The sequence below is a fragment of the Ranitomeya variabilis genome, chromosome 3, assembly GCF_051348905.1.
Source record: "Ranitomeya variabilis isolate aRanVar5 chromosome 3, aRanVar5.hap1, whole genome shotgun sequence".
Classification (NCBI taxonomy): Eukaryota; Metazoa; Chordata; class Amphibia; order Anura; family Dendrobatidae; genus Ranitomeya; species Ranitomeya variabilis.
Window position 1 is genome coordinate 66,502,509 of NC_135234.1, and position 72,089 is coordinate 66,574,597.

A 72,089-nucleotide genomic window follows, 5' to 3' on the forward strand; every position below is an offset into this window, starting at 1 on the left:
GCACAGTGCGTCGAACTTTGAGGCAGATGGGCTACAGCAGCAGAAGACCACACCGGGTACCACTCCTTTCAGCTAAGAACAGGAAACTGAGGCTACAATTTGTGCAAGCTCATCGAAATTGGACAGTAGAAGATTGGAAAAACGTTGCTTGGTCTGATGAGTCTCGATTTCTGCTGCGACATTCGGATGGTAGGGTCAGAATTTGGCGTAAACAACATGAAAGCATGGATCCATCCTGCCTTGTATGGAGCATCTTTGGGATGTGCAGCCGACAAATCTGCGGCAACTGTGTGATGCCATCATGTCAATATGGACCAAAATCTCTGAGGAATGCTTCCAGCACCTTGTTGAATCTATGCCACGAAGAATTGAGGCAGTTCTGAAGGCAAAAGGGGGTCCAACCCGTTACTAGCATGGTGTACCTAATAAAGTGGCCGGTGAGTGTATATATTTATTTAATACAGAGCTACATAGCAGAAAAGCCGGGAATTCAATTGCCTGCTTTGGCTATCTCCTTACCAAACCCGACAGGATATGAGACATGGTTGGTTTACATACAGTAAACCATTTCATATCTGTTAGATTTTTACATATTGTGTCTCACTGACATATATATATATATATATATATATATATATATATATATATATACTGTATATGTGTATATATATATATATATATATATATATATATACACTCACCGGCCACTTTATTAGGTACACCATGCTAGTAACGGGTTGGACCCCCTTTTGCCTTCAGAACTGCCTCAATTCTTCGTGGCATAGATTCAACAAGGTGCTGGAAGCATTCCTCAGAGATTTTGGTCCATATTGACATGATGGCATCACACAGTTGCCGCAGATTTGTCGGCTGCACATCCCAAAGATGCTCCATACAAGGCAGGATGGATCCATGCTTTCATGTTGTTTACGCCAAATTCTGACCCTACCATCCGAATGTCGCAGCAGAAATCGAGACTCATCAGACCAAGCAACGTTTTTCCAATCTTCTACTGTCCAATTTCGATGAGCTTGTACAAATTGTAGCCTCAGTTTCCTGTTCTTAGCTGAAAGGAGTGGTACCCGGTGTGGTCTTCTGCTGCTGTAGCCCATCTGCCTCAAAGTTCGACGCACTGTGCGTTCAGAGATGCTCTTAGGCCTACCTTGGTTGTAACGGGTGGCGATTTGAGTCACTGTTGCCTTTCTATCAGCTCGAACCAGTCTGCCCATTCTCCTCTGACCTCTGGCATCAACAAGGCATTTCCGCCCACAGAACTGCCGCTCACTGGATTTTTTTTCTTTTTCGGACCATTCTCTGTAAACCCTAGAGATGGTTGTGCGTGAAAATCCCAGTAGATCAGCAGTTTCTGAAATACTCAGACCAGCCCTTCTGGCACCAACAACCATGCCACGTTCAAAGGCACTCAAATCACCTTTCTTCCCCATACTGATGCTCGGTTTGAACTGCAGGAGATTGTCTTGACCATGTCTACATGCCTAAATGCACTGAGTTGCCGCCATGTGATTGGCTGATTAGAAATTAAGTGTTAACAAGAAGTTGGACAGGTGTACCTAATAAAGTGGCCGGTGAGTGTATATATATATATTATTTAAAGCTGAATGTGTGTGTGTGTGTGTATGTCCGGGATTGGCATCTGCACTGTCGCAGCAACAGCCACAAAATTTTGCACAGTCACACGTCTGGACCCCGAGAGCGTCATAGGCTATGTTGTGAGGCGAAATTTTAACCCCGTGCGTTCCAATTCACCAAACAATTTTGCCCCTATTTACATAATGGGGAAAAAGTGAAAGGAAAAGTGTTGGAGGCGAATTGACAGCTGCCAGATATGAACAAGGGGGACTTAAAGAGTGAGAGCGATGGCGCCAAAGAGTATATACAGTACAGTTGCTAAGGTGGGGCCCTGACATGGGATACTCACCACAAAAGGGGACATGAACACACACACAAAATGTGCCACACACTGCCACGTGCTTGAACACATATACCACCCTCAGCACAGATTTCACCACACATACACCAACCTTGCCACATAAAAGTCGAAACACAAAAGTCGCCGCTCAAAACTCGCCACGCGCAAAACTCGCCACATGCAAAACTAGGCTCACGCAAAACTCGCCACACGTGCAAAAGTCACCTCATGGAAAACTCGCCACATGCAAAACTTGCACACGCGGAAAAATTGCCACATGCACAAAAGTTGCAACACATGGAAAAGTTGTCTCACACAAAACTTGCACATACTCAAAACTCACCACACATAAAACTCGCCATGCGCAAAACTTGCTGCACACAACTTGCTACACTAACCTGTCACATGCAACTCGACATACAAAAAGTTGCTACACGCATGTCGCCTCACAAAAGTCATCTCACAAAAGTCGCTACATGCATGTCGCCACACGCAACTCAACACACACAACTTGACACATGAAACTTGCCCTAAAACACACACAAGTCTGGTATTATCCTTCAAAAATAAAAATCTGATTAGTAAGCAGACAAACTACAAGAGCAACAACTGTACCATATAGGAAGTACAGCAGCTGTCAATCACATGACCTGTCTATTATGTGTATGTGTGAGCTAATATATACTGCCAGGGGGGAGGGCTTCCTGTTGGCTGGGGATTTATCAGGCTGCCAATTTAGCTTACAAACACTGAGGTAAAAATACTGAGCAAATAACGTGTGAACACCGTCTAATACAAGAGGAGATGACATACAGATATATACTATATACAGGATATACAGGAGGAGATGACACACAGGTATATACTATATACAGGGGAGATGACACACAGGTATATACTATATACAGGAGGAAATGACATACAGGTATATACTATATACAGGAGGAGATGACACACTGGTATATACTATATACAGGAGGAGATGACACACTGGTATATACTATATACAGGAGGAGATGACACACACATGTATACTATATACAGGGGAGATGACACACAGGTATATACTATATACAGGAGGAGATGACACACTGGTATATACTATATACAGGGGAGATGACATACAGGTACATACTATATACAGGGGAGATGACACACAGGTATATACTATATACAGGGGAGATGACACACAGGTATATACTATATACAGGGGAGATGACACACAGGTATATACTATATACAGGAGGAGATGACACACAGGTATATACAATATACAGGAGGAGATGACACACAGGTATATACTATATACAGGGGAGATGACACACACATATATACTGTATACAGGGGAGATGACACACAGGTATATCCTATATACAGGGGAGATGACACACAGGTATATCCTATATACAGGGGAGATGACACACAGGTATATACTATATACAGAGGAGATGACACACAGGTATATACTATATACAGGAGGAGATGACATACAGGTACATACTATATACAGGAGAAGATGACATACAGGTACATACTATATACATGGGAGATGACATACAGGTATATACTATATATAGGAGGAGATGACATACAGGTATATAGTATATACAGAAGAGATGACATACAGGTATATACTATATACAGGAGGAGATGACACATAGGTATATACAATATACAGGAGGAGATGACATAGAGAAGGTATATACTATTTACAGGGGAGATGACATACAGGTATATATTATATACAGGAGATGACATACAGGTGTATACTATATATAAGGGAGATGACAAATATGTATATACTGAGGGGAAAATGAGAGGTGTGAGGTGAAAATGAGAGGTGTGAGGTGAAAATGAAAAGGTGTGAGTGCAAATTGAGAGGAGTGAGGGAAAATAGTGGAGTGATCGGAAAATGACAGATGTGAGGTCAAAATGACAAGAGTTAGGGGGAATGAGAGGAGTGAGGGGGAAAATAAGAGGAGTGAGGGGGAAAATGAGAGGTGTAAGGGAGAAAATGAGAGATGTGAGGGGGAAAATGAGAGGCATGATGGGAATATAAGAGAAATGAGGTGCTATAACTAACCACAGATATTTACTGTGCCCAGGCAACGCCGGGCTCTTCAGCTAGTATATTAAAATATATATACGTATATATATATATTTTTTTTCACTAATATTTGAGCCCATGGATCCATTATATGTCCATTTTGCAAGCCGGCGAGCAAATCTCGCCGTACGGATGACACACAGATACTTTTTGGAGAAAAATTGGCATTGAATATGGATCACTGTTCAGGAACTTTTCTGCGAATCTCGGCCGTAAAAAAACAGATCGTATTTTTATACGTTAGGTCAGACCCCGGCCTAAAGCTGCTGTATCAACTTTACCACACACAGAGCGGCATAACTCCCCCCCCCAAAAAAAAAAAAAAAAATTCCTGAATTGCTGGTTTTTGTTCGTTCTGTCTTCCAAAAATTAAAAAAATTGGGTAGACGTGGATTCAATCTGCGCTGCTGAATAAGTGAAAGTCCAGACTCCTTCATCAGGTGGTTTATCCCGATGAAGGAGTCTGAGAACTCCGAAATGCGTTGACTAAAGCCACATCCTATATGACATACTGTACATGTGGACTTTCCCTTATTCAGCAGCGCAGAGTGAATCCACATCTATCCAATTTTTTTTCCTTTGGTTGGTCATTATTGCACCTGTGGACCTGCTGCAGCGAATACTATCATAAGCCATAAACTGGCTCTATCTGGTGAGTATAATCCTATTGTGTCTAACCATCTGAATCTTGGATAAGACCCTATTTTGCGCTATTTTTCCAACAGTATCTATTGGTCTCCCAAAATTAAGAATAGGAAGCAATAAAAAAATGTTATGTGCCTGAACATGTTATAAAAAAAAACGTGATAAAAAACAAGCCATCACATGACTCTGTGGGCCAAAAACTATTTTTTGTAATAATAGCATCTTTTAGTGTGTGATAGCAGCCGAACATAAAAACCCGATACAATTCTGGTATCGCTGCAGTCTCACCGATCCGAAGAATAAAGTCGCCTAATCACTTATACCGCATGAGGAATGGCGTAAAAAATAAATAAAACTAATTCTTCACCTGCTGTTGATTTTTTTATTTTGCCTCCCAAAGATTGCTATAAAGCTTGGCACACATTTATCCTGCGCTCGGCACGGAGCACTTACACTGGAGTTTCCGTGAAAAATCTCTGAAATACATGATTCAGACAGAACCTCTTGTGGAAGATTCCCTATAATGAGGCAGGTGGAGACACTGTGGATGCCATAGGACCTGTGATCTGGCAGTGTCTGTCTTTTTAGGATTGCATAACAGTGCCGTTGGCCACATTTTTGTGCACATCTGAAGAGAAGGACACTGCTGAACAGAGGCCAGTGAATGGATTATTATTATTATTATTTATTTATATAGCACCATTGATTCCATGGTGCTGTACATGAGAATGGGTTACATACAAGTTACAGATATCACTTACAGTAAGCAAACTAACAATTACAGACTGACACAGAGGGGCGAGGACCCTGCCCTTGCGGGCTTACATTCTACAGGATGATGGGGAAGGAGACAATAGATTGAGGGTTGCAGGAGCTCCGGTGTTGGTAAGGCAGTAGCTCCGGTAGTGGTGAGGAGGCACAGGGTCAGTGCAGGCTGTAGGCTTTCCTGGAGAGGTGGGTTTTCAGGTTCCGTCTGAAGGATCCGAATGTAGTTGATAGTCAGACGTGTTGGGGCAGAGAATTCCAGAGGATGGGGGATATTCGGGAGAAGTCTTGGAGGCGGTTGGCTGAGGAGCGAATAAGTGTGGAGGGAGAAGGAGGTCTTGGGAGGACCAGAGATTACGTGAGGGAAGATATCGGGAGATTAGTTCAGAGATATATGGAGGAGACAGGTTATGGTTGGCTTTGTAGGTCAGTATTAGTAATTTGAACTGGATACGCTGAGGGAATGGGAGCCAGTGAAGACATATGCAGAGGGGAAAAGCGGAGGAGTAGCGAGGAGAAAGATGAATCAGTCGGGCAGCAGAGCTAAGGATGAACTGGAGAGGTGCAAGGGTGTTAGTAGGGAGGCCGCAGAAAAGGATGTTGCAGTATCTGAGGTGGTTTCATCTGAGTCACGTCACTCAGAGATTTAGAAGAAAATCCCAAAGTAAGTGGTCATCGTAGAGCGCCGGATAACTGTGATTCAATACGTTATGTAAAAATCTTCCCAATAAAAGCTTCAAATCAATGCACAAAAAAAAAAAGTCCTCACTTAGGTCTGTCATCTGTTAACGGAAATATAGGGGTCTTCCGCATTACTTGCTATAAAAAGGCTCTGGAAAAGCGAAATGGCTTCTCACCCACCAAAGAAATTCAGCAAATTCTGCGCTCTCACATATTGTGGCCATGTTTGGCATTTTCTGAAGCGATGAGAGCCCACCTAACTTACAAGTACATGCCTCCAGAATCGCGGGCTGGGATAATGTACTGGTGACCGCAATGTACTGGTCACTACAGTGTACATGTCACTACAACAGCAATTTGCAATTTTCACTCAACAACAATCATTGCTGTTTGTTTCTGGACAATACCCATAGAGTCAAATCGTCACTACACCTGTAGATAAATTCCCCAAGGGGTATAGTTTCCAAAATGGGGACACTTGAGAGGAGATTCTGCTCTTTTAGCAATAAGGGGCTCTGTATATGGAGTCAGCAACCTGTTCTAGGAAAATCAGGAGGCAAATAGAGCTCCATTCATCCCGAGTCTCTCCGTATAGCTAAGTAGTACTGTACAGCCACATATGGGGTATAGCCACGTTCAGTAAAAATTGTGGGACAAATTTTGGTGCCATTTTTACTCACTTCTTGTGTGAAAATGTAAAATCTGGGGCTAAAACGAAATTTTGGTGGTAAAAATGTAGTTATTTTTTTCTTCACTGCCCAATGGTATAAAATTTTGTTACACACCCATAATATCAATATGATCACTGCACCCTTAAATGAATTAATTGAGGTATAGTTTGTAAAATGGGGTCACTTATGGGGAGCTCTGTGGTTCTGGCACCTCATAGGCTCTCCCAGTGGGTCATGGCACTGCAAGCCATAACAGTAAAATCTGGCATTCCTTGCTTTCTGAGCTTTGCCCTGTGCCTGAAAAATGTTTTCTGATTACATGTAGGGTATTGGCGCACTCAGGAAAGAATGGACCTCAGTTTGCTGTAAAAAAATTCCTATTAGCCCTTAGAAAAATGAAAAACTTGGGGCTAAAACAACATTTTAGTGGTAAAAATGTAATTTATTTTTTCTTCACCGCTCAGCAATATACAATTTTGTCAGGCACATGTGGTGTCAATAAGATCACTGCACCACTAGATGAATTAATTGGGGAGTTCAGTTTTTAAAATGAATTCACATATAGGGGGTTTCCGCTGTTCTGGCACCTCAGAGGCGCTGCCAGTGTGACATGGCACCCTCAAAACATTCCAGCAAAATCTGAACTCCAATATGGTGCCTTCTCCCTTCTGATCTTTGTGCTGTACCTCATAAGTAGTATTCCCCCACATATGGGGTATCGACGTGCTCAGGAGAAATTTCACTATAGTTTAGTGCAATTTCTCCTGTAACCCTTCTGAAAATGCAAAATTTGGGGCTAAAATATCATTTTTGAGAGGAAAATGTTATTTTATTATTTTCACGACTCAACTTTATAAACTTTTGTGAAGCACCTGGGTGTTCAAGGTGCTCACCACACATCAAATACATTTATTAAGGGGGCCTAGTTTCCAAAATGGTGTCACCTGTGGGGCGTTTCCACAGATTATGCACATCAGGGGCTCTCCAAATGGGATATGACATCGGCTAATAATTCCAGGAAATTTTACATTCAAAAAGTCAAATGACGCTCCTTCCTTTCTGAGCCCTGCCGTGCACCCAAACAGTAGTTTTCTCCCTCATATTGGGTATTGGCGTATTCAGGAGAAATTGCGCAACAAATTGTATGGTGCAATTTCTCCTGTTACCATTATGAAAATGCAATATATTGTGCTAAAAACATATCTGTGGGGAAAATTAGATTTTTTTTTATTTTTATGGCTCAATGTTATAAACTTCTGTGAAGCACCTGAGGGTTCAATGTGCTCACCTCACATCTAGTTCAGATCCCAAAGGGATCTAGTTTCCAAAATGGGGTCACTTGTGGGGGATTTTCATTGTTTAGGCATATCAGGGGCTCTTCAATTGACATGGCATCTGCCAATTGTTCTAGCAAATTTTGCATTCAAAAAGTCAAATTGCGCTCATTCCCTTCCGAGCTCTGCTGTGTGCCCAAACAGTGGTTTTCTCCCTCATATGGGGTATCGGCATGCTCAGGAGAAATAACACAATACATTTTGGAGTCCATTTTTTCCTTTTACCTTTGTCAAAATAAAAAAAATTGGATCTGAAACAAATTTTTTGTAAAAAAAAAGTTAAAAGTTAATTTATTAATTTGTCTTTCAAAAAATTCCTGTGAAGCACCTAAAGAGTTAACAAACTTCTTGAATGTGGTTTTGATGCAGTTTTTAGAATGGTGTCACTTTTGGGCAGCTTCTATCATATAGACCCTCAAAGTGACTTGAAACGTGATGTGGTCACAAAAAAAAAAGGTTTTGTAAATTTTTGCTGGAAAAATGAAAAATCGCTGGTCAACTTTTAACCCTTATAACTTCCTAACAAAAAAAATGTTGGTTCCAAAATTGTGTTGATGTAAAGTAGACATGTGAAAAATGTTATTTCTAACTATTTTGTGTGACATATGTGCTCTGTGCTTTAAGGGCATAAAAATTCAGAGTTGGAAAACTGTGAAATTTTACCACTATCATGAAGTACAATATGTCGCGAAAAAACACAGGGAGCCATTGAAGCATTCCATAGTTATTACCTCATAAAGTGACAGCGGTCAGAATTGTAAAAATTGGCCCGGTCCTTAATGTGCAAACCATTCCCAGGGGGTAAAGGGCATAAATAATACTGACCTTGATCAACTGATTTGCAGTGCTTGCCACAGCCGTAGTGGGGACTAGAGGTGGCGGGTTCGACGACCCATGTCATCTGTCACCGCCCACCATAGATGTGTCACATGGTGGGAGGGGATGATGACATCAGAGGGACACATCTCCATGGAACTAGAGCATGCCAGCCGAAGAGTCACACAGTGCTGAAGTGCAGAGGGATGGATGGTATGGGCATAGTTGCCAGAGCGGACACCTGCGGCAATGGCCGAGAGACACCGTGTCCCCAAAAACACCCACTGGATGGGGGAAAGGGAGCATGGAAGTCAAGAGATGGCAGCAACATAAATCCGCTGTCATAAGGAGACTGAAGAGGCTGGGGGATGTACATAAAGAGATATGAAACAAGTGTGTGGGCTTCACAAGGAAGCGGGGGAGACCAAAATAAATGTTGAAGCGAGAGGTGTGAAAAGGGGCATTAAATGTAAACGTGATCTTGGTGAATGTGAACATGTACTAGAAGAGAGAGGATGGGGAAGTGAAAACAGAATGTGTATGAAACAAGCAAGAGGTACAGTGTTGAAAATTTTTGGGGGGCAAAAAAACGCTTGTACAAAAATATAATAACTACCAGTCAATGTACAAAAAGTTCCCGCCACTCAGTCTCTATCCTGATATTGACCTATTTGTTCGTTTGGTTTCTGAGGAATTTCGTCGTATCCCTACTGGGATACAATATGACAATTTGACAAGGCAACAGAGGAGGGCCCTCAAAGAATTAAGATCACTTGACAATATTGTAATTAAACCCTCTTATAAAGGGGGAAATATTGTTTTGTGGCCTTCCCCGATGTACGAAAAAGAAGCGTTTAGGCAGTTAAGAGATACAAACTGCTACAAACGCTTGACCTTCAATCCCACTACCATATATCAGAAACAACTGAGGGATCTGGTGGAACAAACATTCTATAATGGTACCATATCTAAAGAAATTATGGATGGCTTGATCCCAGAGACACCACGTACGCCCTGTTTATACTTACTCCCTAAAGTGCACAAGTCTATCACTAACCCCCCTGGACGTCCGATTGTTTCGGGGGGGATGGGTTGTGTGAGCAGGTCAACAAATTTCTTAACTTCCAATTAAAACCTATGGTGGAGAACCTTCCGTCGTACATCCAGGACACAGGTGACGTGCTCCGTAAATTGATGGATATTCCTTTAGAGACTGACATGTGGTTGGTGACTTTTGACGTAGAGTCATTGTACACGTCTATTCGTCACAATGATGGAATTGAAGCAGTTAGAAGCTTCCTCCACATGTCCAGCAGTGACAATGATCTAATTGAATTCCTTCTCACACTATTGGAATATGCCCTTACCCATAACTTCTTTATGTTTAAGGAAGTCCTCTATCTCCAATTACAGGGGACTGCTATGGGGGCTGCATTTGCACCCTCATATGCTAATTTATTTATGGGGTCATGGGAACGTACAATCTTTTTAACCAACACCATTACCCTGATTGAGAAAGCATGTACTTGGGTACGATTTATAGATGACATTTTTGTCATCTGGCAGGGTTCTGAGAAGGATCTGATTTCCTTCATTCAACTCTTGAATGATAACACGATTAATATAAAGCTGACTTGTAAGTACAGTCAAACGTGTATTGACTTTCTGGATACCAAAATCTTCAAGGGTGAAGATGGGTTTTTGCATACTGAGGTATTCAGGAAGGAAACCTCCGTCAACTCAGTGCTACATGCCACTTCGTCACACCCCAGGCCCTTGAAAGATAGTATTCCATATGGGCAGTTCCTGAGAACTAGGAGAATCTGCTCCACTGAATCTTCATTTCAAACCCAGTCCTCTGAACTAGCACAACGGTTTTTACAGAGGGGATATTCAAACCGGGTAATTCACCAGGGTTGGTCCAAGGCAAGCAATAAATCAAGGCGAGATTTGTTGAAACAGAAACCAAAAAATCTACCAGACCCTCTTTTGGCAAAAAGTATCTCTACAACACCAACAATCACATATAGGAGATCACGAAATCTTAAAGACATGCTGGTCCATAGCCAATACAAGGGTGTCACTACTCGTAATGCTTTCAACTCTAGAGGACCGAGTTGGGGTTTCTTCCCCTGCAAGAAGTGCTTAGCCTGTAATAACATGGATAGGGCCCGCAAATTTAAGGATATACAGGGTAATAATTTTCAAATCATCCATAACATCACGTGTGGCACGGACTGTGTGATATACTATGCCACGTGTCCGTGCCACCTTATATATATATATAGGCATGACTTCCAGACAACTTAGGATACGGACTCGGGAACATGTCCGAGACATTATCAATGCACGTGAGGTTACTGATTTGACCCTGTTGAAACCAATACCGCGGCATTTTAAATCAGCCCATAACTGTGATCCGAATGTACTAAGGGTAATCGGCATCGATAGAATTCTGAAGGATTTGAGAGGTGGTAACATTAAAACCAGACTGGCTCAACTTGAGACTAAATGGATCTCTAAAATAGGCTCACTTCAACCTAAGGGCCTAAATGAAGTTATGAGCTTTGCTCCCTTTCTTTGAATAATTCTTTAAATAATTATTTGGGAAATCGGATAGTGCTCTTTTTGGTTTTAATCATTAACATTTTTTATTTTTTGCATACTTGTGCATGTGTGGTATCGCTTTACATATGCATATGTTTTGCACTTTTTATAACATTCTTGTATTTGTATGTTTTATATATTTGATATTAATTTTATGTGTCGTCTCTCTTTTTATAGTTATTTACGCTCTAGATATGTGAATATGATCTGACCAGTTGCCGCTCACTCATTTTCTTCACGTGATGTCATCCATCTAGGCCTCACTTGTTTGCACAAGAAGGACTCTACTTCAAATTAATATTTATTTATTTTTTATTTTTATTTTTATTGTTTTTGGTTGATGCATTATATATTTTCCTCTCACTTATTACACTGCCAATTGTATTTCACTGTATACTTTATGTGTATTATATATATACTTATTAATTATTATATATTAATATCTATTATACACCTGCTACCTATACATATATATAGGGCTTTATGATTTTGTATACTTTTATCTTTGGCCAGTCATTGGTCCTTCTATATACTTATTTCTCTTGTTTCCATCACCTTTCACGCCCCCACTATTGGCCTTTTACAACTTCTGGTCTGTGCTCAGCGCATATGTAGTTTTCCCTTGAATTTACCTAGCTCCTCATCGGTGCTTCCTTGCTGCAGCGGAGTGCGCTTGCGCCCATCTGCCACCTCGGGTTGCCGTGGTAACGTGTCCCGCAGCGCCATCCTGTTCCTCACCTCTCTGACGCGTCGGAGTTGGGCGGGACTTGATGACGTGGGACGCCGGACCCACCGCTTCCTGGTTTGTGCCTGATGGACGCCAGCGCCAAGACAACCGCCGCATATAAAAGGTCTGCACTATATCCCCCATATCACTACGATCCCCAGGAAGAAGCTACGTTGCGAAACGCGCGTCGGGGTTATCCTCCCCACGGCAGTCCTTTCCACAGCAGGTTGATACATGGTGTTGAATACTTTATCTATAACTCTCTTTTGTCCCTTAAACCATTGTGCATAGACTTCTATTTATGGTCTATGGAATGCACGTGCACGCTATGTACATTTATAATTACATGGTTACTATAACTTTAACTAACTCTGAGAATGCACTGACACTTTATTAATACTTTTTTTCTTTTTGGTGTAGCAATATATGAGGATTTTAGCACACCTATATATATATTTCCTATACCTCTTATTTACTATGGGACTATTGACTTATATGTCTTTATGAGTTACACCGTTATATATATACATAAATCTCTTGACATTGTTGTATCTATACTGACATTTGGCCATTACAAATCCTGAGCCTGCTTTTGCATGTACTTTTACTATTTATTGAATACGATCCTTCTAGTATACTTATTTGTTTGTTTTATCTAAAATATGGATTGCTTAGGGGCCACTCTGCCTTGTTCCCATTTTTTCTGTTTTGTATAAATTTTCAATTATTTTGTTTTTAATTGTTATCAATAAAATATTTTATATTTTATTATTGGGTGGTACTTCTTCTCTTTTGGGTACACATGAATTTTTGGTAGTACACCATATACGACTATTGGTCTATTGTTTTTGGGTACAATGTACAAAACTAGTCCACAGTGATCCAAGAAAAGTGTTCGAGGAAGTGGAGATGAAACTCAGGTGTGGTTTTTCACATCAAGATATGGCTTCTGTGTAGATAGCACCATCACTGTTAAATAAACGGGGGAAGTGGAGTAAAAATTCAGTCTGAAGTAAAAAGTCCAGAAATAAGGCTTCAAAAATGCACTCCAATGGTAGAAATTCATATGTAGGTGATAGCAGCAGCGTCAACAGTGATGATCCAATGCGGGCAGAAGAGAGAACATCATACAATCTCATATAGCCCATATTATGTGTGCATGCGCAGAACCAGGACTTCAGCACTTGCAGCAAATGTAAAAAAATACGAGGACGAGACAGGGGATGAAGAGGAGCATCGGGGTTGAAGAGCAGAACGGTAAAGTTAGTCTAGTTAGTCAAAATGATGAATGCAGATTTTTGTAATATTCAAGTAGAATTCAATATTCACTTGAATGATTTGTCTAATCTTTATTGGTTTGTCTACCAGTAGTTCATGTTTTTTTTTACATGGTGAAGTTTTACATAAATATTTTTTGACTAATTGGTGTTGTTGGTTTGTTTATCTGTTTTCATTTTTTTTCGTGGTTTTCATGGTTTAGTGTTATAGAATCATTATGATTTGAGTAGATATTTTCGAAAGAGACAATATTTGCCAGCTCTTGACAAAAAACTACATTGAAAAACATATAATTTTACAAGGAAAACTGTGGTATATTAACGATCGTCTTATCACAGACACAGTTCCAAGATGTTCAAGTGTTTTGACCTGAAAGGATCTACTATGAGAATTTATAAGCAGAGTTCATGGATGTGAAGCAGAGCATGCCATCCTTGATTTATAATTGAACGCCCTACTGAGAGACTTTCCAAGCATTGCACCGCCTTGTAATAATTGCACTTATACTTCCAGAAGCATCTGCAGTACACGATTGCTCATACAGCAAACTCAATGATTAAAGACACTTCTGCTGCAGAATGGCAATCGGGAGATTTAGCAGCTCAAAAATTCACATATAATGACATAGTCTGACAAATTAGACGCAAATAATGTTTAGGGCATAAGCTTAATTATGGAAAAGCTGAAAAATGACTTTATTATGGGGCTTGTCTATTCAAAACCACTGGAGTTTTGTGTTGGATGATATATCTAGTTCTTTAGAAACACCTGGAGATCTCTTTACTTTTAATATATGTCTTGCTGTTTAATATTACAATAAATATCATTCTATAATAGGGGACTTCATAAATAACGCTTGCCTGAAAATGGATTAACCATAGAGTTTGGAGTTGCTTCCGCAATACTGTTGGAGAGATTCAGGGGATATCCCACCCTTTTAAAAATGTATTGGGATCCCTATGCCTGGACTAATGGGCCCTTTAGGCTAACCAAGAAACTGTAGGAAAGATCAGCGCAAATAGGGTCTTACCCAAGAAATACAGTGAGCTTTAAACTCAGATTAAACTCACCTGTTTACTCCATCTTTTTATGACCATCAGACATCAAGAGGTAAAAAGCAGTTAGTGGATAATCTCTGCACAGCCAACAGGATCAAGACATTTGTCCCAGTGAAGTAAAGTAAGTTGATGGTTTTATTTCAACACGTTTCGAAGTCCTGAGTTACTTCTTCAGGAAAAACCACATGTATTGTTTTTCCTGAAGAAGTAGTAACTCTGTACTATTAACCGCGTTGAAATAAAACCATGTGTTGATCCTGTCGGCAGCACGGATATTATCCACTAACTCCTTTTTTACCTCTTTTGACTTTTGGGCCCTTTAGGCTAGCACAGGGAGCATGTCTCAGGCACTGATGATATGATTTCTGCCATATATATTTATCACTGTAACACAGAGTAAAACATAGTTAAATAGTCACCGGGGACTTGGTTGCACATGAGACTAGTCAGAAAGGCGGGACCCGGCGGCTTCTCCCCTTTCGCAGCCCTGTATTAACAGATCTCCCTCTATACATGCATGGAGGTCAAGTCCTATCACTCCAGGGTAGTGGGCGGGAGAAGCCACCAGGGACCTGCCAGTCCGACTAGTGCAACTCAGTCCTCAGCAGCTATCAGACTATGTTTTACTCTAAAACATTACAGCATTTCAGAGTTAAAAAAACAAAGCTGAAATTTTACAGCCATCATAGGATTGTGCAGCATGTATTAGCTGTCTGGTTCCTTTTGATGACCGATGATCACCTACTAGTTTGCTGATCGAGGAAGATGGAAGGGTGTTTCCAGCACGTCCATCCAGTTTAAATAAAATTTCCTTTTTATTAGAACAGTTTAAAGAACAATTTTTAAAATTGAGAGAGAGACTCTCTGCCTGACACATTTCTGGCGCACCACGGCACCCTTAGTCATAGGAAAACGCGTCAGGCAAAGAGTCTCTCTCTGATCGTTGGTCATTTATAAGCTTCTTTAGACAGACAGACCACATATCAAATGCGCACTGAATGGTCTGTAATAGATAAGTCAATGGGCATAGGCCACCATTGTTCTGAGCTGCATAAGGTTTTTCTTTTTTATTTTCTTTTTACAATGGATGATTGATGAACTGTTGGAAATAATGATCTCTTGTGTAGCCCAAAAGATAATTTCACCCAAAGAATGAGTGTGTTGTTCAGGTGATCGTCAGCCTGTTTAGACTGCACTATTATTGTTAACGCTTGTTCAATATAGTTGTGCAGTGAACCTTAACCCCAATCTATTCTCTTCTATCTACTGGATAGGTGATAATAATAATAATAATAATAATAATAATAATAATTTTTATTAAACATAAGGTGATAAACATTTCAGTTGGTACTATACATCTCTTTATGGTTTAACTAGGATTTTTAGGATGAGCGAACAGATTCTAATGGAATTTAATTTGAGTGGAATTTTTTTTAGAAATTTGACTTAGGGGGAGTCACCTAAATTGGTGGCTGATATTTTTTACATTGCTGAAAATTGCTTTAGCTAAAAAAGGATGACATGACCTCAAGTGTGGCTAGGCACACTTTCCCATAATTCCTTGCAGCTATTACATCATATGGTGCAGCACAGTCAATCAACAAGGACTATCACATCTGCCTCAATTTGGAAGGGCTTTACCACCTTCTCCTATGGCTGCTGCCTTCTGCTGTGCTCCACCTCGAGTTTTACAAGTGGCCTGGCATGCTTCCATTACATCATATTCCTAGGCTTAGCTAAGGCCAACTAAGTCGCACCTTTGTCATAGTATTAAGATTCCTAGTCCCGTTTTCTGTGCTCCTCCATCAGCTCCTAGTCTGCATCTGCCGTGTGACCCTGTATACCTGTTGCCTTCATTGCTTTGGTCCTCTCTGCACCTGTCCTCCTATGGTCTCCAGTGTTCCAAGTTCTTGCTGCCCACATGCGTTCCTGCCTGCTACACCAACGCCCACATGGACCAGAGGCTTAGAGGATGCACCTAACCTGGTGAGCCTAACACATAGCATGCATAAAAGCAGAAGCTGGAAATGCATCAGCCATTTGTTGTGAATCTGGATAGTGAGAAGATGTCACAGCTCACAGCTTAGCTGTTAAGATAGGGATGGAAAGCCATAAAAAACTGAACAATTTGTCCAAATAGTGTGTGACAGCACAGCAGTGAAAAAGATTGTTAGTAAACAAAAATAATACAGATTTAACCCCTTAACGACCGCCGATACGCCTTTTAACGGCGGCCGCTAAGGGTACTTAATCCACAGCGCCGTTAATTAACGGCGCTGTGGAAAAAGTGAATAGCGCCCCCCAGAGTCGGATTTTCTCTGGGGTCTCGGTTGCCGAGGGTAGCCGAGACCCCAGAGAACATGATTCGGGGGTTTTTTACCGACCCCCGAGTTGCGATCGCCGGTAATTAACCGTTTACCGGCGGTCGCAACAAAAAAAAAAAAAAGCGATTTGCCGTTTAATTTCTCTGTCCTCCGATGTGATCGCACATCGGAGGACAGAGAAATGTGGTCCCCGATGGCCCCCAATAGCCCCCCAATACTTACCTACCTCCCCCGGTGCTCCTCGTGTCTCCCCATGGGCGCCGCCATCTTTTTTCCGGGATAAAATGGCGGGCGCACGCGCAGTGCGCCCGCCGCCCGGCACCCGGATGTTCTTTGGGGTCTCGGCTGCCGGGGGTAGCCGAGACCCCAAAGAACATGATCGGGGTCGGTTTGCACCGACCCCTGCTTTGCGATCGCCGGTAATTAACAGTTTACCGGCGACCGCAAAAAAAAAAAAAAAAAGCGATCAGTTATTTCTCTGTCCTCTGATGTGATCACACATCAGAGGACAGAGAAATAGGGGGATTCGGGGACCCTATCATACTCACCCGGGGTCCCTGGGTCCTCTTCTGTCTTCTCCTGCCAGCCGGCTTTTTCATCATGGCGGGCGCATGCGCAGTGCGCCCGCCATCTGCTGCCATCTGCCGGCCGGCAGGAGAAGACAAGTTGGGGCTAAAATTAGGGTTAGGGTTAGGGTTAGGGTTAGGGTTAGAGTTAGGGTTAGGGTTAGGGTTAGGGTTAGGGTTAGAGTTAGGGTTAGGGTTAGGGTTAGGGTTAGAGTTAGGGTTAGGGTTAGGGTTAGAGTTAGGGTTAGAGTTAGGGTTAGAGTTAGGGTTAGAGTTAGGGTTAGGGTTGGGGCTAAATTTAGGGTTAGGGCTAAGGCTAGGGTTAGGGTTAGGCTACTTTCACACTAGCGTTTTTTGGCTTCCGTCGCAATGCGTCGTTGGAGAAAAAACGCATCCTGCAAAAGTGCTTGCAGGATGCGTTTTTTCTCCATTGGCTTGCATTAGCGACGCATTGCGACGGATTGCCACATGTCGCATCCATCGTGCGACGGATGCGTCGTGCTTCGGCGGACTGTCGACACAAAAAAAACTACATGTAACTTTTTTGTGCGACGTGTCCGCCATTTCCGACCACGCATGCGTGGCCGGAACTCCGCCCCCACCTCCCCGCACCTCACAATGGGGCAGCGGATGCGTTGAAAAAACAGCATCCGCTGCACCCGTTGTGCGGCGCTTACAACGCTAGCCTCGGTACGTCGGCCCGACACACTGCGATGGGCCGAGTACGACGCTAGTGTGAAAGTAGCCTTAGGCTTCTTTCACACTTGCGTCGGTACGGGGCGGTCGCAATGCGTCGGCCCGATGTACCGACGCACGTTGTGAAAATTGTGCACAACGTGGGCAGCGGATGCAGTTTTTCAACGCATCCGCTGCCCAGTCTATGTCCTGGGGAGGAGGGGGCAGAGTTACGGCCACGCATCCGCGGAAATGGCGGACGCGACGTACAAAAAAAAGGTTACATTGAACTTTTTTTGTGACGACGGGGGCTAAAGTTATGGTTAGGGTTGGGGCTAAAGTTAGGGTTGGGGCTAAAGTTAGGGTTAGAGTTGGGATTAGGGTTAGGGTTTGGATTAGGGTTGGGATTAGTGTTACGTTTGGGATTAGGGTTGGGATTAGGGTTAGGGTTGGGATTAGGGTTAGGGGTGTGTTGGATTTAGGGTTTTGATTAGGGTTATGGTTAGGGTTGAGATTAGGGCTGAGATTAGGGCTGTTTTGGGGTTAGGGTTGTGATTATCGTTAGGGTTGTGATTAGGATTATGGATCGGGTTGAGATTAGGGTTAGGGCTGTGTTGGGGTTAGGGTTGGAGTTAGAATTGGGGGGTTTCCACTGTTTAGGTACATCAGGGGGTCTCCAAACACGACAGCCAATTTTGCGCTAAAAAAGTCAAATGGTACTCCCTCCCTTCTGAGCTCTGCCGTGCGCCCAAACAGTGGTTTACCCCCACATATGGGGCATCAGCGTACTCAGGATAAATTGGACAACAACTTTTGGGGTCCAATTTCTCCTGTTACCCTTGTGAAAATAAAAACTTGGGGGCTAAAAATCTTTTTTGTTGGAAAAAAATATATTTTTTTATTTTCACTACTCTGCATTATAAATTTCTGTGAAGCACTTGAGCTTTCAAAGTTCTCACCACATATCTAGATAAGTTCCTTGGGGGGTCTATTTTCCAAAATGGGGTCACTTGTTGGGGTTTCTACTGTTTAGGTACATTAGTGGTCTGCAAACGCAACATAACGCCCGCAGACAATTCTATCAAAGTCTGCATTCCAAAATGGCGCTCCTTCCCTTCCGAGCTCTGCCGTGCGCCCAAACAGTGGTTTACCCCCACATATGGGGTACCAGCATACTCAGGACAAATTGGACAACAACTTTTGGGGTCCAATTTCTCTTGTTACCCTTGTGAAAATAAAAATTTGGGGGCTAAAAAAATCTTTTTTGTGGGAAAAAAAATATTTTTTATTTTCACTACTCTGCATTATAAACGTCTGTGAAGCACTTGGGCATTCAAAGTTCTCACCACATATCTAGATAAGTTCCTTGGGGGGTCTATTTTCCAAAATGGGGTCATTTGTTGGGGTTTCTACTGTTTAGGTACATTAGTGGTCTGCAAACGCAACATAACGCCCGCAGACAATTCTATCAAAGTCTGCATTCCAAAATGGCGCTCCTTCCCTTCCGAGCTCTGCCGTGCGCCCAAACAGTGGTTTACCCCCACATATGGGGTACCAGCATACTCAGGACAAATTGGACAACAATTTTGGGGTCCAATTTCTCTTGTTACCCTTGTGAAAATAAAAATTTGGGGGCTAAAAAAATCTTTTTTGTGGGAAAAAAAAATATTTTTTATTTTCACTACTCTGCATTATAAACTTCTGTGAAGCAATTGGGCATTCAAAGTTCTCACCACATATCTAGATAAGTTCCTTGGGGGGTCTATTTTCCAAAATGGGGTCACTTGTTGGGGGTTTCTACTGTTTAGGTACATTAGGGGTCTGCAAAGGCAACATAACGCCCGCAGACAATTCTATCAAAGTCTGCATTCCAAAATGGCACTCCTTCCCTTCCGAGCTCTGCCGTGCGCCCAAACAGTGGTTTACCCCCACATATGGGGTACCAGCATACTCAGGACAAATTGGACAACAACTTTTGGGGTCCAATTTCTCTTGTTACCCTTGTGAAAATAAAAACTTGGGGGCTAAAAAAATCTTTATTGTTAAAAAATATATATTTTTTATTTTCACGACTCTGCATTATAAACTTCTGTGATGCACTTGGGCATTCAAAGTTCTCACTACACATCTAGATAAGTTCCATGGGGGGTCTAGTTTCCAAAATGGGGTCACTTTTGGGGGGTTTCTGCTGTTTAGGCACATCAGGGGCTCTCCAAACGCGACATAGTGTCCGATCTCAATTCCAGTCAATTTTGCATTGAAAAGTCAAATGGCACTCCTTTGCTTCCGAGCTCAGCCATGCGCCCAAACAGTGGTTTACCCCCACATATGGGGTGTCGGCGTACTCAAGACAAATTGTACAACAGCTTCTGGGGTCCATTTTCTCCTGTTATCCTTTGTAAAATAAAAATTTGGAGGCAAAAAGATCATTTTTGTAGAAAAAATGCGATTTTTTTATTTTCACGGCTCTACGTTATAAACTTCTGTGAAGCACCTGGGGGTTTAAAGTGCTCACCACACATCTAGATAAGTTCCTTAAGGGGTCTAGTTTCCAAAATGGTGTCATATGTGGGGGGTCTCTACTGTTTAGGCACATCAGCGGCTCTCCAAACGTGACATGGCGTCCGATCTCAATTCCAGCCAATTCTACATTAAAAAAGTAAAACGACACTCCTTCTCTTCCAAGCTCTGCGGTGCGCCCAAACAGTGGTTTACCCCCATATATGGGGTATCGACGTACTCAGGAGAAATTGTACAACAACTTTTGTGGTCTAATTTCTCCTGTTACCCTTGTGAAAATAAAAATTTTGGGGCAAAAAGATCATTTTTGTAGAAAAAATGAGATTTTTTATTTTCACGGCTCTACGTTATAAACTTCTGTGAAGCACTTGGGGGTTCAAAGTGCTCACCACACATCTAGATAAGTTCCTTAAGGGGTCTATTTTCCAAAATGGTATCACTTGTGGGGTGTTTCCACTGTTTAGGCACATCAGGGACTCTCCAAACGCGACATGGCATCCGATCTCAATTCCAGCCAATTCTGCATTGAAAAAGTCAAACGGTGCTCCTTCACTTCCAAGCTCTGCGGTGCGCCCAAACAGTGGTTTACCTCCACATATGGGGTATCGACGTACTCAGGAGAAATTGCACAACAACTTTTGTGGTCTAATTTCTCCTGTTACCCTTGTGAAAATAAGAATTTGTGGGCGAAAAAATCATTTTTGTGAAAACAAATGCGATTTTTTATTTTCACGGCTCTACGTTATAAACTTCTGTGAAGCACTTGGGGGTTCAAAGTGCTCACCACACATCTAGATAAGTTCCTTGGGGGGTCTAGTTTCCAAAATGGTGTCACTTGTGGGAGGTTTCCACTGTTTAGGCACATTAGGGGCTCTCCAAACGCGACATGGCGTCCGATCTCAATTCCAGCCAATTCTGCATTGAAACAGTCAAACGGTGCTCCTTCACTTCCAAGCTCTGCGGTGCGCCCAAACAGTGGTTTACCTCCACATATGGGGTATCGGCGTACTCAGGAAAAATTGCACAACAAAATTTGTGGTTAAATTTCTGTTTTTACACTTGTGAAAATTAAAAAAAATGGTTCTGAAGTAAAATGTTTGCAAAAAAAAGTAAAATGTTCATTTTTTTCTTCCACATTGTTTTAGTTCCTGTGAAGTACGTAAAGGGTTAATAAACTTCTTGAATGTGGTTTTGAGCAGCTTGAGGGGTGCAGTTTTTAGAATGGTGTCACACTTGGTTATTTTCTATCATATAGACCCCTCAAAATCACTTCAAAGGTGATGTGGTCCCTAAAAAAAACATGGTGTTGTAAAAATGAGAAATTGCTGGTCAACTTTTAACCCTTATAACTCCCTAACAAAAAAAAAAATTGTTTCCAAAATTGTGCTGATGTAAAGTAGACATGTGAGAAATGTTATTTTTTAACTATTTTTTGTGACATATCTCTCTGATTTAAGGGCATAAAAATACAAAGTTTGAAAATTGCAAAATTTTAAAAATTTTCGCCATATTTCCATTTTTTTCATAAATAATCGCAAGTAACATCGAAGAAATGTTACCACTAACTTGAAGTACAACATGTCACGAAAAAACAATCTCAGAATCAGCGGGATCCGATAAAGCGTTCCAGAGTTATAACCTCATAAAGTGACACTGGTCAGAATTGTAAAAATTGGCTCGGTCATTAAGTACCAAATTGGCTCTGTCACTAAGGGGTTAATTTATAGGAAGAGCTAGGGGAGTCATTTTGCCTTATTGACTATGAGTCACTAAGCTGGCATCTTCTGCTACTCTGATCTCTGTGGTTATAATAAGCTGCTGTAATTCAATCACCATTTTTTTTGCATTCATTCATAAGGAAGCCATGAATAATGCAGAAAATAATGTATGGTGATGTGATGTTGACATTGCTAAGTCTGTGTAGGCATTAAAAAGCTTAATATGGGTAAATTAACAGCAAATCAAATTTCCAGGCCAAATTCAGCAAATATGACAAATTTGAATTTCCTTAATAACTATTAATCATATTATTATTGTTATTATTTATCTGTATGTAACTTGTGTGGCTATATATGCACCTCTATATTTCTATGAAGTATTGACTGCCCATATGTACAAGGTGGGCCGTTTATATGGATACACCTAAATGAAATGGGAATGGTTGGTGATATCAACTTCCTGTATGTGACACATTAGTATATGGGATGGGAAAACTTTTCAAGATGGATGGTGACCATGGCGGCCATTTTGAAGTCGGACATTTTGGATCCAACTTTATTTTTTCCAATGGGAAGAGGGTCATGTGACATCAAACGTATTGAGAATTTCACAAGAAAAACAATGGGGTGCTTGGTTTTAACTTTATTCTTTCATGTGTTGTTTACAAGTTAATGACCACTTATAAAATGTGTTCAAAGCGCTGCCCATTGTGTTGGATTGTCAATGCAACCCTCTTCTCCCACCCTTGACACACTGATAGCAACACCGCAAAAGAAATGCTAGCACAGGCTTCCAGTATCCGTTGTTTTAGATGCTGCACATCTCGTATCTTCACAGCATAGACAATTGCCTTCAGTTGACCCCAAAGATAAAAGTCTAAGGGGGTCAGATCAGGAGACCTTGGTTGCCGTCAGCCTGTTTAGACTGCACTATTATTGTTGACACTTGTTCAATATAATCAACCCATAATCACCAGAAAATAACTGGTGAAATACCGAGGCTAAGGCAAAAAATAGATAAAATAAATATCTTTATTCACAATGAAAATACATAAAAATTACATATTAAAACAAGACAAGGGAATTTCTAAAATACGAAATAACTAATGGTCACACATATGTAAGGGTCTAAAATTCCTCAGACCACACAGATTTAGAAGGATATATTGGTGCGTATTATGATGCCCATTTAAACATGTATTTTAAATGTATATTTATATCAAAAAAAGAGGGGAGGGGCAAGAAAAAAACGCATATACTACAAACAAGCTCCTTTAAATACAGAGTTTTTAGTTTACATATATGAAGGATTCATAAAGTGCATAGTATTGTGCAAAAATGCTTTTTAACCATATCACAACTCAATGAATCCAAAAATATATAAACACTCCAGATATCCCTGTCTAAGCTATATATATATACTGTGCCTAGTGCTGCTCAAACATGCACAAGGGCATATCAAGCAGCAACCATATTTAAACAGCACTATAAAGTGCTCCGTGCTCTAAAAAAGATGCATATTATAAACAGGCCAGTAAGAAAAGGAGGGACTGTGATATAGGAGAGCAGCAAAAAAAGTGACCATATCCCAAACTGTGGATGTTACTACTTACACATGGGAGACCATCAGTGACCCCGACAGCGCCGTTTCGCCATATTGGCTTCCTCAAATGGGGGCGTGTTTGTGTGCTAGCTTCTCCGCGCTTTTAAGCCTCTACAGGGCACGTATAGACAGCTGATTCGCATGTCAGCATTACCGGCATATATTTGCGCACGCGCGGCTTTCCGGGCTTCCTCTATTGAAAAAGTGACTTCCTTTGCCGCACGCCTGGAACGCAGGCGTGGAACGCACTGCATCCAGCAGAGGGCGGGGTAGGAAGTCACGGAGTTGCCCCAAACTGCGCATGCGCTAGCCGTATAATGGAATATGCCGAGAAGAAAAAGAAAAGAAGGAAAACTGAAAAAAAGAGGATATGAACATCATAGGGATATTGCGCCAGGTACAGCCATGAATAATTTGGTGTCAGAAAAAGTAAATAATAATTAAATAGTGAAAAAACCCTTACAGGTAAAGTGAATAGACTTGCAAAAACCGGAGAAACGTAAAATGTATGCATACCTCAAATTGGGTTGCATAAAAGTAAAAAAAAAAGGAAAGAGGAATAATAATTCCACAAAAATTAAGATTAATAACATACAATTGTTATTTATAATATGATTAATATAATAAATTATCTACAAAAATTATATGTGCAACAAAATAAATACACATTTCAGAATAAACAAATACTTGTTCAATATAGTTGTGCAGTGAACCTTAACCCCAATCTATTCTCTTCTATATACTGGATAGGTGATAAATATTTCAGTTGGTACTGTACATCTCTATGGTTTAACTAGGGTTTTTAGGATGAGCGAACAGATTCTAATGAAATTTAATTTGAGTGGAATTTTTTTTTTTGAAATTTGACTAAGGGGGAGTCACCTAAATTAGTGGCTGATATTTTCTACATTGCTGAAGATTGCTTTAGCTAAAAAAAGATGACCAATCCACTTTTCAGGAAACTGTTCATGTAGGAATACTCGGACCTGACACCCATAATGTGATGGTGCACCAGATATTGCCAAAAAACTGAAGCTTCCAAACATATGACATCATCATATGGGCAGTCCAGAATTTTTTAAAGGCATAGTGATCTTAATGATTGCAAACTTTTGACTTTGCAGTAAGTAATATAAATGCCTTAAAACATTTTCTCATTATTCTGGCATTTGGCAAATATGAATAATTATGGTAATCCTAATTGACCTAAAATGGCAAAGGTTTATTATGATTTCATATCAGATATTGAGAAAAACATGCATATGTGTCTTTTAATATACAGTAGAGTATGTAAATTTCTGGTTTCAACTGTATACATTGATATGTATATTTTAAAGAATTCTTTGCACAAAAAAATGGAAGAATGCGGCACTCACCCAGTTTGCGTAGTGAATGCCTTTTACTGTGTCTTCAATCCAGTTACAGACTTTTCATAAAACACGACAGTGAGCTGTGAGGGTGCAGGGTGGGTGAGCTGGACGACAGCCGTTTCGCGCAATCAGCGCTTCCACAGGTCCATGTGAGATAAAAATTAAGTCACTTCCTTTATAGGGAGAGTGGACTTACACAAGGTTACTAACATCATTGTTACATTTTGTAAAATATACAATTTACAATAAATGTCAGCAAATTATATCACATAAGCAAACTGCATAAACAGGAACACTATAAAAATATTGCCATGTCTAATTTCTCATTTAGACCAATTGGTCCTTGGCCACCAGCTTTTATTATCCATTTCGCTTCCTCTCTCAAGAGGAGCTTGTTGTGGTTACCACCCTGAGGAGGAAATTTAACAATTTCAAGCCCGGCAAATCGTATCAATTCAGGATTTCCATTATGTTTCTCATGCATGTGCTTTAAAAGTCGCATGGAACCTTTTCCTGATGATAAAGAATTATAGTGTTCACGGAATCTTGTTACAAGGGGTCGGATAGTTTTGCCGATGTAAAAATAATTAAAAGGACAAAAAATAACATAAATTACAAATTTGCTTTTGCATGAAATTATATCGCAAATCCTGTGGTTAATGGCCCCTATTCTCATAGGATTATCCAATTTATGCAAGTGACAAAATCTACAGTTGCCACATCTGAAGTTCCCTCTTGGTAAATCTTTTTTTTAACCAATTATTTTGGGCTGGAAGAAGCCGGTTGTGGACTAAGAGGTCCCCCAAATTTTTTGTGCACTTATATGCAAACTGAGGATTTAGGCCGGCGTCACACTCAGCGTATGAAAATACGGTCCGTTTTTTACAGCCGTAATATGCAGAAATGTTCCCAAAATAGTGGTCCGTATGTCATCCGTAGGCAGGGTGTGGCAGCGTATTTTGCGCATGTCATCCTCCGTATGTAATCCGTATGGCATCCGTACTGCGATATTTTCTCGCAGGCTTGCAAAACTGACATCTAATGGATTTATGCGCTCAAATGTTCGTTAAAACATATATACAGTGTATATATATATATATATATATATATATATATATATATATATATATATGTATTTATATTTAATTCAGCGCTAGATAACAGAGAAGCCGGCTTTTTCTTTCTCCTTCACAAACCCGACATGATATGAGACATGGTTTACATACAGTAAACCATCTCATATCCCTTTTTTTTTGCATATTCCACACTACTAATGTTAGTAGTGTGTATGTGAAAAATTTGGACGCTGTAGCTGCTAAAATAAAGGGTTAAATCGCGGAAACAATTGGCGTGGGCTCCCGCGCAATTTTCTCCGCCAGTGACTGAGGGCAGATATTAATAGCCTAGAGAGGGTCCATGGTTATTGGCCCCCCTGGCTAAAAACATCTGCCCCCCAGCCACCCCAGAAAAGGCATATCTGGAAGATGTGCCTATTCAGGCACTTGGCCACTCTCTTCCCACTCCCGTGTAGCGGTGGGATATGGGGTAATGAAGGGTTAATGTCACCTTCCAGATGTGCATTTTCTGGGGTGGCTGGGGGGCATATGTTTTTAGCCAGGGGGGGCCAATAACCATGGACCCTCTCTAGGCTATTAATATCTGCCCTCAGTCACTGGCTTTACCATTCTTGGCGGAGAAAATTGCGCGGGAGCCCACGCCAATTTTTTCTGCGATTTAACCCTTTATTTTAGCAGCTACAGCACCCAAATTTTGCACATACACACTACTAACATTATTAGTGTGGAATATGCAAAAAAAAGGGGGATATGAGATGGTTTACTGTATGTAAACCATGTCTCATATCATGTCGGGTTTGTGAAGGAGAAATGAAAAGCCGGCAATTGAATTACCGGCTTTTATGATATCTAGCGCTGTATGAAATATAAATATATATATATGTCTCACTGACATATATATACAGTTAGGTCCATATATATTTGGACAGAGACAACATTTTTCTAATTTTGATTATAGACATTACCACAATGAATTTTAAACAAAACAATTCAGATGCAGTTGAAGTTCAGACTTTCAGCTTTCATTTGAGGGTATCCACATTAAAATTGGTTGAAGATTTTAGGGGTTTCAGCTCCTTAACATATGCCACCCTGTTTTTAAAGGGACCAAAAGTAATTGGACAGATTCAATAATTAAAAATAAAATGTTCATTTTCAGTACTTGGTTGAAAACCCTTTGTTGGCAATAACTGCCGGAAGTCTTGAACTCATGGACATCACCAGACGCTGTGTTTCCTCCTTTTTGATGCTCTGCCAGGCCTTAACTCCGGTGGTTTTCAGTTGCTGTTTGTTTGTGGGCCTTTCAGTCTGAAGTTTAGTTTTTAACAAGTGAAATGCATGCTCAATTGGGTTGAGATCAGGTGACTGACTTGGCCATTCAAGAATATTCCACTTCTTTGCTTTAATAAACTCCTGGATTGCTTTGGATTTATGTTTTGGGTCATTGTCCATCTGCAGTATGAAACGACGACCAATCAGTTTGGCTGCATTTGGCTGGATCTGAGCACACAGTATGGCTCTGAATACCTCAGAATTCATTCGGCTGCTTCTGTCCTGTGTCACATCATCAATAAACACTAGTGACCCAGTGCCGCTGGCAGCCATGCATGCCCAAGCCATGACACTGCCTCCGCCGTGCTTTACAGATGATGTGGTATGCTTTGTATCATGAGCTGTACCACGCCTTTGCCATACTTTTCTCATTCCATCATTCTGGTAGAGGTTGATCTTGGTTTCATCTGTCCAAAGAATGTTCTTCCAGAACTGTGCTGGCTTTTTTAGATGTTTTTTAGCAAAGTCCAGTCTAGCCTTTTTATTCTTGATGCTTATGAGTGGCTTGCACCGTGCAGTGAACCCTCTGTATTTACTTTCATGCAGTCTTCTCTTTATGGTAGATTTGGATATTGATACGCCGACGTCCTGGAGAGTGTTATTCACTTGGTTGGCTGTTGTGAAGGGGTTTCTCTTCACCATGAAGATTATTCTGCGATCATCCACCACTGTTGTCTTCCGTGGGCGCCCAGGTCTTTTTGCATTGATGAGTTCACCAGTGCTTTCTTTCTTTCTCAGGATGTACCAAACTGTAGATTTTGCCACTCCTCATATGGTAGCAATTTCTCGGATGGGTTTTTTCTGTTTTCGCAGCTTAAGGATGGCTTGTTTCACCTGCACGGAGAGCTCCTTTGACCGCATGTTTACTTCACAGCAAAACCTTCCTAATGCAAACACCACACCTCAAATCAACTCCAGGCCTTTTATCTGCTTAATTGAGAATTACATAACAAAGGGATAGCCCACACCTGTCCATGAAATAGCCTTGGAGTCAATTGTCCAATTACTTTTGGTCCCTTTAAAAACAGGGTGGCACATGTTAAAGAGCTGAAACTCCTAAACCCTTCATCCAATTTTAATGTGGATACCCTCAAATGAAAGCTGAAAGTCTGAACTTCAACTGCATCTGAACTGTTTTGCTTAAAATTCATTGTGGAAATGTCTATAACCAAATTAGAAAAATGTTGTCTCTGTCCAAATATATATGGACCTAACTGTATATATATATATATATATATATATATATATATATATATATGTATATATATACCTATTCTATGTGTAGACATTTATTCTACCTATTCTTTTCTATTCTGTCAGTGTGATTTTACTGTACACCGCACTGAATTACCGGCTTTTCTAGAGAACACCGGTGCGTATTTCTCGCAAGTCACACGCATGGTCCGTGTGTAATCCGTATTTTTCTCGCCCCATAGACTTTCATTGGTGATTTTTTTGTGCAATACGGTGACAAACGCAGCATGCTGCGATTTTCTATGGCCGTACAAGACCGTATAATACGGATCAGTAAAATACGGCAGATAGGAGCTGGGCCATAGAGAATCATTGTATCGTATGCAATCCGTATTTTCTGCACCTCTCATACATCCGTAAAACTCGCTAGTGTGACGCCGGCCTTAATGTTGCGACCTTTGATAAATCTCTGTCGCTTTGCAAAATGTGCCAATTTTTTCTAATTGCCGCATGAATCTGCTTATCCACTGGACTTTGTGTAAAACTAAATGTGAATTTTTGATGATTTTTTTCTTTTGTTGCTTGATGTTTTTGTTTGCTTTTTATAAGGAGTTCATTTTGCGACATTTTTTCCGCACGATTTTCAGCCTCATCTATAATTTTAGATGGATATCCTCTGTCAATAAAACGAGTTTTTAAATCCGCAATTTGTTCTCTATAAATATCATTATTGCTGTTAATTTTCCTAAGCGTAACCATTTGGCTATACGGAATACTCTTTTTTGTGTGAGGTGGATGAGCACTATCATAATGTAGCACGTTGTTTGTTGCCGTCAGTTTCCTAAAGACCTTTCTATTAATTTTTCCATCCAGAATCTCAATTTTTACATCTAAAAATTCTAAAGAATTTTTTCCAAAGCAGGAAGTAAAACGCATGTTCTCATTATTTCGTTCAAACTGATTACAAAATTCTCAAAGTCTTGCTTTGTGCCATCCCAAATTATAAAAATATCGTCAGCAAAGCGCAAATAAGTCCGTATAGATTTTAAATAGGGGTTATCTATGGTCGTAATATATTTTTCTTCAAACGAGGCCCAAAATTTTTTTGCGAAAACGCATGCCACTGGTGTACCCATTGCGGTACTCGCTTTTTGCAGATACCACTTATCAATGAACTTGATCCAAGAAGTATCGTTTCTCCTTGTGGAGAGTGACATGATAAGCATGTCGAGGTGAGGAGACTTAAAGCCGCAATGCTCCTCTGGGAAATATGCAAATTGTCTCTTCAGAGAGGAAGAGAACTAGAATTCTAGTGCCACCTATTGGAAGTAGCAATCCTACCAGTCAATGTTGACCCTTTAACGAGCCTTGTCACATGACTTAGGATAATAGCCAAACCAGAATCTCAATTTGCAGACACTGTGTTTCGGGGTACTGCCCCTCGTCAGTGCAAAGTGGAGATCTGGTTTGGCTGATTGAGAGATCGTCCCATGTCTGCATTTCTCGTAGTGCCCTTTGTTCACCTGCCGACAGATTTTTTTCGAATTTGGGGTATATTAACACTTCAATATCTTTCAAAACCGCATTGTGGAAAGCTTCAATAACATTTCCCGAAGAAATGGGAGGCATAAAGTTTGATTGAACACCCCCTTTACATGGCTCACTTTGTATAGATGGGCTACTATCGTAAACACCCATTTCTATGCTTTCATTAAGACTCAACAACAAAAGCGCATCTTCAATGTCTTTGATATCAGGAGGTGCATATGCCATAAACCCTAACAAGATTCCGTGAAAATTATAATTCTTTATCATCAGGAAAAGGTTCCATGCGACTTTTAAAGCACATGCATGAGAAACATAATGGAAATCCTGAATTGATACGATTTGCCGGGCTTGAAATTGTTAAATTTCCTCCTCAGGGTGGTAACCACAACAAGCTCCTCTTGAGAGAGGAAGCGAAATGGATAATAAAAGCTGGTGCCCAAGGACCAATTGGTCTAAATGAGAAATTAGACATGGCAATATTTTTATAGTGTTCCTGTTTATGCAGTTTGCTTATGTGATATAATTTGCTGACATTTATTGTAAATTGTATATTTTACAAAATGTAACAATGATGTTAGTAACCTTGTGTAAGTCCACTCTCCCTATAAAGGAAGTGACTTAATTATTATCTCACATGGACCCGTGGATTGCTGATTGCGCGAAACGGCCGTTGTCCAGCTCACCCTCCCCGCACCCTCACAGCTCACTGTCGTGTATTATGAAAAGTCTGTAACTGGATTGAAGACACATTAAAAGACATTCACTACGCAAACTGGGTGAGTGCCGCATTCTTCCATTTTTTGTGCAAAGAATTACTGTGCTGTCAAGTTTTTTATGCTGAGCACCACGTTCCAGTATTGCATGGAAACCGCATGTTGTGGGTCTAAAGGGGTATGATCTAACAAAGTGCTCCTAAACAGCATTTCGCATCCTGGTGCCGTTCATCTCGAAAGCCTATAATATTTCAAAGAATGTGTGTCATTTAATCTTCAACTTGCTTAACTGTTCTCAATAACAGTAATTTTGACCAGGCTTGTCTAAACTTTTACATGCCACTGTACATTGCATTCCACTTTTTGATATAGGGAGCAAAAATGATTTATCCATGCATCTTGCCACACATTGTCATGCTTGAGGATCGTGGACCCACTGCACCACTGACCGGGGAAAGCCTGGAGGGGCGCAACTAAGAAACCACCTGGCTTTACTCTGTTGGACCTCTACTGTCTTGTTAGGTGGCAAACAGAACTAATTCTAACAATCACATATTAGCCACTTTCTTCTTTTTCTACAGCATACAATTATCTAAACATACAGAAAGAACATGATAAAGTAGAATTATATAGAAAGCTGTTCCCAATGAGTGCAGTCTGTGCTCCATTTGGTTTATAGCAATTACTTTCCATGTGAAATGATGATTACATCAATCAGATAGTAATGAACACGTTTGGCTGTTGTTCATCTGGCGCACTCATGTCCAGGTGCATCCACATTGGCTGCAGATGCAGAGGGCGACTGGAAATGAAGCAAATACTAAATTGTTCATTTTTAATGGATAAATTCAGGGAGAACTTGCACTTCAAGCAAATCTGTCAGATAAAATCAACGGAAGAAGCTATTTTAACAGTAGAATTAATGTGCGAAAGATATTCAGCAAAAGCTGGATAATTTACTTGAGATCTTTATTTTATTTTTAATAACTGTGAAAGCAAGACCAGACAAATACTGGATTACTGTTATACGACTTTTTTCCCCAAAAGTTAACAATAAAATTAGTATAAGTACCTTGTAGTTAGAAGATGTGTGGAAAGTCATGGGAGATAACCCGACTGGGATACAAAATAGGGTATGGAGAGGTACGGACTAGGGTGGAAATTCAGTCCTGGCATTTGAAATCACACAGGCACGTGCCATCCCCGTCCCCAAGCACCAGATGGGATGTATTACTAATATTGCCCTGGATGGTGGAAAGGAAGATTTACTACAAGACCAATATTTCTAATGATACCCGTGGCCTGCTGGGGTAAGTGACGGAGCCAGCGACTTTGTGCTCCTTCACAACTCTTAACAATATGGGTGTCTTGAGAACACAGATTCTTTTAACAACGTAGTATACAAGGTGGCCCACGACCAGACAGACCCTTCTGGCATTTGCCAGAATTGCTAGATGACCAGTCCGGCCCTGGACCGTATGGGCAATCTCCAAAGTTTAAGTTCCCATAATGACGCTGCATATTTTAACTGCACAAAAAGGCAGCACCTCACAGTTCCAACAAAGTGAATGGAACTTATATAAATCTCATGCCATCTGTACTTTTTTTTTTTTACGCAGTGCAACCTGACTTGCATTTTTATTTTTGGGGAAATCTGCAACCTGTCAATTTCTCTTGCAGTAAATATGTGTTTTATTTGCAGATCTTCCCTCATAGACTTAAATGAGATAAGTAAAATCCGTTGGAAAAAAATGCATATGAATTTTAGGCCTCCTTCAAACGTCCGTGTTTCAGGTATGTATGGTGTTCTTTTTCACAAGTACTGGAAACATGTACATACGCACACCTGTTATAATCTATGAGGTGCACATGTCCATGTTTTCACATGGACCAGAGACACGTATACAGGCAAACCCATTATAATATATACACCTGTGTCCTCTCCACCACACTCATCATTGTTCTCCCCCACCACACCTGTCCTCTCACCTACCACACCTTAGTGTCCTCTCAACACCACGCCTGAGTATCTTCTCCACCACCCCATCATTGTTCATCCCCACCACCCATGTGTCCTCTCCCCACCACACTTGTGTCCTCTCCACCAGCCCTATCATTGTTGTCACCCACCTTCATCATTGTTCTCACCCACCACACCTTAGTGTCCTCTCCACCAGCCCCATCATTGTTGTCACTCACCCTCATCATTGTTCTCCCCTACCCTCATCATTGTTCTCCCCCAGCACACCTTAGTGTCCTCTCAACCACCCTCATCATTGTTCTCACCTTCACCTCTCAGTGTCCTCTCACAAGAATATAACATTTCTCAACAACAAGACCATTAACATGAGGCATACAGGTAGGACTAGTGTAACTTTTCTATTACCTGTATACCCATATTAATAGGTCATAGATGTCCTGGGGGGGAGACAGATTCCCTTTAAAAGAAGAGACACACACATTTTTTGAGACAGCTTCCATTGAGAGGCTTCCAGCCCTAAATACTCAACTGTATAGAGTGAAAGCCAGTAAAGCCACTGCAATAACAGGGGCAAAGTTGCTAGTAAAGCTGCCTCAGAAAAAAAAACTCTTCGAAATCACTTCAGGAAACACTTCAGAAAAAATAAAACTTCACTAAAAACCCCCACTAACACCTTTCAGCCGGAGTCACACTACCGTAGAATACGTCCGAGTGCTATGTGAGAAAACATCGCCTAGAACTAGGCCCAGAGTTAATCTATGGAGCAGCTCATAATCAGCGTTTTTTTCTCAGGCATATTCGATGTGCATGTGAAATCGCAGCATGCTGTGATTGGCACCGAGACTCGCCAACGCAAGCCTGTGGGTGCAAGAAAAAAAAATCGCACAGCACTCGGACCGTGCCAGTGTTGTTCAATTTTTACGCACCAGTGTCCTTTGAAAAACTAGCAATTCATCTGCCGTGAACAGTAAAATCACAGTGACATGTTAGAATAGATAGAATAGATATATACACATAGAATACATATATAAATATATGTCAGTGACATACACACATACATAGATGTACAGTATATACAGTACAGACCAAAAGTTTAGACACACCTTCTCATTTAAAGTTTTTTCTGTATTTTCATGACTATGAAAATTGTAAATTCACACTGAAGGCATCAAAACTATGAATTAACACATGTGGAATTATATACTTAACAAAAAAGTGTGAAACAACTGAAAATATGTCTTATATTCTAGGTTCTTCAAAGTAGCCACCTTTTGATTTGATGACTGCTTTGCACACTCTTGGCTTCCTCTGATGAGCTTCAAGAGGTAGTCACCGGGAATGGTCTTCCAACAATCTTGAAGGAGTTCCCAGAGATGCTTAGCACTTGTTTGCCCTTTTGCTTTCACTCTGCGGTCCAGCTCACTCCAAACCATCTCAATTGGGTTCAGGTCTGGTGACTGTGGAGGCCAGGTCATCTGGCGTAGCACCCCATCACTCTCGTTCTGTGTCAAGTAGCCCTTACACAGCCTGGAGGTGTGTTTGGGGTCATTGTCCTGTTGAAAAATAAATGATGGTCCAGCATGCCGCTGCAAGATGCTGTGGTAGCCATGCTGCTTCAGTATGCCTTCAATTTTGAATAAATCCCCAACAGTGTCACCAGCAAAGCATCCCCACACCTCCTCCTCCATGCTTCATGGTGGGAACCAGGCATGTAGAGTCCAGCCGTTCACCTTTTCTGCGTCGCACAAAGACACGGTGGTTGGAACCAAAGATCTCAAATTTGGACTCATCAGACCAAAGCACAGATTTCCACTGGTCTAATTTCCATTCCTTGTGTTCTTTAGCTCAAACAAGTCTCTTCTGCTTGTTGCCTGTCCTTAGCAGTGGTTTCCTAGCAGCTATTTTACCATGAAGGCCTGCTGCACAAAGTCTCCTCTTAACAGTTGCTGTAGAGATGTGTCTGCTGCTAGAACTCTGTATGGCATTGACCTGGTCTCTAGTGTTGAGCGATACTTTCCGATATCGGAAAGTATCGGTATCGGAAAGTATCGGCCGATACCGTCAAAATATCGGATCTAATCCGATACCGATACCCGATCCCAATGCAAGTCAATGGGACGAAAATATCGGAATTAAAATAAACCCTTTATAAACTTGTAGGTTCATTCTACATGAAGGAAAACAACTAAGAATAATGTAGGATGTATTGGGGGACGTGGCGGAGACATTAAAGGCACAGAGGTTTAGCCCAATGTAATAGAATAGCAGGATTTTTTTTTTTTTTATGACGTTCGGTGGTAGAAAGATTTTGACTATGTTAATTTTTTTTTTATTTTGTCAGATATTGATGTTTCACTACTTCCACGCCCTTCACCTTCTTTTTTACTTCTCCCACACTTTCTTCTTCATTATCCTCATCATCAGCTTCTTTGACATCAACTTCTTCACCTTATTCATCTTCTTCTTCATCTTCTACCTATTATTTTTTTGGTTACATTGTTCATATTCTTTTTATTTTACTATTATCTTCATCATATTCTACTTCTTCATCATATTCTTATTTGTGACAGGCATTCCCGTAGTTGTTATCTATAAAAGTTTGAAGATTACACCTTCCGTTCTGCCTGTCACAAAAGAGTTACATTTGTCCGCGTTCAGTTTGGCCTGCAGCATCAGGCTTTATCCAGGGGCACCACGAGGAGGAACGGACTCACCCCCATACACTGCTTAGTCTTCTTCTGCTTATAATTTAGATAATATTTTTTGCTCTGATATTTAGTGTTATGCTTAATGTTCTTCTGCTCTTTGTTCTGCAGCCTCTTGTTCTTCTGCTTCTCGGTCTTCCAGGTCGTCGTCGTCTCCAGGGTCGTCGTCTCCGGGGTCGTCATCATCGGGGTGGTCTTCAGGGTCATCGTCTCCAGGGTCGTCGTCATCACGGTGGTTGTCGTCTCTGGTGTCGTCGTCATCTTAGGGGTGGTCTTCCGGGTCATCGTGTTTAGTCTCTTGAACTTGGAAATGTAGCAGAAGGTACAAGAAGGCTGAGAAAATGCCGAGAACCAGCTGATGGAACTGGAACTCGGATGGCTACCCGAAGGTCCAAGAGCCAATGGAACTACCGAGGACCAGCTGACGTTACTGGAACCCGGTTACTAAGCAGGAGGTACCCGTGCCTGAAAGCACTACCAAGGACCACCTGACGTTGGTGGAACTCGGATACCCAGAGGGAGGCACCTAAGCCAAAGGCTCTGCCCGGAACCAGCTGACGGTACTGGAACCAGGATGGGGAGCAGAAGGTACAAGAGCAAAAGACACTGCCGAGAACCAGCTGACGGTGCTGGAACCCGGATGGGTAGCCGAAGGTCCAAGAGCCAATGGAACTACCGAGGACCAGCTGACGTTACTGGAACCCGGTTACTAAGCAGGAGGTACCCGTGCCTGAAAGCACTACCAAGGACCACCTGACGTTGGTGGAACTCGGATACCCAGAGGGAGGCACCTAAGCCAAAGGCTCTGCCCAGAACCAGCTGACAGTACTGGAACCAGGATGGGGAGCAGAAGGTACAAGAGCAAGTGTCTGCGTGGCTTTTGCAGGACACTATGCCGGCTGCACAGCAGGGGAACAGCTGGCGGTGCTGAACCCCACTGACACATTGGCTGGTGTTTTTCTCTGTGCAGCTAGCAGTACCGGGCCCCAACTGGTGGTGTTAGAGCCCGGGGTCAGCAGGAGGAGGAGCAGGAGGAGGAGCAAGGGGGAGGGGAGTGTAGGCCGAAGCCTGCAGTGGCGGCAGCTTTGGGTCTGTTGTGCCTGCGTGGCGGTCGCAGGACACGTTGCCGGCTACACAGCAGGGGAACAGCTGGCGGTGCTGAACCCCACTGACACATTGGCGAGGTGTTTGGCTCTGTGCAGCCAGCACTTCCGGACAGCAACTAGCGTTGTTGGAGCCCGGGCTCTGCCGGTGGAGCAGAGTGTAGGCCGAAGCCTAATTGAACCGATTTCAAAGGTAACCTTTAACCCCCCCTCAGGGGTTACAAACTAGAAGAGCCACAGCTTATGCAGCAGTAGTGCCGCACAAGTCAAAGGTTGCTCTTTTAATTTTGCTCCTTGCACACGCCGAATGAAACACGTATAACATTTAGCCCTTTATACAGTCAAACTGTGTTGGAGGCGCGAGTTCCCTTTGTAATGAGACGCAGCACAGATGTCAAGAATCCCACCTTGGTGCTGGGTGCAGCCTCCTGAGCGTTGTTATTTGCTGTACAGGAGTCTGCGCTGTCGTGTTATCCCCCGGCCTAGCGCTGTTAGTGCTGCCCATCTTCTGACCTCATTTAATGTCGGCCGGTGCGGTTCGCGATGACCATGAATCCCAGCCCCGCAGTGTCTTAACATTGTTAAAACACTGCGGGGCTGGGATTCATGGCCTGGCGCAGCACATATGTTCGCCTCTCGCACTCGGGTCCTTACACCCGCTTCAGACTGTGCGGCGTCAGCTGATCCCTTATCGCATGCCACGGCCATGAAGCCGCACAGTCTGAAGAAGGCGGAAGGAGATGAGTGACAACAGGCGAAGATATGCACTGCTCATGCCCATCAATCACACCCTCGCAGTCCCAATAAATAAGACACCGAGGGGCGTTGTGTGGGTCAGGGCGGCCGCAGAGGCGCAGGCAGCCAAAGAATGATGCCAGAAGACGGGCAGCGCTACCAAGGGGGTTGCAGCGTGTCATTACAAAGGAAAGTCACACCACCGGGACGGTTAAATGGTCACACAGAGGACACATTTTAGACGTGTTTTCAGTTCCACATGTGCGAGGAGAATACGTTTATGAGCCACCTTGCACACATGCAGCATTACCGCTGTACGAGGTGGCTGTAAAACGTACAAACGCCTGGGGGAGGGGGGACAGGTTCCCTTCAATTTCAGTTCTTGTGTCTGCATGGCTTTTGCAGGACACGTTGCCGGCTACACAGCAGGGGAACAGCTGGCGGTGCTGGACCCCACTGACACATTGGCTGGTGTTTTTCTCTGTGCAGCTAGCAGTACCGGGCCCCAACTGGCGGTGTTAGAGCCCGGGGTCAGCAGGAGGAGGAGCAGGAGGAGGAGCAAGGGGGAGGGGAGTGTAGGCCGAAGCCTGCAGTAGCGGCAGCTTTGGGTCTGTTGTGCCTGCGTGGCGGTCGCAGGACACGTTGCCGGCTACACAGCAGGGGAACAGCTGGCGGTACTGAACCCCACTGACACATTGGCGAGGTGTTTGGCTCTGTGCAGCCAGCACTTCCGGACAGCAACTAGCGTTGTTGGAGCCCGGGCTCTGCCGGTGGAGCAGAGTGTAGGCCGAAGCCTAATTGAACCGATTTCAAAGGTAACCTTTAACCCCCCCTCAGGGGTTACAAACTAGAAGAGCCACAGCTTATGCAGCAGTAGTGCCGCACAAGTCAAAGGTTGCTCTTTTAATTTTGCTCCTTGCACACGCCGAATGAAACACGTATAACATTTAGCCCTTTATACAGTCAAACTGTGTTGGAGGCGCGAGTTCCCTTTGTAATGAGACGCAGCACAGATGTCAAGAATCCCACCTTGGTGCTGGGTGCAGCCTCCTGAGCGTTGTTATTTGCTGTACAGGAGTCTGCGCTGTCGTGTTATCCCCCGGCCTAGCGCTGTTAGCGCTGCCCATCTTCTGACCTCATTTAATGTCGGCCGGTGCGGTTCGCGATGACCATGAATCCCAGCCCCGCAGTGTCTTAACATTGTTAAAACACTGCGGGGCTGGGATTCATGGCCTGGCGCAGCACATATGTTCGCCTCTCGCACTCGGGTCCTTACACCCGCTTCAGACTGTGCGGCGTCAGCTGATCCCTTATCGCATGCCACGGCCATGAAGCCGCACAGTCTGAAGAAGGCGGAAGGAGATGAGTGACAACAGGCGAAGATATGCACTGCTCATGCCCATCAATCACACCCTCGCAGTCCCAATAAATAAGACACCGAGGGGCGTTGTGTGGGTCAGGGCGGCCGCAGAGGCGCAGGCAGCCAAAGAATGATGCCAGAAGACGGGCAGCGCTACCAAGGGGGTTGCAGCGTGTCATTACAAAGGAAAGTCACACCACCGGGACGGTTAAATGGTCACACAGAGGACACATTTTAGACGTGTTTTCAGTTCCACATGTGCGAGGAGAATACGTTTATGAGCCACCTTGCACACATGCAGCATTACCGCTGTACGAGGTGGCTGTAAAACGTACAAACGCCTGGGGGAGGGGGGACAGGTTCCCTTCAATTTCAGTTCTTGTGTCTGCGTGGCTTTTGCAGGACACGTTGCCGGCTACACAGCAGGGGAACAGCTGGCGGTGCTGGACCCCACTGACACATTGGCTGGTGTTTTTCTCTGTGCAGCTAGCAGTACCGGGCCCCAACTGGCGGTGTTAGAGCCTGGGGTCAGCAGGAGGAGGAGCAGGAGGAGGAGCAAAGGGGAGGGGAGTGTAGGCCGAAGCCTGCAGTGGCGGCAGCTTTGGGTCTGTTGTGCCTGCGTGGCGGTCGCAGGACACGTTGCCGGCTACACAGCAGGGGAACAGCTGGCGGTGCTGAATGCCACTGACACATTGGCGAGGTGTTTGGCTCTGTGCAGCCAGCACTTCCGGACAGCAACTAGCGTTGTTGGAGCCCGGGCTCTGCCGGTGGAGCAGAGTGTAGGCCGAAGCCTAATTGAACCGATTTCAAAGGTAACCTTTAACCCCCCCTCAGGGGTTACAAACTAGAAGAGCCACAGCTTATGCAGCAGTAGTGCCGCACAAGTCAAAGGTTGCTCTTTTAATTTTGCTCCTTGCACACGCCGAATGAAACACGTATAACATTTAGCCCTTTATACAGTCAAACTGTGTTGGAGGCGCGAGTTCCCTTTGTAATGAGACGCAGCACAGATGTCAAGAATCCCACCTTGGTGCTGGGTGCAGCCTCCTGAGCGTTGTTATTTGCTGTACAGGAGTCTGCGCTGTCGTGTTATCCCCCGGCCTAGCGCTGTTAGCGCTGCCCATCTTCTGACCTCATTTAATGTCGGCCGGTGCGGTTCGCGATGACCATGAATCCCAGCCCCGCAGTGTCTTAACATTGTTAAAACACTGCGGGGCTGGGATTCATGGCCTGGCGCAGCACATATGTTCGCCTCTCGCACTCGGGTCCTTACACCCGCTTCAGACTGTGCGGCGTCAGCTGATCCCTTATCGCATGCCACGGCCATGAAGCCGCACAGTCTGAAGAAGGCGGAAGGAGATGAGTGACAACAGGCGAAGATATGCACTGCTCATGCCCATCAATCACACCCTCGCAGTCCCAATAAATAAGACACCAAGCGGCGTTGTGTGGGTCAGGGCGGCCGCAGAGGCGCAGGCAGCCAAAGAATGATGCCAGAAGACGGGCAGCGCTACCAAGGGGGTTGCAGCGTGTCATTACAAAGGAAAGTCACACCACCGGGACGGTTAAATGGTCACACAGAGGACACATTTTAGACGTGTTTTCAGTTCCACATGTGCGAGGAGAATACGTTTATGAGCCACCTTGCACACATGCAGCATTACCGCTGTACGAGGTGGCTGTAAAATGTACAAACGCCTGGGGGAGGGGGGACAGGTTCCCTTCAATTTCAGTTCTTGTGTCTGCGTGGCTTTTGCAGGACACGTTGCCGGCTACACAGCAGGGGAACAGCTGGCGGTGCTGGACCCCACTGACACATTGGCTGGTGTTTTTCTCTGTGCAGCTAGCAGTACCGGGCCCCAACTGGCGGTGTTAGAGCCCGGGGTCAGCAGGAGGAGGAGCAGGAGGAGGAGCAAGGGGGAGGGGAGTGTAGGCCGAAGCCTGCAGTGGCGGCAGCTTTGGGTCTGTTGTGCCTGCGTGGCGGTCGCAGGACACGTTGCCGGCTACACAGCAGGGGAACAGCTGGCGGTGCTGAACCCCACTGACACATTGGCGAGGTGTTTGGCTCTGTGCAGCCAGCACTTCCGGACAGCAACTAGCGTTGTTGGAGCCCGGGCTCTGCCGGTGGAGCAGAGTGTAGGCCGAAGCCTAATTGAACCGATTTCAAAGGTAACCTTTAACCCCCCTCAGGGGTTACAAACTAGAAGAGCCACAGCTTATGCAGCAGCAGTGCCGCACAAGTCAAAGGTTGCTCTTTTAATTTTGCTCCTTGCACACGCCGAATGAAACACGTATAACATTTAGCCCTTTATACAGTCAAACTGTGTTGGAGGCGCGAGTTCCCTTTGTAATGAGACGCAGCACAGATGTCAAGAATCCCACCTTGGTGCTGGGTGCAGCCTCCTGAGCGTTGTTATTTGCTGTACAGGAGTCTGCGCTGTCGTGTTATCCCCCGGCCTAGCGCTGTTAGCGCTGCCCATCTTCTGACCTCATTTAATGTCGGCCGGTGCGGTTCGCGATGACCATGAATCCCAGCCCCGCAGTGTCTTAACATTGTTAAAACACTGCGGGGCTGGGATTCATGGCCTGGCGCAGCACATATGTTCGCCTCTCGCACTCGGGTCCTTACACCCGCTTCAGACTGTGCGGCGTCAGCTGATCCCTTATCGCATGCCACGGCCATGAAGCCGCACAGTCTGAAGAAGGCGGAAGGAGATGAGTGACAACAGGCGAAGATATGCACTGCTCATGCCCATCAATCACACCCTCGCAGTCCCAATAAATAAGACACCGATGGGCGTTGTGTGGGTCAGGGCGGCCGCAGAGGCGCAGGCAGCCAAAGAATGATGCCAGAAGACGGGCAGCGCTACCAAGGGGGTTGCAGCGTGTCATTACAAAGGAAAGTCACACCACCGGGACGGTTAAATGGTCACACAGAGGACACATTTTAGACGTATTTTCAGTTCCACATGTGCGAGGAGAATACGTTTATGAGCCACCTTGCACACATGCAGCATTACCGCTGTACGAGGTGGCTGTAAAACGTACAAACGCCTGGGGGAGGGGGGACAGGTTCCCTTCAATTTCAGTTCTTGTGTCTGCGTGGCTTTTGCAGGACACGTTGCCGGCTACACAGCAGGGGAACAGCTGGCGGTGCTGGACCCCACTGACACATTGGCTGGTGTTTTTCTCTGTGCAGCTAGCAGTACCGGGCCCCAACTGGCGGTGTTAGAGCCCGGGGTCAGCAGGAGGAGGAGCAGGAGGAGGAGCAAGGGGGAGGGGAGTGTAGGCCGAAGCCTGCAGTGGCGGCAGCTTTGGGTCTGTTGTGCCTGCGTGGCGGTCGCAGGACACGTTGCCGGCTACACAGCAGGGGAACAGCTGGCAGTGCTGAACCCCACTGACACATTGGCTGGTGTTTTTCTCTGTGCAGCTAGCAGTACCGGGCCCCAACTGGCGGTGTTGGAGCCAGGGCTCTGCAGGGGGAGCAGAGTGTAGGCCGAAGCCTAATTGAACCAATTTTAAAGTAAACCTTTAACCCCCACTCAGGTGTTACAAAGTAGAAGAGCCACAGCTTATGCAGCAGTAATGCTGCACAAGTCAAAGGTTGCTCTTTTAATTTTGCTCCTTGCACACGCTGAAAGGAACACGTATAACATTTAGGCCCTTACACATTCAAACTGATTTTGAGGCGTGAGTTCCCTTCGTAAAGAGACGCAGTACAGCTGGCAAAAATGCCACCATGGTGCTTGGCGCGGCCTCCTGAGCATCGTTATTTGTTGCACAGGAGTCTGCGCTGTCGTGTTATCCCTTGGCCTTGCGCTGTTAGCGCTGCCCATCCTCTGACATCATGTAATGTCGGCCGGAGCGGTTTGCGATGACCATGAATCCCAGCCCCGCAGTGTCTTAACATTGTTAAAACACTGCGGAGCTGGGATTCATGGCCTGGTGCAGTACATATGTTCGCCTCTCGCTTGGTTTCTTACACCCGCTTCAGACTATGCGGCGTCAGCTGATCCCTTATCACATGCCACGGCCATGAAGCCGCACAGTCCGAAGAAGGCGGAAGGAGATGAGGGACAGGCGAAGAAATGCACCGTTCATGCCCATCAATCACACCTTCGCAGTCCAAATAAATAAGACACCGAGGGGCGTTGTGTGGGGCAAGGCGGCCGCAGAGGCGCAGGCAGCCAAACAATGATGCCAGAAGATGGGCAGCGCTACCAAGGAGCTTGTTGCGTGTCAATACAAAGGAAAATCACACCTGAGGGACGTTTTAATGGTCGCAGAGGACTCATTTTAGACGTGTTCAGTTCCCCATGGGCAAGGAGACTAAGTTTCTGAGCCACCTTGCACACATGCAGCATTACTGTCGTACAAGGTGGCTGTAAAACGTAGAAACACCTGGGGGAGGGGGGACAGGTTTCCTTCAATTTCAGTTCTTGTGTCTGCGTGGCTTTTGCAGGACACGATGCCGGCTACACAGCAGGGGAACAGCTGGCGGTGCTGAACCCCACTGGCACATTGGCTGGTGTTTTTCTCTGTGCAGCTAGCAGTACCGGGCCCTAACTGGCGGTGTTGGAGCCCAGGGTCAGCAGGAGGAGGAGAGGGAGCAGAGTGTAGGCCGAAGCCTGCACTGGAGCAAGTTGAAAGGGAAACTTTAACCCCCCCCCCAGGCGTTTGTAGCTGAAAGAGCCATCGTGTACAGCACTAATGCTGGAAAAGGTAAACTTAGCTCTTTTAATTATGGTCCTTGCACATGCTGAACCTAACACTTATGAAAAGTGTCCCCTCCTACCGTGATACCGTCCGGTAGGTGGAACTTTCCTTTGTGATGTGACGCAGCACAGCCGTCATTCTTACCCCCTTGGCGCCGTGCGCCGCCTCCTCAGCATTGTTTGAATCAGTCCCGGAGCCTGCGCTGTTAGGTTAGCCCTTGGCCATGCACACATTTTGCGCTGCCCGTCTTCTGACATCATTTGGTGTCAGGCTGGCTGCGCCTGTGCGGCCGCGCTGGCTGAGATCCCGCCTCGTACTGTCTTCTGATTTCATCCCCCTGGGGGCCTGAGATCCGTGGCCATGCGCAGTGCATATCCTCGCCTCTCACTCCCCTCCCTACGGCTTCTTCAGACTGTGCGGTGTCACGGCCGTGGCATGCTATTAGGGACCAGCTGACACCGCACAGTTTGAAGAAGCCGTAGGGAGATGAGTGAGAGGTGGAGGTTCAGATATGCACTGCGCATGTCCATGGATCTCAGGCCCCCAGTGGGATGAAATCAGAAGACAGTACGAGGCGGGATCTCGGCCAGCGCGGCCGCACAGGCGCAGCCAGCCTGACACCAAATGATGTCAGAAGACGGGCAGCGCAAAATGTGTGCATGGCCAAGGGCTAACCTAACAGCGCAGGCTCCGGGACTGATTCAAACAACGCTGAGGAGGCGGCGCACGGCGCCAAGGGGGTAAGAATGACGGCTGTGCTGCGTCACATCACAAAGGAAAGTTCCACCTACCGGACGGTATCACGGTAGGAGGGGACACTTTTCATAAGTGTTAGGTTCAGCATGTGCAAGGAGCACCACGAAAAGAGGCACTTTTTCCCTTTGCATCATTACTGCTGCACAAGGTGGCTCCTTCAGTAACAAACGCCTGGGGGGGGGGGGACAGGTTCCCTTAAATTTAACTTGTTGTGCCTGCGTGGCGGTCGCAGTACACGTTGCCGTATACACAGCAGGGGAACAGCTGACGTTACTGAACCCCAATAACAGAGGAGGGACTGTTGACTGTGCGTACAGCACTACCAGGCAACAACTAGCAGTGTTGGAGCCCAGGGACAGGTGGAGGAGGAGGAGGTGGAGGAGATAGGAGGGATTGCCACACACACAGCAGGGGAACAGCTGACGTTACTGAACCCCAATAACAGAGGAGGGACTGTTGGGACTGTGCGTACAGCACTACCAGGCAACAACTAGCGGTGTTGGAGCCCAGGGACAGGTGGAGGAGGAGGAGGTGGAGGAGATAGGAGGGATTGCCACACACACAGCAGGGGAACAGCTGACGTTACTGAACCCCAATAACAGAGGAGTGACTGTTGACTGTGCGTACAGCACTTCTGGACAGCAACTAGCGGTGTTGGAGCCCAGGGACAGTAGGAGGAGGAGGAGGTGGAGGAGATAGGAGGGATTGCCACACACACAGCAGGGGAACAGCTGACGTTACTGAACCCCAATAACAGAGGACTGACTGTTGACTGTGCGTACAGCACTTCTGGACAGCAACTAGCGGTGTTGGAGCCCAGGGACAGGAGGAGGAGGAGGAGGTGGAGGAGATAGGAGGGATTGCCACACACACAGCAGGGGAACAGCTGACGTTACTGAACCCCAATAACAGAGGAGGGACTGTTGGGACTGTGCGTACAGCACTACCAGGCAACAACTAGCGGTGTTGGAGCCCAGGGACAGGTGGAGGAGGAGGAGGTGGAGGAGATAGGAGGGATTGCCACACACACAGCAGGGGAACAGCTGACGTTACTGAACCTGTTATGACCCCAGTGGACAGGGTCTCAGAGGAACGTGTAAGTCTGCAAGATACAAAAATCCAGCTCATAGGGCTGTGGTAACTGGGTTGACCAAATAGCTACTCCTAACGCCAACACTAGAAGTAGCCGGGGATCATGCCTACGGTGATCGCTAGATGACTAGCGCCAGCCGGAGAATCTAACTACCCCTAGGAGAAGAAAACAAAGACCTCTCTTGCCTCCAGAGAAAGGGACCCCAAAGCAAGATACAAGCCCCCCACAAATAATAACGGTGAGGTAAGAGGAAATGACAAACACAGAAATGAACCAGGTTCAGCAAAGAGAGGCCAGCTTACTAACAGCAGAATATAGCAAGATAACTTATCTAGTCAACAAAAACCCTATAAAAATCCACGCTGGAGATTCAAGAACCCCCGAACCGTCTAACGGTCCGGGGGGAGAACACCAGCCCCCTAGAGCTTCCAGCAAAGGTCAGGATACAGATAGGAACAAGCTGGACAAAAATACCAAACAAAACAAAAGCAGAAAGCAAAGAAGCAGACTTAGCTTGAAAAACAGGAACCAGGATCAGAGGACAAGAGCACAACAGATTAGCTCTGATTTCAACGATGCCAGGCATTGAACTGAAGGTCCAGGGAGCTTATATAGCAACGCCCCTGAACTAACGGCCCAGGTGAGGATATAGGAAAAGACAGACGCTCCAGAGTCAAATCACTAATGACCACTAGAGGGAGCAAAAAGCAAAATCACAACAGTACCCCCCCCTTAGTGAGGGGTCACCGAACCCTCACCACGACCACCAGGTCGATCAGGATGAGCGGCATGAAAGGCACGAACTAAATCGGCCGCATGAACATCAGAGGCGACCACCCAGGAATTATCTTCCTGACCATAGCCCTTCCACTTGACCAGGTACTGAAGCCTCCGCCTGGAGAGACGAGAATCCAAGATCTTCTCCACCACGTACTCCAACTTGCCCTCAACCAACACCGGAGCAGGAGGCTCAGCAGAAGGAACCACAGGCACAACGTACCGCCGCAACAAGGACCTATGAAACACGTTGTGGATAGCAAACGACACAGGTAGATCCAGGCGAAAGGATACAGGATTAAGAATTTCCAATATCTTGTAAGGACCAATAAAACGAGGTTTAAATTTGGGAGAGGAAACCTTCATAGGAACAAAGCGGGAAGAAAGCCACACCAAATCCCCAACACGTAGTCGGGGACCCACACCGCGGCGGCGGTTGGCAAAGCGCTGAGCCCTCTCCTGTGACAACTTCAAGTTGTCCACCACAAGATTCCAGATCCGCTGCAACCTATCCACCACAGAATCAACCCCAGGGCAGTCAGAAGGTTCCACATGACCCGAAGAAAAACGAGGGTGGAAACCAGAGTTGCAGAAAAACGGCGAAACCAAGGTGGCGGAACTAGCCCGATTATTAAGGGCAAACTCAGCTAACGGCAAGAAGGTCACCCAATCGTCCTGATCAGCAGAGACAAAACACCTCAAATAAGCCTCCAAAGTCTGATTAGTTCGCTCCGTCTGTCCATTAGTCTGAGGATGGAAAGCAGACAAAAACGACAAGTCAATGCCCATCCTACTACAAAAGGATCGCCAGAATCTGGAAACGAACTGGGATCCTCTGTCTGACACAATATTCTCAGGGATGCCGTGCAAACGAACCACGTTCTGGAAAAATACAGGAACCAGATCGGAAGAGGAAGGCAGTTTAGGCAAAGGAACCAAATGGACCATCTTGGAGAAGCGATCACATATCACCCAGATAACAGACATGCCCTGAGACACCGGAAGATCAGAAATGAAATCCATGGAGATATGCGTCCAAGGTCTCTTAGGGACAGGCAAGGGCAAGAGCAACCCGCTGGCACGAGAACAGCAAGGCTTAGCTCGAGCACAAGTCCCACAGGACTGTACAAATGACCGCACATCCCTAGACAAGGAAGGCCACCAAAAGGATCTGGCCACCAGATCTCTGGTGCCAAAAATTCCTGGGTGACCTGCCAACACCGAGGAATGAACCTCGGAAATGACTCTGCTGGTCCACTTATCAGGCACAAACAGTCTGTCAGGTGGACAAGAATCAGGCCTATCAGCCTGAAATCTCTGCAACACACGTCGCAGATCAGGAGAAATAGCTGACAAGATAATACCATCCTTAAGAATACCAACAGGTTCAGCGACTCCAGGAGCATCAGGCACAAAGCTCCTGGAAAGAGCATCGGCCTTCACATTCTATGAACCTGGTAAATACGAGACAACAAAGTCAAAACGGGAGAAAAACAATGACCAGCGGGCCTGTCTAGGATTCAGGCGTTTAGCAGACTCGAGATACATCAGATTTTTGTGATCAGTCAAGACCACCACACGATGCTTAGCACCCTCGAGCCAATGACGCCACTCCTCAAATGCCCATTTCATGGCCAACAACTCCCGATTGCCCACATCATAATTTCGCTCCGCAGGCGAAAACTTCCTAGAGAAAAAGGCGCAAGGTCTCATAACAGAGCAACCAGGGCCTCTCTGCGACAAAACGGCCCCTGCTCCAATCTCTGAAGCATCCACCTCAACTTGAAAGGGAAGCGAGACATCAGGCTGGCACAAAACAGGCGCCGAAGTAAACCGACGTTTCAACTCCTGGAAAGCCTCCACGGCAGCAGGAGCCCAATTAACCACATCGGAGCCCTTCTTGGTCATATCCGTCAAAGGTTTCACAATGCTAGAAAAGTTAGCGATAAAACGACGGTAGAAGTTAGCGAAACCCAAGAACTTCTGAAGACTCTTAACTGACGAGGGCTGAGTCCAATCAAGAATAGCTCGGACCTTGACTGGGTCCATCTCCACAGCAGAAAGGGAAAAAATGAACCCCAAAAAGGGAACCTTCTATACACCAAAAAGACACTTTGAGCCCTTGACAAACAAAGAATTTTCACGCAAAATTTTAAAGACCATCCTGACCTGCTCCACATGCGAGTCCCAATTATCAGAAAAAACCAGAATATCATCCAGATAAACGATCAGAAATTTATCCAGATAGTTCCGGAAAATGTCATGCATAAAGGACTGAAAAACTGAAGGGGCATTAGAGAGCCCAAAAGGCATCACCAAGTACTCAAAATGACCTTCGGGCGTATTGAATGCGGTTTTCCATTCATCCCCTTGCTTAATGCGCACAAGGTTGTACGCACCACGAAGGTCTATCTTGGTAAACCACTTGGCACCTTTAATCCGGGCAAACAAGTCAGACAACAGCGGCAAAGGATACTGAAATTTGACAGTGATCTTATTTAAAAGCCGATAGTCAATACAAGGCCTCAAAGATCCGTCCTTTTTAGCCACAAAAAGGAATCCCGCACCAAGAGGGGAAGAAGACGGACGGATGTGTCCTTTCTCCAGAGACTCCTTGATATATGAACGCATAGCGGTATGTTCAGGTATCGACAGATTAAACAGTCTTCCCTTAGGAAATTTACTGCCTGGAATCAAATCTATTGCACAGTCACATTCCCTATGAGGAGGCAATGCACTGGACCTGGACTCGCTAAAGACATCCTGATAATCAGACAAGTACTCCGGAACTTCCGAAGGCGTAGAAGAAGCAATTAGACACAGGCAGGGAATCCTCATGAATACCACGACAGCCCCAACTAGACACTGACATAGCCTTCCAGTCAATGACTGGATTATGGGTCTGTAACCATGGCAGCCCCAAAACAACCAAATCATGCATTTTATGTAGAACGAGAAAACGTATCACCTCGCGGTGTTCAGGAGTCATGCACATGGTAACCTGTGTCCAATACTGCGGCTTATTTTCTGCCAATGGCGTAGCATCAATACCCCTAAGAGGGATAGGATTTTCTAATGGTTCAAGAATAAAACCACAGCGCTTAGCAAATGAGAGATCCATAAGACTCAGGGCAGCACCTGAATCTAGAAACGCCATGACAGGATAAGATGACAGTGAGCAAATCAAAGTTACAGACAGAATAAACTTAGGATGCAAATTACCAACGGTGACAGGACTAACAACCTTAGATATACGTTTAGAGCATGCTGAGATAACATGTGTAGAATCACCACAGTAGTAGCACAAGCCATTCCGGCGTCTATGAATTTTCCTCTCATTTCTAGTCAGGATTCTATCACATTGCATCAAATCAGGTGTCCGTTCAGACAACACCATGAGGGAATTTGCGGTTTTTCTATCACATTGCATCACATCAGGTGTCTGTTCAGACAACAACATGAGGGAATTTGCGGTTTTGCGCTCCCGCAACCGCAGGTCAATTTGAATAGCCAGGGACATGGTATCATTCAGACCTGTGGGAATGGGAAAACCCACCATAACATTCTTAATGGCCTCAGAAAGGCCATTTCTAAAATTAGCGGCCAGTGCACACTCGTTCCAATGTGTCAGCACGGACCATTTCCGAAATTTTTGGCAATACACCTCAGCCTCGTCCTGGCCCTGAGACATAGCCAGCAAGGCTTTCTCTGCCTGAATCTCAAGATTGGGTTCCTCATAAAGTAAACCGAGCGCCAGAAAAAACGCATCAATATCAGCCAATGCCGGATCTCCTGGCGCCAACGAAAAAGCCCAATCCTGAGGGTCACCCCGTAAGAATGAAATAACAATTTTTACTTGTTGAGCAGAGTCTCCAGACGAACAAGGTTTCAGGGACAAAAATAATTTACAATTATTCCTGAAATTCCTAAACTTAAATCGGTCTCCTGAAAACAGTTCAGGAATCGGAATCTTGGGTTCAGACCTAGGATTTCTGGTAACATAATCTTGTATGCCCTGCACACGAGCGGCAAGCTGGTCCACACTTGTAATCAAGGTCTGGACATTCATGTCTGCAGCAAGCTTAAGCCACTCTGAGGTAAAGGGGAAAAGAAAAAAAAAAATGAGAGAGGGAAAAAAAAACCTCAAAATTTTCTTTCTTATAATCCCACTTCTGCAATGCATTAAACATTTAATACTGGCCTGGCATACTGTTATGACCCCAGTGGACAGGGTCTCAGAGGAACGTGTAAGTCTGCAAGATACAAAAATCCAGCTCATAGGGCTGTGGTAACTGGGTTGACCAAATAGCTACTCCTAACGCCAACACTAGAAGTAGCCAAGGATCATGCCTACGGTGATCGCTAGATGACTCGCGCCAGCCGGAGAATCTAACTACCCCTAGGAGAAGAAAACAAAGACCTCTCTTGCCTCCAGAGAAAGGGACCCCAAAGCAAGATACAAGCCCCCCACAAATAATAACGGTGAGGTAAGAGGAAATGACAAACACAGAAATGAACCAGGTTCAGCAAAGAGAGGCCAGCTTACTAATAGCAGAATATAGCAAGATAACTTATCTAGTCAACAAAAACCCTATAAAAATCCACGCTGGAGATTCAAGAACCCCCGAACCGTCTAACGGTCCGGGGGGAGAACACCAGCCCCCTAGAGCTTCCAGCAAAGGTCAGGATACAGATAGGAACAAGCTGGACAAAAATACCAAACAAAACAAAAGCAGAAAGCAAAGAAGCAGACTTAGCTTGAAAAACAGGAACCAGGATCAGAGGACAAGAGCACAACAGATTAGCTCTGATTTCAACGATGCCAGGCATTGAACTGAAGGTCCAGGGAGCTTATATAGCAACGCCCCTGAACTAACGGCCCAGGTGAGGATATAGGAAAAGACAGACGCTCCAGAGTCAAATCACTAATGACCACTAGAGGGAGCAAAAAGCAAAATCACAACATGAACCCCAATAACAGAGGAGGGACTGTTGGGACTGTGCGTACAGCACTACCAGGCAACAACTAGCGGTGTTGGAGCCCAGGGACAGGTGGAGGAGGAGGAGGTGGAGGAGATAGGAGGGATTGCCACACACACAGCAGGGGAACAGCTGACGTTACTGAACCCCAATAACAGAGGAGTGACTGTTGACTGTGCGTACAGCACTTCTGGACAGCAACTAGCGGTGTTGGAGCCCAGGGACAGGAGGAGGAGGAGGAGGTGGAGGAGATAGGAGGGATTGCCACACACACAGCAGGGGAACAGCTGACGTTACTGAACCCCAATAACAGAGGAGGGACTGTTGGGACTGTGCGTACAGCACTACCAGGCAACAACTAGCGGTGTTGGAGCCCAGGGACAGGTGGAGGAGGAGGAGGTGGAGGAGATAGGAGGGATTGCCACACACACAGCAGGGGAACAGCTGACGTTACTGAACCCCAATAACAGAGGAGGGACTGTTGGGACTGTGCGTACAGCACTACCAGGCAACAACTAGCGGTGTTGGAGCCCAGGGACAGGTGGAGGAGGAGGAGGTGGAGGAGATAGGAGGGATTGCCACACACACAGCAGGGGAACAGCTGACGTTACTGAACCCCAATAACAGAGGAGTGACTGTTGACTGTGCGTACAGCACTTCTGGACAGCAACTAGCGGTGTTGGAGCCCAGGGACAGGAGGAGGAGGAGGAGGTGGAGGAGATAGGAGGGATTGCCACACACACAGCAGGGGAACAGCTGACGTTACTGAACCCCAATAACAGAGGAGGGACTGTTGGGACTGTGCGTACAGCACTACCAGGCAACAACTAGCGGTGTTGGAGCCCAGGGACAGGTGGAGGAGGAGGAGGTGGAGGAGGTAGGAGGGATTGCCACACACACAGCAGGGGAACAGCTGACGTTACTGAACCCCAATAACAGAGGAGGGACTGTTGACTGTGCGTACAGCACTACCAGGCAACAACTAGCGGTGTTGGAGCCCAGGGACAGGTGGAAAAGCAGAGGAACACAATGTAGGCCGAAGCCTGAGAAAGTCGAAAGGGAACCTTTAACCCCCCCCCCAAGGCGTTTGTAGCTGAAAGAGCCAGCTTGTGCAGCACAAAAGATGCAAAAGGAAAAGGTGGCTCTTTTCATCATGCTCCTTGCAAACACAGAACTAAACACTTATAAAATGTGTCCCCTGAAACCGTGAAACCGTCCCGGAGGTGGGACTTTCCTTCGTAATATGACGCAGCACAGCCGTCATTCCTCCCCCCCGGGCGCCGCGCCCCGGCTCCTCAGCGTAGTTTGATTCCGTCCCGGAGCCTGCGCTGTTATGTTATCCCTTGGCCAGGCACACTTAGCGCTGCCCATCTTCTGACATCATTTCGTGTCAGGCTGGCTGTGCCTGTGCGGCCGCGCTGGCCGAGAGCCCACCTCGCAGTGTCTTCTGATTTTATCCCACTGGGGGCCTGGGATCCATGGCCATGCGCAGTGCATATCCTCGCCTCTCACTCCCCTCCCTACGGCTTCTTAAGACTGTGCGGTGTCACGGCCGTGGCATGCTATTAGGGACCAGCTGACACCGAACAGTCTGAAGAAGCCGTAGGGAGATGAGTGAGAGGTGGAGGTTCAGATATGCACTGCGCATGTCCATGGATCCCAGGCCCCCAGTGGGATTAAATCAGAAGACACTGCGAGGCGGGCCCTCGGCCAGCGCGGCCGCACAGGCGCAGCCATCCTGACACCAAATGATGCCAGAAGACGGGCAGCGCTAAGTGTGCCTGGCCACGGGATAACATAACAGCGCAGGCTCCGGGACGGAATCAAACAACGCTGAGGAGCCGGGGCGCGGCGCCGGGGGGGGAGGAATGACGGCTGTGCTGCGTCATATTACGAAGGAAAGTCCCACCTCCGGGACGGTTTTACGGTATCAGTGGACACATTTTATAAGTGTTAAGTTCTGCGTGTGCAAGGAGCTAAACCAAAATAGCTACCTTTTCCTTGTGCAGCATTACTGCCGCACAAGGAGGCTCTTTCAGTAACAAACGCCTTGGGGGGGGGACAGATTCCCTTACATTTCAGTTGTTGTGTCAGCGTGGCGGTCGCATGACATATTGCCAGCTACACAGCTGGGGATCAGCTGACGTTACTGAAACCCAAGAACACTGGGTCGTATGTTTTGACTGTGCAGACGGCACTTCTGAGCCTCAACTGGCGGTGTTGGAGCCCAGGAATTTAAGTTCAGGTGGTAGAAAGATGAACACAACAGGAGACCTGGATAACGTATACAGTGACCTAATTATTTAATCAGGAGGAGGAGTGGCAAATTCCTGCGAGATCCAGGCCTTGTTCATTTTCAGGAAAGTAAGCCGGTCAACGTTATCGGAGGATAGTCGCATGCGACGGTCAGTTAGTACACCACCTGCAGCACTAAAGACACGTTCCGATAATACACTGGCCGCAGGGCAAGACAGCACCTCCAATGCATACTGGCTTAGCTCTGGCCATGTATCCAGCTTTGAGACCCAAAACTTGAAAGGGGAAGAGCCGTCTGGGAGTACAGCAAGAGGGCAAGACATGTAGTCTGTCACCATCTGACGGAACCGTTGCCTCCTGCTGACTGGAGCCGTCTGTGATGGTGTAGACTTTTGTGGGGGGCACAGAAAACTGTGCCACAGTTGGGCCATACTGGTCTTGCCTTGGGCAGAGGCACTGCTTCTGCTCCCTCTTTGTGCAGAGCCTCCACCACTGCCTGGACGCACTGAGCTGCTTTGGAATGCACTAGCAGCACTTCTCTCAGTTGGAATGGAGAAGATGATGGAATTGACCAGTGTGTCTTGGTACTCCCGCATTTTTCGCTCCCGGTTCAACGGTGTGATGAGGCTTTCTACGTTGTCCCGGTAGCGAGGATCGAGGAGGGTGAACACCCAATAATCAGACATGTTGAGAATGTGGGCGATGCGGCGGTCGTTTCTCAGGCACTGCAGCATGTAATCCACCATGTGCTGCAGACTGCCAACTGCCCAAGAAACGCTGTCCCCTGCTGGAGGCGTGATATCTGCCCGCTCGTCATCACCCCACCCTCGCTGTACACACTGAGTACTGGACAATTCGGTAACTCCCTCCTCTGGACGGATGTCTTCCTCCTCCATTGACTCCTCCTCATCCTCCTCACAAACTGTCCCCTGCCTACGCGTTTGTGAGGAACCACGTGGTGCTGACTGTCCAGAAGATGATGGAAATGGTGAATCCTCATCCTCCACCTCTTCCACAACATCATCCCTTAGCGCTTGCAGTGATTTTTCAAGCAGGCAGATAAGGGGGACAGTCATGCTGACTAGTGCATCATCTGCACTCGCCATCCGCGTGGAATAATCAAAGGGACGCAAAACCTGGCAGACGTCATTCATAGTGGCCCACTCTGTGGTTGTGAAGTCTGTACGGCACTGAGTGCGACTTCTTTGCGCCTGAAGCAGCTGGTACTCCATTACAGCTTGCTGCTGCTCACACAACCGCTCCAACATATGTAACGTGGAATTCCACCTGGTAGGTAGGTCACATATGATGCGATGTTCCGGCAGGCGGTGTCGGCGCTGCAGAGCCGCAATGCGCGCTTTTGCCGTGCTGGAACGCCGCAAGTGAGCACACTCTAGGCGGACCTTGTGCAGCAGTGCATCAAGATCCGGATAGTCCCTCAAAAAGCTCTGCACGACCAAATTGAGCACATGTGCCAGACATGGGATGTGAGTGAGGTTGCCGAGGCCCAGAGCTGCCACCAGATTTCGGCCATTATCACACACTACCATGCCTGGCTGGAGATTCGCTGGCACAAACCACACATCGCTCTCCTGCTTGATGGCATTCCAGAGCTCCTGCGCTGTGTGGCTACGATTCCCCAAAAAAATTAATTTCAAGACGGCCTGTTGACGTTTGGCCACGGCTGTGCTCATGTCGGTCGTAACAGGTACACGTTCATCACGGGTCCATGTGGAGGTGGACTGTGACGGCTCCTGCAGCGATGATTGTGAGGAACTGGTGTAAGAGGAGGAGTCAATGCGTACAGAATGGATTCCTGCAATCCTTGGAGTGGGCAGGACACGTCCTGCGCCACTCGCACGGTCTGTACCCGGCTCAACGACATTAACCCAATGGGCAGTGAGGGAAAGGTATCGCCCCTGTCCATGTTGACTGGTCCACGCATCGGTGGTGAGGTGGACCTTGCTACTGACGGCGTTCAGTAGCGCGTGTTTTATGTGTCCCTCCACATGCTTGTGCAGGGCAGGGACGGCTTGCCTGCTGAAGTAAAAGCGGCTGGGCACATTGTACTGTGGGACTGCCAATGACATCAAGTCACGGAAGCTGTCAGTCTCCACCAGCCTGAATGACAGCATTTCCAGTGACAGAAGTTTGGCAATGCCTGCAGTCAGAGCCTGTGCTCGTGGGTGGTTTGACGAGAAAGGCCGCCTTTTCTCCCATGCCTGTACTACCGATGGCTGTAGACTGGGCTGGGAGTGTGTGGATGACTGGGAAAGTGGTGCTGCGGGTGGAATTACAGCGGGTCTCTGGACAACAGGGCCAGAGGTTCTTCCACGGCGATCCTGGGAGGAAGCCGAACCAGCTGCGTGTGAGCTAGAGGAAGAGGCAACACGAGCTGAAGAGGTGGTAGCTGCCGCTGTTGGTTGGCCTAGCTCTTCAGTGTGTTTTTCTAACTCCGCCGGGTGCCTGTTGCGCACATGTTTCCACATGTTGGAGGTATTGAGGTTGCTGACATTTCGACCTCTTTTGACTTTTTGATGACACACCTTGCATCTGACATAGCAAATGTCATCTGCAACTGTGTCAAAAAAGGACCAGGCACTGCAAGTCTTGGGAGCGCCCTTTTTGGCTTTTGGAAGAGACATGCTCCTAACGGGTGCCAAAGCGGAGGCTGCAGGATCCGCAGTCTTCCCCCTCCCTCTCCCTCTTTGGGCCGTACGGGGAATCTCTTCCTCAGAGCTGCTCCCACCACCTTCCTGTCCCTCACGCCAAGATGGGTCAAGGACCTCATCATCTACACTACCCTCTGCCCCCAACTGCTCCTCCTGGGTAGTCTCAGCAGCAGAGCACGCACCAGTAAGTGGCACCTGAGTGTCATCATCAGCTGATGCGGCCTGCGATGTGGTGACCGGAGCCACTGGCCCACCCGCCTCTTCAGAGGAAGAGAGAAAAAGCTGTTGGGCATCACTGCACCCTGCCTCTTCTTCCATTTCTCCAATGCTGCTTGGCTGGCCCCCTGTTTCCAAGCCAAGAGATTCAGAGAACAGAAGTAGAGACGGCTCCTGTCCTGGGCTCTCTGTCTGCCTGGGCAATTTGGCAGGTGGTGAAGAGACAGATGGCTGCTCTCCAGTGCTCTGTGTCTGAGAGGATGTGGCACTAATTGAAGTTGATGCATTAGCTGCCATCCATCCGACAACGGCTTCAATTTGGTCTTCACGCAGCAGCGGTGTACGGCGCTCTGACACAAAGCTGCGCATGAATGACTGTTGCCTGGTGAAAGTGGGTGCTGATGAGTCACCGGTGCCCGCAGCAGGCACAGAATCCCCACGTCCCCTCCCTGCTCCGCGCCCACGCCCACGTGCCTTACTCACTGCCTTCTTCATCTTGGTTGACTGATAAAGATAAGCAGAAAAGTACTAACGGCTTTGTGTGCTTATTCCTGAGCAACTCCTCCTAACAGGTATAAGAAACACTAATTTTCTAAAGTGTGGACTAGACTTTAATATGAGCTAATGTGGCCTACACAAATGTAAAGTGGTGTAACTGGTGTGTTTGGTGAACTTTATTATTTATTTATTTTTTGGGGGCTGAACTGACAACGGATAGAGCTGCAGTCACACGGAGACCGTGCAGACAGACGTAAACGGCGCTGCAAGGCCCAAAAACCCTCCTCTACGTTATCCTATGTAGTGTTTTTCCACAAGTTAGCTGGAGACAGGTGGAAAGACACTAATAGGATTTTTTGGAAAAAATGTGCAGCAGCCTGCACTACTTAAAACAAAATGAAAATTGATTTGGCGGTATGACGCAGTGAAGAACCCTGAGCTGGAGACAACCAGGCTATGGCTGCTCACAGACTACAGGGCGAGCTGCAGTCACACGGAGACCGTGCAGACAGCCGTAAATGGCGCTGCAAGGCCCAAAAACCCTCCTCTACGTTATCCTATGTAGTGTTTTTCCACAAATTAGCTGGAGACGGGTGGAAAGACACTAATAGGAATTTTTTGAAAAAATGTGCAGCAGCCTGCACTACTTAAAACAAAATGAAAATTGATTTGGCGGTATGACGCAGTGAACAACCCTGAGCTGGAGACAACCAGGCTATGGCTGCTCACAGACTACAGGGCGAGCTGCAGTCACACGGAGACCGTGCAGACAGCCGTAAACGGCGCTACAAGGCCCAAAAACCCTCCTCTACGTTATCCTATGTAGTGTTTTTCCACAAATTAGCTGGAGACGGGTGGAAAGACACTAATAGGAATTTTTTGAAAAAATGTGCAGCAGCCTGCACTACTTAAAACAAAATGAAAATTGATTTGGCGGTATGATGCAGTGAACAACCCTGAGCTGGAGACAACCAGGCTATGGCTGCTCACAGACTACAGGGCGAGCTGCAGTCACACGGAGACCGTGCAGACAGCCGTAAACGGCGCTGCAAGGCCCAAAAACCCTCCTCTACGTTATCCTATGTAGTGTTTTTCCACAAATTAGCTGGAGACGGGTGGAAAGACACTAATAGGATTTTTTTGAATAAATTAGCAGCAAACTACACTACTTGAAAAAAAAAAAAAAAAGAACAGTATGAGGCAATGAACCACCCTCCCTGAACTGAATACAACCAGCTATGGATGGCCTATGTGGCTGCACTCAGACTAGAGAGTGGGCTGCACTCACACACACACACACACAGACCTTGCAGATCGCTGTGAAAACAGCGCTACAAGGCAAAAGCAAGGTGAATAGTAGGTGAACACAGCGGTTGCTAAATTAGCCTTTGGAAAGCACAAAGAAGCAAATCGCTATCTCTAAACTGTCCCTCAGTCAGCAAACAGCGTCCTGTCACTAACTGAATTCACAGCAGAGTGATCGCAAAATGGCGCCAGCGACTTTTAAACTGCATCATGACATCATTTCAGCAGCCAATCACAGCCTTGCCAGTAGTTTCATGCCCTCCATGCTAAACAGGATGTGCCCACACTTGGAATCATTCTCATTGGCTGAATTTCTGCATTTTGAATCTTGGAACTTCCGATTCCGGTATCCGATACGCGGCAAGTATCGGAATCCCGGTATCGGAATTCCGATACCGCAAGTATCGGCCGATACCCGATACTTGCGGTATCGGAATGCTCAACACTACTGGTCTCTAATCTGAGCTGCTATTAACCTGCGATTTCTGAGGCTGGTGAGTTGGATAAACTTATCCTCAGAAGCAGAGGTGACTCTTGGTCTTCCTCTTGGGGAGGTTCTCATCTGAGCCAGTTTCTTTGTAGCGCTTGATGGTTTTTGTCATTGCACTTGTGGACACTTTCAAAGTTTTCCCAATTTTTCGGACTGACTGACCTTCATTTCTTAAAGTAATGATGGCCACTCGTTTTTCTTTACTTAGCTACTTTTTTTCTTGCCATAATACAAATTTTAACTGTCTATTCAGTAGGACTATCAGCTGTGTATCCACCAGACTTCTGCACAACACAACGGATGGTCCCAACCCCATTTATAAGGCAAGAAATCCCACTTATCAAACCTGACAGGGCACACCTGTGAAGTGAAAACCATTCCTGGTGACTACCTCTTGAAGCTCATCAAGAGAATGCCAAGAGTGTGCAAAGCAGTCATCAAAGCAAAAGGTGGCTACTTTGAAGAACCTAGAATATAAGACATATTTTCAGTTCTTTCACACTTTTTTATTAAGTATATCAGTCCACATGTGTTAATTCATAGCTTTGATGCCTTCAGTGTGAATGTACAATTTTCATAGTCATGAAAATACAGAAAAATCTTTAAATGAGGTGTGTCCAAAGTTTTGGTCTGTACTGTATATTACTTAGATAGAGAGATAGAAGAAAAATGCCAATTCAGCAACTGTGTACTGTAAAATCACAGCAGGAGTCGACAGCATAGAATAGATGGATTACACATGAGTCTGCTGGTACATTGACCCAGACCACTACATTCCCCTTGCACTCTACACAGCCAGAATCTGACCCTTCTGAAAGTCAGGTTCCCCTTCCCGCATACTATACCACCTTACACGGGGACAAAGAGGAAGGTGCAGATGAAAGTGCAGGTTCCTTCATCAGGTGGGGGGGCATACTCATTGGCGATGTCACTGGCACAGGGCCCCTCATAGTATGCAAAAGTGTCTCTGCCGGTGGGAGGCACCACCCGCCGTCAAACACACCACCGTACTATGAGGGGCCCTGTGCCAGTGCCAATGCCAACGAGTGGACACCCCCTTCTTGCTCAGGATCACAGCACTTGCAAAGTTGAAATACTTACCTCTCCCTTCTCCACCGCCGTGATGTATTCCGCATTTCCTGGGCCCACGAAAATCTTGAGCCAGCCCTACCCCCCCACAACTTTAGCCAAATGACCCCCAGTTTTCAATGCCTAACTATTATTATAAAGTAAATTAAGATTGACAAGCTTCAGTAGTAAGAATTGATGTTTTTGGCATTAAAATGGGCACTGTAGGTATTTTCCTGTCCTCCACTCACTGCCGACTTTGATTCCCCATTGACTTGCATTGGGTTTCGTGTTTCAGTCGGCCCCCGACTTTACGCAATAATCGGCCGATTTCACCTGACCCGACTTTTGACAAAGTCGGGTTTCGCAAAACCCGACTTGATCCGAAAAAAGTAAAAGTCGCTCAACTCTATTCCCCACCTTTCCGCAGAGAAGATGATAATCCATTTGTCCCTTGATGGGTCCAGCTCTGTACAGATATGTTTCTTGCATAGTCTGGACCACTGAAGTGAATTTTTTCTGTGGTAATGAAGAATCCTAAAAAAATAGCAGAATAATGCACAGGACGAATGATGGTGGCAAAGGGATTGCTGCGGAAGCAAAACATGGTAACTGTACCATGGGAACCATTACTCTGGTACTATCGTTAGTTGTTGCCAGGGCTAGAGGATGTTAAAGCCAAGAGGTCATTTTCTTTTATTCTGTATCTCTCTGCTGACATGAAATTCCTATTTCCTCTAATAAGTGCACTATCTCGTCTTCTTTTAATTATGTGGCATTTATTACTATATTTCTGCTTCCTGGAGAGATCTATAGGCTTAATACACTTAGTTTTAGTTAGATGTTTACTCATTAGAATAGCAATTTTAACACAAGCTGATAGTTTAAGCTAAAAAAAAATGCTCATTTCACCACAACAAGTTCTGATATCATTGAAATTAAGCAATGAGTCATGAAACTGTATGTTTAAATGAATCCCTTTAAATGCCCCAAGTGCATTGTTTGTGTGTCTCTATTAAGCCATCCAAGAAGTGCTTAAATTGCCTATTTACATGAGCCCCAGAGTTTCTTAGTGTTATTGTAATATTGAAAACAGGAACACATAGAAAAATTGCACAGCTGCTCGAGTTCATGAGTTGTACGGGGAATAGCCATCTCGACCTCGCACGGTTTCTGCTAGTTTATTTTCATGTTTTCAGCTGAAATATTTTGCTTATGTCAAAAAAATGACAATATACTGTAATTCAGATATAATCAATGATGGGACTCACAAATGCAGACAATAAAGACTAACTAGCAGTAATTTCTTAGCCTCGGAAGGTTCATTCATCTTCCATGGACTCTAACTACTGCATTCTGTCTAAGTTACAAGATTGCCTGATTTTGTTGTAAAATTTGTCTGGATGAAATGTTATGTGATATGTAATGATAATGACTGCAGAAAATGATGGCAAAACATTCATCCAGAAAAGATTAATACGCCTTATCAGCTGCACGCCTGTACTGTATAAACTCTCTATATAATTTACTCTCATCTTTCCTTTCAGTAGTGAAAACAATCTAATCCAGGTTTATATTAAAGCCGGCCATACACATTAGATCAGAGGTGTCAAACTGCATTCCTCGAGGGCCGCCAACAGGTCATGTTTTCAGGATTTCCTTGTATTGCACAGGTGATAATTTAATCACCTGCACAGAATGATTCCAGCACCTTGTGGAATGCTAAGGAAATCCTGAAAACATGACCTGTTGGCGGCCCTCGAGGAATGCACTTTGACACCTCTGCATTAGATGACTATCGGCAGAACGATGCTTCTGATGTTCATTCATCTGACACCCATCTCAGCTGACTCTTCCATGTTCTCTATGAGAAAGCTATCAGCTGACATGTCAGCCAAAGGCTTATCTCCAGGAGAACAGTGCTATCGGCAGTCCGAAATCAGACATTTGCAATCGACATCCCATCAGTCATCTGGCACGCCCATGCACATCAGACTGTTGACCGAACCCATCGGTATCGGCAAGGTTCAGTCAACATTAGTCTAAATTGTAGGGAGGCCTTTAGGCTAGTGCTACATGGCAATTTTGGCTGTGACACCTGTCAGGCGACCAAGGTTCACTTGATGTTGCTGCTACATCGCAGTGCAATACACTGCACTGCGATCCCAAGAGTACGGCGACAAACAAGTGGCAAAAAATCCAACCAGGATGGACTTTTTGCAACTTGCTTTTTGCACTTGGGTTGCAATCCGACCTCATTTACTTGTATTGTGCTGTGACGTAACAGCAGCAGCACTGAATTACCTTTGGTCGCTTGATAGAAGTAATGGCCAAAGTCGCCGTGTAGCCCTAGCCTTATATTGATGCATTTAATGATATATGTGAATAATTGCAGATCCAGCTCCAGTAGTAACCATGTTGACCTTTGAAAGAGAATGTCTTAGCTAAGATTTCAGTCACCCTTCTTTCTCATGGATGAAATGAATCACCATGGTTCCACCCTTCTTTAAAGTTCTAAAATTAGGTAAAAAGAGAAAAACAGCTTGATGGCCACACTGACCCCCTCTAATGCACCAAATTAATTTTGCTGAACCACAATTGGGATTACAGTGTCAGAAATCTTCATCAAGCTTAAGCCCTATTTTTATTTATTGCTCCTGAATCACATCTCACAGTGTAAATAATAACTATCATTCTGTAGACCCATAGGTGTAGGAAGGCTGTTGTAACTTTTGTTGGTACCCCACTTTGCACTTTTATCATCAAGGAGTACTGTCATGGTAGCTTTTCTCTCCTTGTGATCTCCTTGCATTCTGTGTTGGCCAAGAGGATTGGAAAATGCCACCAATCCTTATAGCCATTTTCTATTCTGGTGCCATTTATATAGGGTATGAAGAAATGGTCAAGACATTTCCTTTTCACAATATCTGAATTGACTGTAGGGAAGCATGGAGTAACCTGGAAATCCTTTTCTGTAATGTTCCTACAGAGCCTTTTCCTGTTGAGAACTTACTCAAATAGAAGTTTGTTCTTCCCCACACAGAGAGAACGTTTTTCGTGTACTGAGTGATACTAATTTTAAACCATTGCCTCATCAGAGTAGATATATCAGCGAAAAAAGAAATTAAAGCTGAGACTAGGAGATTAACTGTAGTTCACTGGAAGACCAAAGTAATAAGGAAAAAAAATAGAAGTTTTTCATATCCTGATTTTGCAAGTTTGCGTTCTTAAGGATTTAGTGCTGTGTCAATAGGGCTATGATGACCAAACAAAAGTCCATGGGAGAAGGGTGAAGAAAGGGAAGTTTATCAGTTTAACCAGTGAAAAGGGGACACAAGAGGCCCAATTCATCATTCTTTCATGAGCCTCTTTTTGGGGGCAGAAAAGTATAGATATTTTTATGTTTGCATCAAATTTATTATATCTTTTGTGACATTTTTATGCCTGTTTGTTTTCAGTCCTAGTCAATATTTCAGCTTCGCAATGTGTGCTTAGTTTTTATTATCCAGATGTTTCTCTATTTAATTCGTCATTTGAGATATTTCAACATGTTTCCAAACTTTAATGCAATTGTGCTTCAAAGTTTATTGAAGGGTTTATGCAATGCTTTTCATTTTTTAAAGAAGGTTCAAAAGAGCATTAAAAAAATGAATATTAGTATAAGGGCCAAATTAATCAAACATTGTGCACCACTTTGAAGAATTTAGCCACAATGTCCAAATAATACACACCATTATCTATTTACTTGGTCAAAATGCAAAAGTAACAGAAAATTTACATACATTTCAGCAAAAACTTTTCATTTCAGCTCTTTAAATGTTTGCCCTTGACCTCTGTGTTATTTTCCATAACAGGTGTAAGGGGTTACAAGGACTATGCGGCACCCCTAACCCCTTAAGCTATGTATAATATATTAATGTATGCTGATGTGTATACATATATATATATATATATATATATATATATATATATATATATATATATATATTATATATTTATTATAGATTTTCTAATGCACAGTGTACTTTACAGTTTAGACACTAGATGGGGCACAGAGTTCTTAAGTTTTAGCCTTCCTGTAGATAGTTAACATAGGAGGGGCTAGCTAGGGAGTAAGATAGCAGGACTTCCTGAGTTTCAGTCAGTCATGGTAGGTGGCCCGTAGTCCTCAAGTGTGCTATATGCCCGAGCCACCTAGCACCCTGTAATGTTGAAGCAAAAGCCCAGCCATCCAGAGACAGTGGGTCTCCTAGTGAAGTGACAGATACAGAAAGAAGAGATTGAAGGAACAAAGGATTGAGTTTCCCAAAAAGAATACTGCAGGACAGAACATGGCAGGACAGATGGGCGGGTCACTCAGGATGTGGAGATTGCTAGCATGGGTGGACTCCCTTGGTGCCGGTGCGAAACAGATGAAGGACCCCCTGCATACAGTGAGCGCACACAACGAGGATGCCGGGGAAATGTACAGCGAGGCACGACCCGATCTTGAGCTGTGTGACAGGGAGAGAAGAGAAGGGATAGATGCAGTATCGTGTAACATGGAAACTATTGTTGTTTATGGAATGTATCTGGATGTGCTGCAAAGATCCAAAAGTAAAGTTTTGCAATTTGAATTATACTTGGACTGTTTCTCTGTTCATTCAAATGAAGCCAAAGGCGACCTCACCAAAAGGAGGGTAGGCCCTGTCAGTGCCAGGAATGAAGAGGCAAGTAGAGTACCAGAGAAGTGTGAATTTCCTGTAAGGGGAGGCCAGGGTATATCTTGCCAGAGAAACTTAGCCATGACTACTGCCCAGGCCAGCCTTTACACAGGCACATAATGATGACATACATATATCACCAAGACTGGTTTTAGGATGGTGTGCTTTGTGTTTCATTTTTGTGCTTATTTCTGTACATTGTGTAGAACACTAAAGTGATACTCACACATATGTGATGACCCGTTTTTCACCATCCATGATTTCTGGCAAAATTTTCACTTTTTCACTGACATATTCACTTGAATGGCTGACTTCTGTCCACTAAACAGAAAAATTGTACATGTAAAGATAAGTATGAAAGAATGGGCAGCACACGTATGACAAAAACTGCCATCTGAATAAGCTCTAAGTAGGATTTCCACGCAAATTGCAAATGTGGTTATGTAAATTGGCAGACAATATAAATGTTAAGAGCATGAATTTTACTAAGGTCCCACAGATGGATGAGATGACAGATGACCCAAAGATAACTTCTCGTCTAGATAGTGAGCAGAATAGTAGAAATAATGAGAACATTTGATGAAATTCAGAGCAGAATGAATCCTTTGGTGCTGAATCTGACTTTATAGACTTTTGCTTTGATATGGATTCATTTTTTATAAAGGTGCAAAAATAGTATTTGCTGTACGCCATCAGTATGGGAATGAAACTTCTTAAAAATAATAAAGATCTTTTTATCCTGGTTCATTGCTCACAAAAAAACCTTATTATTAGGGAAATGTGATTTTTCAAGTCCTTGACTTAATTTTGAATGCGAAATTAACCAAGATATTAACCCTTAAATAAACATTAGCTTATTCTGTTGCTATTTTCCTACTTCATAAATTCCAACATATTCAGTTTATTTTTTAATGGGAATCTATCAGCAGGTACTAAGAAAGGTACTAATAAATTGTGAGGGCAGGGTAACACAGAGCGGTTGACTAGGTGGCACGAGGCAGCTAGTCTAGTATTTGCTGCTGATAAATCATTGATTTTTACTGAAACAGATTAGTAAGTGATACATCGCTGGAATTAAGCTCTCTGTCCCTATATTACATTGCTGTCAGATTAAGTAGCAAAAACCGTCTGACAGATACAATTTTAATCATATTCTGACCCCCAAAAAAATTATTTTGTCTCATATTTTATCTCATATAAATAAAATTTACCTACAGTGAAGATGATTTATATTAGCCACAGCAAACACAGATCTTTAGATGGCTGTTTCAGGTTTGTGAAAAAAAATATTTTTCACCCTTTTAGGAAGTAATGGAGAAATGTATCTCATGAAATTATTATATACTCTATTTATATTGTCTGTGAGTCTTCAGTGCCTGGTTTTATGTCAAACATGATTAATATGTAGTGATTTATTACTAAGCTACTGTTGTGGCACAGTCATGGCCAAAAGTGTTGGCACCCTTGAAATTGTTCCAGAAAATTACCGTATTTTTCGGTCTATTAGATGCACCGGACTATAAGACCAGGTTTTAGAGGTGGAAAATAAGGAAAATGTGGTCAAATTTAATCCCATGACTGCACAGAGCCCTCCGTCTTGTTGCCGCTCCACAGCACAGGTCATGGTCACAGGTTGAGTGATGGGGTCGGAAGCCAGATTGTAACCGGTCAAAGAGGGAGCAGGAGGAGAGGTGGGAGGACAGTTCAAGATGAACATGCTGTTCCAGTAGTTTTGAGGCATAAGGGAGAAGAGATGTCGGGTGATAGCTAGACACAGAGGATGGGTCGAGGGAGGGCTTTTTGAGGATGGGTGTGATCGAGGCATGCTTGAAGACACTAGTTGTGAATGAGAGGTTGAAGAGGTGTTAGGGTTGGAATGAAGACTGTGGCGAGGATAGGGATGAGGTGGGATGGGTGCGGGTCAAGCGAGCAAGTAGTTAGATGTGATCTTGACAGGAGGGTGGAGAGCTGATCTTCTGTCATGGTGGAGAAACTGGTTTTGGAGCAACGGGGTTGAGTGGCTAAGAGGGGCATTGGGGCTGCGGGCCAAAGCTTTCTCTGATCGCATCAATCTTCTGTTTAAAGAAAGAGGCAAAGTCTTTGGCAGAAATGAGAGGAGAGGGATGAGGTGCTGGGGAACAGAGTAGAGAATTGAAAGTGTTGAAAAGCTGTTTAGGGTTGTGAGACAGGGAGGATATGAGAGATGAGAAGTAAGTTTGTTTTGCGGCAGTGAACGTGGAGTTGAAGCTGGGGGAGGGCGTGTTAACTCGTCACTAGGGTTGAGCGACTTTTATTTTTATAGGATCGGGTCGGGTTTCACGAAACCCGACTTTCTCAAAAGTCGGGTCGAGTGAAATCGGCCGATCCTATAAAAAAGTCGGGGTCGGGGTCGGCCGAAACACGAAACCCAATGCAGTGCAATGGGATACTATGGTTCCCAGGGTCTGAAGGAGAGGAAACTCTCCTTCAGGCCCTGGGATCCATATTAATGTGTAAAATAAAGAATCAAAATAAAAAATATTGATATACTCACCCTCGGACGCGCCCTGGTACTAAGCGGCAGGCTTCCTTCCTAAGAATGAGCGCGTGAATGACCTGCGGTGACGTCGCGGCTTGCAATTGGTCGCGAGTGATCACATGGACAAGCCGCGATGTCATCTAAGGTCCTTCACGCGCTCATTCTTAGGAAGGAAGGCTGCCGGAAAGAAGCAGGGTCCGAGGGTGAGTATATTCCTCCCCCTGATCACCCCCTGCTCTGGTGATCACACCCTGCCCCCCTAATCACCTGCTCCTGCCCCCTGCACCTGACAGCCCCTTCCTCCCCTGGTGATCACCCCCCAGTGATCACTCCAATCCATCCCCTGCCCCCCTGATCACCCCCTGATCACCTGCTGCTGCAGGCTTCATCTACAGCTCATCCTCTGCTCCCCTTCTGCTCCCCGTGATTGACAGCCCAATCCTCCCATGGTAATCACCCCCCAATGATCACCCCAATTACCCCAGCCCCTCTGATCACCCCCTGCCCCCTGATGGCCCCACTGCCCCCCTGATGGCCCCACTGCCCCTAATCACCCCCTGCCCCCCTGATCACCCCCTGCCTCGCTGATGGCCCCCCTGCTCCACTGATGGTCTCTCTGCCCCAGCGATTGCCCTCTTCCCCGGCGATTGCCCCCTGCCCCATGATCACTCCCTGCCCTGCTGATGGCCCCCTGCCCCGCTGATGGCCCCCCTGCCCTGCTGTTGGATTTCCTGCCTGCTGATTGCTCCCTGTCCCGATGATCACCCCCTGCCCTGGTGGTCACCCCCTGCCCTGTTAATGGCCCCCCTGCCCCCCTGATCACCCCTTGCCCCACTGATGGCCCCCTGCCCCACTGATAGCCCCCTGCCCCAGTGATCGCCCCCTCTGCCCCAGTTTACCCTTTAGGGTTAGAGTTGGGCTAAAGTTAGTTGGGCTGAAGTTAGGGTTAGAGTTGGGATTAGGGTTGGGGTTAGGGTTGGGATTAGGCTTAGGGGTGTATTAGGGTTAGGTTTGTGGTTAGGGTTGGGATTAGGGTTAGGGGTGTGTTAAGGTTAGGTTTGTGATTAGGGTTCGGGTTAGGGATGTGTTGGGGTTAGGATTGGAGTTAGAATTGGGGGGGTTTCCACTGTTTAGGCACATCAGGGGCTCTCCAAAAATGACATGACGCCCGTGGACCATTCCATCAAAGTCTGCATTCCAAAAAGTCACTACCTCCCGTCCGATCCTCGACGTGTGCCCATACTGTAGTTTTCTCTGACATCGTGACAGCGTACTAAGGACAAATTGGGCAACAACTTTTTGGGTCAAAATTGTCCTGTTACCCTTGGGAAAAAAATTGAGGACTAAAAGATCATGTTGGTGGAAAAAATATGATGTTTTTAATTTTCAAGCCCGGGCGCTATAAAGTTTAGTGAAACACCTGGGGGTTCAAAGTTCTCACAACACATCTACACTCCCTGACAGAAGTTGTGTTGCTTATCCATGTTACAGTATGTAAATAAAAGCTTATAACCTGACAGTAAATTCATCCATTGGTTGTATAAATTATTCTTTTGAAAGCTGAAACCCTCCGAAATGTGGTTTAGGTTAAGAAAATAAATTGGCATCAATGCAGAAATATTCATCATTTAATGGACACAGAATGGTCAGATTTTGGCAAGACAAAAGTTTTGTTGCACACAGAAAGTAATGTTATATTCAAACAAATAATTAAATTAAAATACAAATATATATTGCATAACATTGGTGAATTAAGTTGTGGTGCTATTAGAGTCATATTTAATATTTTGTGTGACTTCCATGAGCTTGAAGGACTGCATCCATGCGGTTCAACAATGATTCATACAATTTGTTAATGAAGTCATCAGGAATAGCAAAGAATGCAGTCTTTCATGCCTCCCAGAGTTCATCTAGATTCTTTGGTTTTGTCTTCCAAGCTTCCTCTTTCATCCTACCCCAAACATACTCAATGGTGTTCATGTCTGGTGACTGGGCCAGTCCTTGAGCACCTTGATCTTTTTTGCCTGGAGGAAGTTTGTTGTAGAGATGGATGCATAAGATGGAGCACCATCCTGCTGCAGAATTTGACCCCTTTTATGATTTGGAACATAAGAGGTAGCTAATACTTCTTGATCTTTTAGGCTATTGATATTGCCTTCCACCTTGCAAATGTTTCGCACACCCCCATACTGAAAGTAACCAGAGACCATGATCTTTCCACCACCAAATTTAACTGTTTTCTGGGTGTATTTTGGATCCATACGGTCTCCAGTAGGCAGGGCCGGTTTTAGACAAAGTGGGGCCCTAGGCAAAAATTTAAAGTGGGGGCCCCAAATGATAACATTGCACTGTGGCCCCCATATTTAGGGGCCTTATATCGGCCAACGGGTCTGCCACTATTAGCTGTACGCAGGGGCGTTGCTAGGGTCAGAAAAGATTGGGGGCCCAAGACAAAGAGTTGCCCCCAACCCCCTCTTAATTTTTTTTTTCTAAGGCTGTCGTCATCCTAGCAGTATTTGGTCAGTATTTTACATCAGTATTTGTAAGCCAAAACCAGGAGTGGAACAATTAGAGGAAAAATATAATAGAAACATATGCACCACTTCTGCATTTATCACCCACTCCTGGTTTTGGCTTACAAATACTGATGTAAAATACTGACCAAATACTGCTAGTGTGATGGCAGCCTAACTCTTCAGATAAAACAGTGCTAACTCTCTGAGAACAGATAATGTAGTACAGTAGATGTCACCTGCAGTCCTATGTAACACCACAGATAGACATAGCGTTTCAGACTAAGACTATGTTCACATGCAGCATTTTTTTTCAGTAGCCAAAACCTTTTCTATTAGCAGTAAAAATGTTGAGTTTAAAACACCTATTTTTAAGCTTGTTTTGTGGTGTTCTTCACACTTTTTTCAGCTTTTTTTTTTGGAGTGAGGATGTTTGGTCAGCAGGGGCATAACTACCGCGGTCGCAGCGGTCGCCAATGCGACCGGGCCCGGCAGGTCAGGGGCCTGGGCCCGGCAGGTCAGAGGCACCCAACACCATGTTGCAGTGCAGGAGATTTGCTATCTAATTATACTCACCTACTGCTGGCGCGGTCCCTGCGCGTCCCTGCTTCTTCCAGCGCTGCATATTATTCCTGTACTGAGCGGTCACATGGACCCGCTCATTAACAAAATGAATATGCGGCTCCACCTCCCATAGAGGTGGAGCCGCATATTCATTTTGGTAATGAGCGGTAACGGTGACCGCTCAATACAGGAAGAAGATGCAGCGCTGGAAGAAGCAGGGACGCGCAGGGACCGCGCCAGCAGTAGGTGAGTATACAGCGCTGCGCGATATTTACCGCTCCTCGTTCCGGGGCGGCTCCATCATCAGCGTCCTCTGGCTGTGACGCTCAGGTCAGAGGGCGTGGTGACGTAGTCAGTGCGCGCCCTCTGCTGAGCGTCAGTGCTGGAGACAGAGCCGCACGAGGAGCAGGTAAAGCGCCTGCGTCCTGAGCGAAGAGAGGTGAGTATGTGATTTTTTTTTTTAATTGCAGCAGCATTATATATTGCACAGCTTTATATGGAGTATCTATGGGGCAATAATCAACGGTGCAGAGCATTATATATAGCACAGCTTTCTATGGAGCATCTATGGGGCCATAATGAATAGTGCAGAGCATTATATATGGCACAGCTTTCTATGGAGCATCTATGGGGCCATAATGAACGGTGCAGAGCATTATATATGGCACAGCTTTCTATGAAGCATCTATGGGGCCATAATGAATGGTGCAGAGCATTATATATGGCACAGCTTTCTGTGGAGCATCTATGGGGCCATACTGAATGGTGCAGAGCATTATATATGGCACAGCTTTATGTGGAGCATCTATGGGGCCATACTGAACGGTGCAGAGCATTATATATGGCACAGCTTTATATGGAGTATCAATGGGGCAATAATCAATGGTGCAGAGCATTATATATTGCACAGCTTTCTATGGAGCATCTATGGGGCCATAATGAACGGTGCAGAGCATTATATATGGCACAGCTTTCTATGGAGCATCTACGGGGCCATAATGAACGGTGCAGAGCATTATATATGGCACAGCTTTATATGGAGCATCTATGGGGCAATAATCAACGGTATGGAGCATTATATGTGGCACAGCTTTCTATGGAGCATCTCTGTTACCCCCCCTATGTTATCCATCTATGTTATCCCCCCTAAGTTACTCTTGTGCCTGTCTCCCCTAGCCCCCTTGTGCCCTCTCCCCTGCCCTCTCGTCACCATTTGCTCGTGTCTTTCTCACTGCCCCTGTATGGAGGGGCCGCATTACACTATGAGGGGGGCTGCGTTGTATTCTATGGGGTTTACATTGAGTTGTATGGCAGGGCTGCAGGGGGGGGGGCCCATTCGGAAGTTCGCACCGGGGCCCATAACTTTGTAGTTACGCCACTGCTGGTCAGTATTTCAAATCAGCATATGTATGCCAAAACCAGGAGGGTGAGAAATACAGACGTAGTGATGTGTTTCTCAGGCTATGTGAACACGTTGCGGATTTTGCTGCGGATCTGCAGCAGTTTTTAAATCCGGTTTACAGTACCATGTAAGGGCTGTCCCACACGTCCAGATAATTCCGGTACCGGAATAAATCGGTACCGGAGTTATCCGTGTCCGTGTGCCTGGGAACTCACGGAGGCCATACCTGCGGCACACGTGTGCCGCCCGTATGGCGAGTGGGTACCACACGGAGCGTGTGGTACCCACTCTGCATGGTGCTGAAGCTGCGATTCATATCATCCCTGCAGCAACGTTTGCTGCAGGGAAAATATGAAGAATAGTGTTTAAAATAAAGATCCATGTGTCCGCCGCCCCCCCACCCCCTGTGCGCCCCCCCGC